This window comes from Spinacia oleracea, chromosome 6 (assembly GCF_020520425.1).
Source record: "Spinacia oleracea cultivar Varoflay chromosome 6, BTI_SOV_V1, whole genome shotgun sequence".
Taxonomy (NCBI): Eukaryota; Viridiplantae; Streptophyta; class Magnoliopsida; order Caryophyllales; family Amaranthaceae; genus Spinacia; species Spinacia oleracea.
The window spans coordinates 25,712,110-25,784,198 of NC_079492.1; the positions used below are offsets into that span (position 1 = coordinate 25,712,110).

Genomic DNA, 72,089 nt, shown 5'->3' on the forward strand with positions numbered 1-72,089 from the left:
ATCTTAAATATATCATCAAATTGAAAAGACACATCATTTAATACTAAACCAAGATTAAATGCAATTACGAAATAAGATAAATGTTCAACCCCAATGTTTTACAACCATGGGCCTCAAACCCATTTTTAAAACAATTAATGGAATTCAAAGCTATGCTTGATTTCCAGTGCCATAATGTGAGTGTTGTTTCTTTCTTGTTGCATAGGTTTAGTTATCATGCTTTGCCAATCTTAATATCCTTCTAATCGAATGTTCTTCGAGAAATGATGATAAGATCTTTTGAGTATGTTTATTCTATGATCTAGTCTTTCTTTCTATAATAGTGGTTCTACGCATTCTGCGATGAAGAACCATCAAGTTAGCAGACGTCTTTCTTGCTTCGAGAGTGGTTCTATACATTTTGTAATGAAGAACCATCAAGCCAGCAGACAGGTGATCTACCCAAGTTCAGTGAATAACTCTTAACTTAAACAACCCTGTTTTATTGCTTCTTAGGCAATAAGTACTTTTACTTCAACTGTATGGGTTTCTAGTGATGCTATGTTCGGATTTATTTATCCAAGTAGTTCACGGATATGTGGAAGACTTTCCAGCTGTATTTTAGAACATAGAAATTAATATAATTTTCCCACGCAACAAATCATGGTCTCCAATCCATGTTGTCATTTTAAAACACGATGCATATAGCTCGTTCTTGCCAATGGTTAACTCCAAAGGGATCTTGCTTGATCGTTTGCCAGTGTTTATGCGTGTAGCATCAATTTTTTAGCATATCTTTATATCCTTGAATCAAGAACTATTCCTATGTACCTTTTCAAGTACCATAAGATTTTCTTGATCTCAATCTAGTTGATAATCACTTAGATCAATAGAGATTGGTATATGTTCGTCATGCCTAAAGCCATACGATACATTTTTGGCGATTCGATACATGATAAATTCTTTTGCAGAATAATTCCCAATTGAATTCTATTCATGTAAATTTAGCTCTTCTAGTTTCATTAGATACTAAATCCAGCTAAATTCTATGACATATAATATAGGTTAAGAATCTCATTTAGACTCTTTGATGTTTAGCTTAGTAAATGCTTATACATAGTTCAAACATTCTTTACTTAGATTTATTCATATGGGTTGAATATCTCTAATGGAGTCTTTCGTGTTTGATTTAGTAAATGCCATTACTTAGTCTAAAACAATATTCTAAGATCTTTGTAAATAGACCTTAATACCTAGTATGTACTAAGTTTCGCCTTGGTCCAGCATTGATGAATAATTTCAAATCTAAGTCATTACCATTGTGTGTAATACACGTAGGACCAATTAAGTTTTTACGTACTCCCACTAAACTTCTTATACATCTATAAGTATCATGCAAATTTTATGAAACTAAAATTCTTATTAGCTTCACTAAAGTACAGTTCCAATTCCCAATTGCTTGCTGTAGGGGGTGTTTTTTTCCCGTTTCCTACAAGGGGGGGGGGGGGGGTTAGGAGGCCGGTCGGCTCGTTTAGAGAAGCGTTTGAACTTTTGCACCTCGAAGGAGTCGCCACCAAACTTTATTTAAGATCTTGTTTGGAAAGACCGCAAATGACTCTATTTCTGGATAAGGCCTTGAATCCTTGAAACGGATGGGTGAGATCCGGGATCGGGAACGAAAATGCTTATTCAGCGAGCTTTTGAAATATTCAAGTACGTTGGCACAACATTAGTTGGAAAATAAACCCTAGATTAGACTATGTGGGTTTGATTTTTAGAGCAAAATAGAATTTCTAATTGTACGGTGGTCACTTTGCTTTAAAGATTGATTTAAGGAACCTAAGGCCGGTTTGTCTAAAAATATCTTCGTTAAGCGTGATGTAACCTTTGTATTTTGTTGTATTTAGCATGTTGGTGATGAAAGAGATAAAACATATAAAGCAACATCACAATACTAAATAAAGTGCGGAATTAGTAAATACAAGACCCCCTAGAAAAGGACTAGGGAGAAGGTCCACATTGCCTATAAATGGACTAGGCAAGTAAAGTGCGGAATTGAAAGTGTGGAATTGAAATTGCAGTATTGAAATTGCGGTATTAAAAGTGCGATATTGAAAGTGCGTTATTGAAAGTGCGGTATTGAAAGGTGCGATATTGAAATTGCGATTTGTAAAGGTGCATAATTGAAATTTGTACTTGGGCACATAAGATTCGAACGCCAAGCGGCTCCTTAAAAATAAGTGCGCCCGACACGAATTCAAAGACAAAAATCTCAACTTGGGAGAGGTTGCTCAACCCAAATATCCTAGATTTTGCATATTAAACTTGAAATTGAAAGCTTGAATATTGAAATGTTTGAACTTGAAATGATTAAAATTTGAACTTCAAATGATTGAAATTTGAACTTCAAATGATCCTAGTTTAGGGAAATAACTATGAATAACCCTAAACATGGCAAGATCTTTGAAAATTGAAGACTTGAATTTGTATATTGAAAATGGAGTTTTGAATCTTAAAGAATAAACCTTTAAATGTTAAAAGGTGTTTATCTTTGATTACCCCATGTTTGATGGTGATTCTGGCCCAAGAGATGATTGTAAACCACTTGGACATCCTTGAATCTTTGAAAATTGTATTTTGTATTTTGAAAAAGTTTGTATTTTTGGAAAACATGTGTGATTGTTGCAAGTGGTATTTTTTATTGATTAAAAAACACCAACTTGCTAATCATTTAGAAATCAAAGCAACATAGTAGATTAGAATGGGATTAGGATTTACCTAGTTAGATTTAGGCTTCAGCTCCCAATTGCTTTGGAATTTAGGAATTTTGAATGTGTTTTTGAGGAGTTTTAAGTTGTATTTTGAGACGTAATGTCAAAATTACGACGTTGTATTGTTGTGCTCCCCCTTTTTTCGATGGAAATGATGGGTATTTATAGGAGGGAATGGTGCAAAACGCCAGCACACGCCAGCGCATGGCGCCAGGCCAGCGCAGTGCGCTGCTGACGTGGCTTGAATGCCGCCAAAGCAAGGAAGGGGAATCGTCCTTGTTTCGTCTTGTAGCGTTGTACCTGTTGTACGAATAGTACTAGGTTTGGCGTTTTGTATTTGCTTGGAGGTTAAGGCATCGTTTAGCGTCTAAAAACAAGCCTTTCTCGGGTTTTTGAATTCCGATTTTACGGGAAGGGGCCCGGCACGCTCCGTTTTGTGGGTCGGTGCCCAAATTTGACTTGCCTTATATGATTTTGAGTGGAAAAGGCCTAGTAAAACCAATGGGATGGTCTACTAGTTGAGATTGTACTTAGATTTGGATCTCGAGGGTGGGATTTTGGATCTTGAATTTTGGAAGCAATTTGACTTTGCATAGACCAGCATAGGATAGCCCACAGTTTAGAATTTTGACACTTTGTATGCTACTTGATTTAGTATGCCTCGTCACACTCGGAGGAAACTCGCTGAATCATCTGTGGTTCGAGCTGCCGAGGAAGATGCTTTGGATGATGAAGCGGCTGCAATAAATGCGCCAGGTGGGGGTATGGTTTTCCCTAGATGCGCCCGCTTTCCCTAGCACTGGTTGGATCCCTTCCGACCTGGTGTTTCGGCCGGATTGGCATTTGTCTCAGCGGCCTCGCGCTGGCATGGTGAGTCTTGTATTGTGTTTTGGGTTTGTACATTGTAATTGTATAGGTCTTGAGCTAACTCGTTCACCTGTAGGCCGATGGAAAGTCGTTCCGTACTTAATGGTCCTTGGTGGAGGTTCAGAGGGAATTTAAATCTCTCCGTGTTGATGAGGAGGCTATGGAGATTTGGTCGCAGATGGGCCTAGCCGATTTCTGGCGCACCATGGGAGGTTATCCGAGGAGAACGGGGATTAAAAATCGTTTGTGAGCTTTGTTAGAGCGGTGGTGGGATATCACCAACACTTTCCACATGGCATGGGGGGAGATTACTATCACCCCTCTTGAATTTGCAATGATTACAGGTCTTCCTTTTTCTGAGAGGAATGTGACCTTTGATTCTGAGCTTACGTGGCGCTCGGCCGCTGCCAGGGACTTGCTCAACCCTGTTGTTGACTTGTTTGATGATGATGCTCACGCTTCCGTGAAGGTGATTGTGGAGGCTATCTGCGGTGGGGGTGTGTCCGCGGAGCAGAGGGCTAGGCTCTTCCTCCTAGCCTTCGTGAGCAGAGTGATGGCCCCGAGTAGGAATAGTCGGGTGCACATCAAATTCTTGTCCGCTTTGCGGGACTTGGGAGCTGTTTCGAGCTATAACTGGGCTGGTTTGGCATACAACCACCTTTTGTACGAGATGAAGCGGGCCTCCCGGACTGCACTGGGAATGACCCGAGCATGGCTTCTCTATGGCTTCTCTTGTACTTTGTACTTGTATGCTTGTATTTTGAACTTGACTGATATTTTGCTTGTTCCTTGAAAGATTTGGATATATGAGCACTTTCCGACTTTGGCGCCAGAGCGTACTAGAGATGCGGCTTACCCGTATGCTGCCTCTTGGATAGGAGCGGTGCGCGTGGGTGCGTCTTTGGCGGCTTCTCGCAAGGCTTGGAGAGTTCTATCCGCTGAAGATGTAATCTTTTGTACTGTTTTGCTTTCTTATATTTGTATTTGTACTGTTGCCTGAATTGTTTGCTTTTGCAGGTGGTATGGCGTCCTTTTGCCAACGCGGGTGTACCTGTCTCGGCTGCTCGTGCCCATTTCTTGTCTGGGCGGCGGGTTTTTCTTCCAAGGGTGTACCGCCATATGTGGTATCTGGGGAGCGAGTGTCCCTTCAACACCATTCAGGGGATAGGCTTGTCCCCAAGGATCCATAGGAGTCCATGCTTTCTCTGGATGAAGATCTTGCCCGGCTCTATGAGGAGGCTAGGGGCAAGGCTGTTTGCCGCTCTTGGAGGGTGTTTGTACACAGGAAGGGTAGCTATGAAGAATTCCTGAGGAGGTTGGCCCCACCAGTACGCTTCGTACTGCCGGGGGGCTTTTGAACCTTGTATTCATGTATTCTTGTATTCTTGCATTCTTGTATTGCTTGCATGAGTGTATGATTATATGTAGGAGGAGGAGGTTGATCCCAAGGATATTCTGTTAGGTTATGATACATATGACAATTCATAAATCATGCGGAAAAACCATTTAGCCAGGAATACATATTATTTACACATAATCATATAGCATAATTTAGATGCATACTCTTTGTTGCGTGCCTTCCCTAGCTGCGCCCGAACCGAACAAGAACAAGTCTTTAGGACTCCAAGTGTCGTCTCTCCGTAGATAGTCCACAACACGTCCGGATCCTAGGCACCTATTTATAGAGTTATGGAAAGGGTTTTGGAATCCTATTAGGATACTAATTTATTTAATTATAACCCTACTAGGACTCTAATTAAATAATCATTATCTAATAGTTTTAGGATTTAATCACACTTCGAATCCCGATTGCTTCAGGATTCCCGCACAAGCATTGCACGAGCACCGTACACCCGCGCAAGCCTTGCGGCCCACGCTAGGCGCACAACGCTCGGCCCACTGCTGTGCTCCGCGCGCGCGCCCAAGGCCTTGGCTGGGCCTGGCCTTGCGCTGGGCCTGGTCGAGGCTTTGGCGTGCGCTGGTGTGCGTTGGCTCGCTGGGCGACGGCCTGGCTTCGTGCTGGGCCTTCGTCTAGCGGGCCGCGTCCGATGCTAATTCGTACGATACGCTTCCGATTAAATTCCCGATTCCGGAATTCATTTCCGATACGAACAATATTTAATATTTCCGATTCCGGAATCAATTTCCGTTTCGAACAAATATTTAATATTTCCGTTTCCGGAATTATTTTCCGATTCAAATAATATTTCCGATTCTGACAATATTTCCGTTTCCGGCAATATTTCCGATTCTGGCAATATTTCCATTTCCGATAATATTTTCCGATACGTACCATGTTTCCGTTTCCGGCAACATCTACGACTTGGATAATATTTATATTTCCGATACGATCCATATTTCCGTTTCCGGCAATATCATCGTTTCCGGAGTATTCATTTCTTGCCTGTGACGATCTCAGCTCCCATTGAAACCAAGATCCGTCGATTCCGAATATCCATAGATGGAGTATTTAATGCCATTAAATACTTGATCCGTTTACGTACTATTTGTGTGACCCTACGGGTTCAGTCAAGAGTAAGTTGTGGATTAATATCATTAATTCCACTTGAACTGAAGCAGCCTCTAGCTAGGCATTCAGCTCACTTGATCTCACTGAATTATTAACTTGTTAATTAATACTGAACCGCATTTATTAGACTTAACATAGAATGCATACTTGGACCAAGCTAAGGGAATTATTTCCTTCACATTCCTCATGCTGATAGGATCCTCCGCTGTGAGAACTCAGACGGGGAAGAGGTGGTGGAGACCATTCCTTGGGCTTCTCCTCCGCACCGGAAATCATATGATGTTGTACCTGAGCATTACGCCCCTGTAAGTACTGTTGCATTTTTGAAACTGTTTGTAAATTTGTATGGGGAAATTGATCTTGAACTTTGTATGCAGGCGCCTCGGGTGAGAGTGCGTCGATGGATGCTCTTGCTTGATTCTTGGAAGAGGCAGTGCGCCAAGCTGACCCGGAAGCTTTCTGGCCGAAACAGAGAGGTACCTCACTTGATCTTGAAACTTGTATACTAGAAATTCCAACTGGGAAATTGATTCTTGAAATTGTATTTTGTATAGGAGCGCCGTCGAGACCGTAGAGACTCAGTTGACAGGGAGCCTCAGGCGGAGACGTCCTTGGGAGAGGAGGGACCGAGCTTGGAGCTGGGACAGGGGTCCGGTGTTGGTGCTCATCAGAGGCATTATGATGCTGAGCGGGGAGCTAACCCTTTTGTACATGTTGATCCCACCAGACATTCATTTGGAGGTGCTAGCGGTTCACGGCCCTTTGTTCCTCCTTCCGGTTACTACTTCGGAGGAAGTGGTCCTCAGCCTTGGGGTGCAAGTTCATGGGCTTGTTATGCGAAGATGGAGAGGATGCGTCAGGCCGTATATGCCGATGCCGCCGCCTTATCAGTATTCCTCTTCTCGGCAGGGAGTTCATCCCTCCACAGGCATACTTCGTATCTCGGAGGAGGATCCTAGTACCCCTGGGACGGAGCTGGATCGGGAGCTGGAGCGCCTTAGGAGGCGTAACAGGGATAAGGCACCTGTGATTGACGTCATCGCTGATGATGACTCAGACTGACCCTGCATGGTAGCGAGTTCCAGCTTGCCTGGGTTGATTTTGTATAGGCTGAATTGTATTGTATTTGTATGGATTGAAACTTGAATTTTTGTATGGTTTATATGGCTTTGAACTTGAATTGGTTTGAATTTTTTTGAAGATTGGCTTTTGTATGTTTGAATGCTTGAAATTGTATGCGTTGTGTGTGCCTTTAAATTTTGTAGCTATATGCATGCATGATAAATTTGCAAAAAGTTTGGAAAAAAAATTTGCCCATTTTTTCCGGTGTATATACCCACTTTAAGCCCCCACTTTGACTGAGGGTTTTTGGTTAGGAAAAGCGCAAGTCAAAGTATATTCAACTTTTGCTAATGCACATGCAGACTCGACATAGGACGCCGATCTAAGACTAGAATGCTTGAATTTTGAAAAAAAATTGATCCGAAATCTTCCCGAAGCGTTGATCCGGACTGCTTGAAATTGCGCGGCTTGCGGCTTTGGAATCTTGAATAATGGATGTTGGACTCTGCTGTCCGAACACTAAAGAGTGTGTACTCGGAGTCATAAGAGAGGACGGTGGCCTCTTCCTTTGGTGCAGGCTCCCGGCGTTTGGCGCGGGCTTGGTGCCTGGCGCCTGTGGGCTGACGTACAAGCCAACTCTTGTATAAATAGGGAGCTTGTTGGATCATTTCTTGCATCAATCCTTCCCTGCTATCATTGCATACTGCTTCCTCTCGAAAAGAAAAGAAAGTATGGTTGTGTCCTTTGAAAGTGCCTTGAACTCGTGGCTTGGTTCGCTAGACAAATTGGAGAAAATAGAGCTTGATGGCATGCATCTTGGGGTGCTCGTCTCTTTCCGGTTTGTAAAATTGGATTTTCACTTTATTCTTGCTGCTCTGGAGGCTTGGGACCCGAATCATCATGCCTAGTGTATATATCAGGCTTGTCCCCTCCCTGAGGAATTTAGTGCTATATTGGGGTGGCCCTTGATGCTGGAGCCATGCATGCCTAGTGTTGAAAAATACTTTTTCTTGAGTTTTGAAAGGTATTTGGGCTTGAAGCCCCCACTTTTGAGTGCTGTTGTATATGGCAGAGGGGTGGATTTGTCCCTCTTTGTCACCTACTTTGTTGGGCTTGATGTTCCCAAAGTTTTTCGCTTGAGAGCCTTGAGTTTTTGTATATTCGCTCGCTTCCTCTTTTCGAAGCAGGGGTTTAGCAATGGTGATGCCTCCCTATTAGAGATTGTAGAGCAGTGTGCTAATGGTCGGGACCCAATGCCGCTTGTGATTGGCGAAACATTGATGGGCCTTGATATGCTGAAGTCGGACCCCTCTTCTTTGCCATCGGGAAGTCCGGTGTTACTCCAAGTAAGGATCTGGAGCTCTCTTGTATGTTGAATTTTGTACTTGTATTTGAATTTTAAATGTTGAATTTTGAAATGTGCTTCTTGTATACTCCCCAAGGTTTGGCTTATGGAGAGGCTCATGTTGGTGGCACCACCGGAGAACATGGCGAGCTATAATAGAAAGGGATTCACGGTGCGACCCATGCTGCATGGCCGGCTTTCATTGGATGAGTGGCGGTGTACACTCTCTGGGGTTGAATCTTGTATAAGGTGGGTAGCTCCTTGGTGGGGGATTGCTGCTATGAAATATGCCCCTGGTTCTATTGCTTTGAGGGTGCCAAGCCTCACAATGCTGGTCTTCTACTCGCCTGCCCGAGTGATGAGACAGTATGGCTTGAAACAGGAGATCCCGGACTGTATTGAAGAGAACCCGAAACCTGTTGCGCTGAATGCAAATCGACTTGAAGTTTGGAGGCGGTATTGGGTCGCCAAACCATTCTTGAGTATCCAGTTCCCACCTGAGTCAGTTACTCTGTCTGCAGATTCTTGAGCGGATTTTATGAAAATCAAAACTTTATAATTTAAATTTATCGACAAATTAATAAATCATATTAATTTCATAAATTTAGGGATAAAAATCGAAAATTTGTTATTCAAATTAATTTCGGATCAAGTTTATTTTCATGGATTTAAATTTAGGTCATAAAATTTTAAAATTTTCCGAATTTAACAAATTTTATGGTGGTTTTTAATCATGGATTCCTAATTAAATTGCTAATTAATTATGAAAATCAAATCAAATTCTAAATTATTCGAATTTCAACAAGTTAATTACAATTACAAATTATGTTGTATAATTAACAAGCTTAGGCATTAAAATTGTGAAAAATATACAGTAGGTCAATCATAGATTCAAGATTTACAAACAAGAATCGCAAATATTTAATTTAACATCTTAAAAATTACAAATTTTGCTTTCGAAAAACTAAAACCTCCGAGAAGTCATAGTTAGGTTTCGAATTTGGGAATTCTGGGTTCGGCATCAAATCTTTGATTTTAGTCAAAATTTTAAAACGTTATTTACATGCGAAATCCTCTATAAAATTAAACGATTTCGACCATTATTGACTAAACTGTCGAAAATTCTGCGAACATATAATTAAATAATCGCACGAATTTGCAATTAATTACAAAAAATCGAAATTAATCACCCCTTTAATACGTTGTAAATTTATAAAATATAACCATGTTAACTATAATTGATTATGGAATTAATTAGAGGCTGGTGATACTACTGTTAGGTTATGAAAAATATAAAACATATATTTCATGCGAAAAAACCATAACGCTAAGAAGCCAAATTAATTGCCACATAACAATTAGCATAATTTAGGATGCATAAATTTGTAGCGTTCCCTCCCTAGCTGTTCCCGAGCCGAACAAGAACAAGTTTAAGACTCCAAGTGTAGTCCCTCCGTAGATAGTCCACAGCACGTTCAGATCTGCCTTAGATTCAATTAACTAGAATTTAGCCTAAGATTTTATGTTATTCGATTATAATTTGTGGCAAATTATTAACTTTAGTTTTTAGCTTAAAACTATATGAATACTTTTTGATGTATTATAAATTGTGATTGCCATCACCTATTTATAGGGTAGGATCATCGAAACTAGAAACCTACTAGGATTTAATTAACCAAATCTTATTAGAATTAGATATTAATTAAATCTATTAAGTTTTTGTTTATTTCAAAAACTAACTCTAGTAGTTTTAGGAAAATAATATTTAATCGAACTAATCCTAAACGCTTAAGGATCCGCATGTAAAAGGCATTCTAAAATTTTGACAAAAATAGTATTTTTCTGCCGAACCCAGAATTCTCAAATTCGAAGCCTAACTATGACTTTTCGAAGGTTTTAGTTTTTCGAATGCAAAATTTCGTAAATTTAAGATGTTAAATTAAATATTTGCGATTCTTGTTGATAAATCTTGAATTTTTGATTGACCTACTGCATATGTTTAACAAGTTTGAATGCCTAGTCTTGTTAATTATGCAATCTAATTTGTAATTATGATTAATTTGTTGAAAATTAGAATAATTTAGAATTAATTTGATTTTCATAATTAATTGTAATTTAATTAGAAACCTATGATTAAAAACCACCATAAAAATTGTAAATTTACGATAAATTTTAAATTTTTATGACCTAGACTTGAATCCATAACAATCGGAAATCAATTGGATAATAAATTTTCGATTTTTCGCCCTAAAATTATGAAATTAATAATATTTATTAATTTGTCATTAATTTTAAATATAAATTTTTAATTTTTATGCGATTCGTTCAAATAACTTGCACGCACGAAGCAATGGACGCTTCGTGTTACCCTTAAGGGGTGTTGTATAATGCGGGCATGCGACGACGAGCAAGGGAGCTCGTCGCCCGTGCGGCACGAATGCAATGAGCAAGGCCGTAGTGCACGAGCACAAGGCAGCAGCCCTGCCTTGTGTCGTGTGCCACGAGCAATGAACGTATGGGCATGGGCGAGGGGCGAGCCAAGGCAGTCGCGTGTGGGCAGCAAGCGAGCTGCGCCACAGCGCGCGCTGCCTCGCACAACAGCGCGCAGCCTCGTGCGCAGCGAGCGCAAGCTCGCGTGCCACGAGCGCTGCGCCCAGCATCACTCGCGCGCACCAGCGAGCGATCTCGCGCGCCAGCGCGCGATCTCGCGCGCCAGCGAGCGATGCAGCGCCCCAGCGAGCGATGGCTCGCGCACACCAGCGAGCGATCTCGCGCACCAGCGAGCGCGGCAACGCGCGCGCGCTGCGAGCGATAGCTCGCGTGCGGTGGGCGCTGTGCGGAGGCTTGCGTATGGGACAGCAGCAGCTATGCAACGAGCGCATGGGCTGCGCGCACATGGCCAGCAATGGCTGTGTGCGTACAGCCCATGGGCGTGCAACGCGTAGGGTGTTTGCGTTACGATTAGATCGTTTTGAATGTTTAATTTGAAAATTTCAGTTCACGTAATTTTAATTAATTTTAAAATTAATAATTTGAATTAATTTCTTGGATTTTAATTTTGAATATTATAATTATAATAAATGTAATTTATTCTAATTATTTTACTAAAATTAAAATCATGAATTAATTTAAATGCGACTGAAATTAAATTAAATTTTTGGATTCAATTATAAATTTATATGAGCTTTAAATTTTAATTATATTTGTATGTTTCCGGTTAGACTAGAAATACAATTTTATGTTTAAAATTAGTAAAGCATATGAATTTATTGGTTTGAGTGGGAGCGCTTTTTAGTCATAAACTCTTGATTAGGTCTACAAATCCTTAAGGTTAAAACAACTCGATTAGAATTAATAAGGACTGAATAATTGGTAGATTACTGGTGCCCTTGATTAATTGCTGCAAATGTTTACGTGATGCATAATGTGTTTAACTAACCAGCTATGTGGGCCATTCATGATAATGAATGGGTGAATGGTATATATTGTATATGTACTGTTTTGCAGGTTATGAAGTGACTAGTATGGCCCAAATAGGATAGAAAATATGGTCTGCGTACCATTAATTTGAATGTAATTGGTCTAAAGTACCAAAGTTGTTTTTCAATTCAAATATGGTCTGCGTACCATCAAATAGTTGTAATTAGTTATAACTTATCCTATTTGAAGAAAATGGTGCCTCCCACGGAGATTTTCAAGACGGACTTTGAAGTCAAAGCTTCAAGATGAAGTCGGGCCATACTAGATCACAAATATCTTATGCATGTTTTAAGTTATTTATTGCTTTAAATATGTCTTAAAATGCATGAGATCAAAAGCTTGATTATGTTGCATGATTAAGGATTTTAGTTCACTTAAAATCTAACCAACATAGTAAGAGCCTTAAGTTCCAAACTTAAAAATTGAGTTAAAAGGTGCCATGCCAAAATATACACTTGCTTGGATATCCTTTACATCAATCTAGTAATAGTTTTCGCTCAGCGAGGTGTTACTTATTGGTCCTAAAGGGGCAAGGTACACAAATAATTGTGAGTACATGTTAGTTTTGGTGAAACTCAACGATATAAGTAAGGAGTCCTTTTATGTCGTGGCAAATTCGATAGGTTTACCTAATAAGTTCTTAGACGTACCTATCAACCAAGAATAGTTTCTAGACTATTAGCAAAAGGCTTTTGCTTACCTAAGATGTTCTAGGATTAAGTCGACAAACTGTGCTTAGTTCTTCAATGATTTTAGGATCTTGGAATCATTTTATTCACACCTGCCGGAACACATAACTTGAATAAAATGCTTAATAAACATTGAATTATGCATGTATGCTAGAATTTAAGTTTATTAAGAGAAACTGTGAATGGTTATTTATTTGTTTATTCTTTTCAATTGTAGTTTTTAATATGGCAAACAACAATTCATTCAACATTCGATCAATTCTCGAAAAGGAGAAGTTGAACGGGAAAAACTTCCTTGACTGGCAAAGGAACTTGCAAATAGTTCTTATGCAGGAAGAAAAGGAGTATGTCCTAGATGAGGCGATGCCCGAAGCTCCAGGCGACGGGATCACTCAGGCAGCCCTCAATCGTTGGATTGATGCCAACAAGGATGTGAAATGTCTAATGCTCGCCACCATGAGTGCGGATCTGCAGAAAACGTTCATCAACTCAGATGCTTTCACAATCATCAGTGAGTTGAAGAACATGTTCCAAGATCTGGCTCGAGTCGAAAGATTCGAGACTCATAGGCAAATTCTTGAGACCAAGCTTAAGAAAGGCGAGCCCGTAAGTCCACATGTTCTCAAAATGATTGGACTCATTGAGAATATGAGTCGGCTGGATCAGCAATTTTCTCAGGAAATGGCTATAGACACCATCCTCCATTCTCTTCATAGCGGGTATGATCAGTTCAAACTGAACTACAGTATGAATAGTCTGGACAAAACGCTCACTGAGCTTCACGGTATGCTGAAGACCGCTGAAAAGACGCTCAAAAGTGATAAGCAGGATGTGCTTATGGTGCGTGGGGGCAAGTTCAAGAAATCTGGAAAGAAGAGGAATGCTAAGAAAGGTGGCAACAAGGCCAGCCCAACTAAGCAAACTGGCGCCAAATCTGCAAAGAGGAAGGTCAGTCAACCCACTTCTGAATCCGAATGCTTCTACTGCAAGAAGAAGGGGCATTGGAAGAGAGATTGCTTGAAGCTAAAGGAAGATCAGAAGAACGGAACAGTCGTTCCATCTTCAGGTATTTTCGTTATAGACTGTATACTTGCTAATTCAACTTCTTGGGTATTAGATACAGGTTGTGGCTCACACTTATGTTCCAATCCACAGGGACTAAGAAGAAGTAGAAAGTTAAGCAAGGGTGAAGTCGACCTACGAGTGGGAAATGGAGCACGGATTGCTGCATTAGCTGTAGGAACTTACTATTTGTCGTTGCCCTCCGGGCTAGTTTTGGAACTGGAAGAATGTTTCCATGTTCCAAGTCTTACTAAAAACATCATTTCAGTTTCTTGCTTAGATGCTAAGGGATTTTCCTTTATAATAAAAGACAATAGTTGTTCGTTTTATTTTAAAGAGATGTTTTATGGATCTGCTAGATTAGTCAATGGACTTTATTTATTAGATCACGACAAACAAGTATATAACATAAATACCAAAAAGGCCAAAAAGGATGATTCAGATCTCACCTATCTGTGGCATTGTCGATTAGGCCATATAAACTTGAAACGCTTAGAAAGACTTCAAAGGGAAGGAATTCTAGAACCATTTGACTTAGAGGATTATGGTAAATGCGAATCATGTTTACTTGGCAAAATGACAAAGCAACCTTTCTCTAAAGTTGGAGAAAGAGCAAATGAACTATTGGGTTTAATCCATACAGATGTATGTGGACCAATGAGTACAAATGCTAGAGGTGGTTTCAGCTACTTTATCACTTTCACTGATGACTTCAGTAGGTATGGTTATGTCTACCTAATGAAGCATAAGTCTGAATCCTTTGACAAATTCAAGGAATTTCAGAGTGAAGTAGAGAATCAATTAGGCAAGAAGATCAAGGCACTGCGGTCTGATAGAGGCGGTGAATATCTGAGCTATGAATTTGATGACCATCTGAAAGAATGTGGAATTCTATCAGAATTGACTCCTCCTGGAACACCACAATGGAACGGTGTGTCAGAACGGAGGAACAGAACCTTGCTAGACATGGTCAGGTCAATGATGGGTCAGGCCGAACTTCCATTAGAATTTTGGGGACATGCACTAAATACAGCTGCACTCACTATAAATAGAGCTCCGTCTAAAGCTGTCGAAAAGACTCCATACGAATTATGGTTTGGAAAGCCTCCAAATGTGTCTTTTCTTAAGATTTGGGGATGTGAAGTTTACGTCAAACGATTAATTTCAGACAAACTTCATCCAAAATCTGACAAATGTATCCTTGTGGGCTATCCAAAGGAAACAAAGGGGTATTACTTCTACAATACATCTGAGAACAAAGTGTTTGTTGCTCGAGATGGTGTCTTTTTGGAGAAAGATCACATTTCCAAAATGACAAGTGGGAGAAAAGTAGACCTCGAAGAAATTCGAGTCGAACAACAAACTCTAGAGAATGCTCAAGATGACATTCAGGATGAAACTCAGAGATCTTTAGAAGAATCTGGTGAGAATCATGGTCAATCTAGAAATGTTACCCCGCGTAGATCGCAAAGATATAGATCTCAACCGGAAAGGTACTTAGGTATTTTGACGAACGAGAGCTATGACGTTCTATTACTTGAAAGTGATGAACCTGCGACCTACAAGCAAGCTATGACGAGCCCTAGCTCCAAGCAATGGCAAGAAGCCATGCAATCTGAATTAGACTCCATGTCTGAAAACCAAGTATGGGATTTGGTCGATTTGCCAGATGGCTACCAAGCCATTGGAAGCAAATGGGTTTTCAAACTGAAAAAGGACAAGGATGGGAAACTTGAAGTTTTCAAAGCTAGATTGGTTGCGAAAGGTTACAGGCAAGTCCACGGTGTGGATTACGATGAAACCTTTTCACCAGTTGCAATGCTAAAGTCTATTCGAATAATGTTAGCAATCGCTGCATATTACGATTACGAAATATGGCAGATGGATGTCAAAACTGCTTTCTTAAACGGCGTTTTAACAGAAACTGTGTTTATGACACAGCCTGAAGGTTTTGAGGATCCAAAGAATGCTAAAAAGGTATGCAAGCTAAAGAAGTCAATCTACGGATTGAAGCAGGCATCCAGGAGCTGGAATATACGTTTTGATGAAGCAGTCAGTGACTTTGGTTTCATCAAGAACGCGGACGAATCTTGTGTATACAAGAAGGTCAGTGGGAGCAAAATTGCTTTCCTAGTATTATATGTCGACGACATATTGCTTATCGGAAATGACATTCCTATGTTGAACTCTGTCAAGATTTGGCTTGGGAAATGTTTTTCGATGAAGGATCTAGGAGAAGCACAGTACATATTGGGCATCAAGATTTACAGAGATAGATCTAAAAGGATGATTGGACTTAGTCAAAGCACTTATATCAATAAGGTGCTTGATAGGTTCAAGATGGCGGACTCCAAGCGAGGCTACCTACCCATGTCTCATGGAATGACTCTAAGCAAGACTCAGTGCCCAAAAACACTTGATGAGCGTAGACGAATGAGTGGGATTCCATATGCATCATTGATTGGTTCAATAATGTATGCTATGATATGTACACGCCCGGATGTTGCGTACGCACTCAGTGCTACGAGCAGATACCAGTCAGACCCAGGAGAGGCGCATTGGACTGCTGCCAAGAACATTCTGAAGTACCTGAAAAGGCACAAAGATGACTTCCTGGTCTATGGTAGAGATGATGAATTAATTGTTAAAGGCTATACGGACGCAAGTTTCCAAACCGACAAAGATGATTTCAGATCACAGTCTGGGTTTGTCTTCTGCCTCAACGGAGGAGCAGTAAGCTGGAAAAGTGCTAAGCAAAGCACCATTGCGGATTCTACAACTAAAGCGGAGTACATTGCTGCACATGAAGCAGCAAAGGAAGCTATATGGCTAAGGAAGTTCATAGGAGAACTTGGTGTAGTCCCCTCCATTAAAGGACCAATAGCCCTGTATTGTGATAATAACGGAGCTATTGCACAGGCAAAAGAGCCTAGACACCACCAGAGAGTCAAGCATGTACTTCGTAGATTTCACCTTCTACGAGAGTTCGTTGAAAGAAAAGAAGTCGAGATAAGCAAAATTGGAACTGATGACAACATATCAGATCCATTAACTAAACCTCTGCCGCAAGCGAAGCACAACTCGCACACTGCAGCTATGGGAATCAAGCATATTGGAGAATGGCTTTGATGTCTCTGTTTAATGTTTTAAAGTTTTAGAGTTTAAATCTTTGTAAAACATTATTGGTTAATCATTCACAATAAATGAAAGGAATTCATTTTTCCATTTAATTCGTGGTTTATTAAATGATGAGTCCCTTCAACTTGACGATATATTCAAGATAGACTGTCAGGACCAGTCCTGTGACTAAGAAATGTCTATCAAGTGAACTTGAATGTCAAAGGTTGAAAATGGTCCCTAATCGGAGTTTTCTATAAAATTGGACGCATAGAAAACGTTAGACGATTAGAATGCAAGATGACTAGTAGTTCTGTTTCTTGAACTATGTGGACATGGCAATGTCATAATCATTTGCATAGATACTTACTTTGGGAAGACTAGTATCGGACAAGACCTATGAAACTTTACTGTAAGAGATGAAAGTCTGTCATAAGTAAATTTCATTAAATTATTAGACACTAAATCCTCAATACCTGAGTGATTTGAGATTACTTGTTTGAGAACTGGTTGCTTTGACGTTGACCAACCGTCGCACCGTAAAAGGAGGCTATAAAGGCAACGCTCAGGTAATCACCTATCAAACGAAGTCTAATCTCAAGATCGCAAGATTGGGATTGTCCTCCCATAAATCGGGATGAGATGCTTAAAAGTTGTACAAGGCCACTCGGAGAGCTAGAAACTGTGAAATGCATGGCCGTGCTCGGATGAATCATAGGCTATGATTATCTGTTTATTTGATCAGTTGAACTCTGAAACCGAGGAACACCTCTGGACATAATAAGGATGACAACTCTTACCTTATGTTCAAGAGCAAGCATCGAGCGACAAAGGAATTAGGAAATGCACACTTGTCCCTAAGGACAAGTGGGAGACTGAAGGAAATAATGCCCTTGGTCCAAGTATGCATTCTATGTTAAGTCTAATAAATGCGGTTCAGTATTAATTAACAAGTTAATAATTCAGTGAGATCAAGTGAGCTGAATGCCTAGCTAGAGGCCGCTTCAGTTCAAGTGGAATTAATGATATTAATCCACAGCTTACTCTTGACTGAACCCGTAGGGTCACACAAATAGTACGTAAACGGATCAAGTATTTAATGGCATTAAATACTCCATCTATGAATATTCGGAACCGACGGATCTTGGTTTCAGTGGGAGCTAAGATCGTCACAGGCAAGAAATGAATACTCCGGAAACGATGATATTGCCGGAAACGGAAATATGGATCGTATCGGAAATATGAATATTATCCAAGTCGTAGATGTTGCCGGAAACGGAAACATGGTACGTATCGGAAAATATTGTTGGAAATGGAAATATTACCAGAATCGGAAATATTGCCGGAAACGGAAATATTGTCAGAATCGGAAATATTACCGGAATCGGAAAATAATTCCGGAAACGGAAATATTAAATATTTGTTCGAAACGGAAATTAATTCCGGAATCGGAAATATTGAATATTGTTCGTATCGGAAATAGATTCCGGAAATGGAATTTTAATCGGAAGCGTATCGTACGAATTAGCATCGGACGAGGCCTGCCGGACGAAGGCCCAGCACGAAGCCAGGCCATCGCCCAGCAAGCACGCACGCCACAGCCCAGCGCGCACAAGGCCACGCATGCGTGGGCCGCGCTGCGTGGGCTGCTGCTCGCATGCGTGGGCAGCCCTTGTGGCTGCCGTGTGTGTGTGAGTTTGAGCTCATGCGAGATTCCTGAATCTGCAAGAGTCAGTGTATGATTAAATGTCTATTCCTATTGGATAAATTGATTAAGTAGAATTCATGTAGAATTCTAATTCCAATTAATTCGCATCCTACTAGGATTACGATTCCTTTTCCATAACTCTATAAATAAAGGCCTAGGGGTCATAATTTATATACAAGTTTCAAAGTATTCAAAAGTGAGTTTTTTGAGAGAAAATTCAAACACCCATCTTGCCCCAAAAGTGCCGAATTTTCTGAGTACCTTAAGGGCGATTCTAGTTGGTCAATCTTAAGGCGGATCCGGACGTGCTGTGGACTTTCTACGGAGGGACGACACTTGGAGTCCTAAAAGACTTGTTCTTGTTCGGTTCGGGCGCAGCTAGGGAAGGCACGCAACAAAGAGTATGCATCTAAACTATGCTAAATGATTATGTGTAAATAATATGTTTCCTGGGTTAATGGTTGTTTCCGCATGATCTATGTAATGTCATATGTATCATAACCTAACAAGACTAGCTTGTCTTAAGTTGATCTAGAAATCAACCAACTTTCAAAAGTCCACTAAAATAGAGCTTTTGAATGTTAACTTGTTGATATGGTCTAAGCAACAATGCCAAAGATTAGTGGAACTCAAATCAAGGGGTTGATTTGAACCTAGTAAAGTTCTTTAAAGAGTTGTTTGTTTTAATCAAGCATATTGACTCATTCCGTAAATGACCATTTCATTCAAATAAACAAACAAACAAGCTTTGTTTTTGTTCTTCTGAATGTGAGTCTTTCTGTGTTTGAAGCAGAAATTTAGGTATGCTGATTATGGAACAAAATAGCCATTTAGTTCCAGCCTTTGAAAGGACTTAAAACAAACTAGATGACCCTACAACTAATGTAGCATTGCCATGCTTCATTTCCCACTTGTAGGTCATTAGTGTATCCTAGCTTCCATTGTTTGAGTTATTACCGAAGTAAGAACCTCAAGCGGTATATGATACCAAGGAAGTTTGATTGCTAGGTCACTTCTCTTCAAACATAAATTTATAGGTAGAAACGGAATCGTAAATTCCTTTCATTTGTTCCTCGTTTTCCTATTTCTTGTACCCTTTCTTATAGTCTTAAGAATTGAATTCTTTAGTGTTGAATTTTATACTTTGTTAGACATGTCCAATGTCACCAACAAGGTTCTTTACCATTTTAATTTATGTTGAATATTTTGTTTCAACTAGATGATCTTACCAGAAGCTTCTAAAGTTCTCTAAGCATCGATCTATTCGAATGTCTAGGGACTAGACTCATTCGAGAATTAAATGGACAAAGATATTAGGTTGTTAACCATTGGTAAAGCTGAGCGTATTAAACTCAATGCTTTATGATCTCAAAACTACATTGTATTTTGAATTCACAAGCACCAATTGGTTTGCCATTCGATTTTGATATTCGAAAACAACCATAAAAGTCGCTAAAAGAAACGTACATTTTAAATTGCTCACTTTCTCTCATTTCCGTGAATCGTTCTTGGATTCACTACCAATCGAGGAAATTTACTGTTACCTTTCTAAAAGGATTTATTGCAGTGCAAGATATTTAATTATAAACAATAATTAAAACATACATTGAAGCATGCAAAGTCTAAACATTTATCATGAATAATAACTTGAAAATCAAAGCAATCATGCAATTTCAACAAGTTATTAGCATTTTATTCGAATTTATTGTTCCGGCAGGTGTGAATAAAATGATTCCAAGATCCTAAAATCATTGAAGAACTAAGCACAGTTTGTCGACTTAATCCTAAAACATCTTAGGTAAGCAAAAGCCTTTTGCTAATAGTCTAGAAACTACTCTTGGTTGATAGGTACGTCTAAGAACTTATTAGGTAAACCTATCGATTTTGCCACGACATAAAAGGACTCCTTACTTATATCGTTGAGTTTCACCAAAACTAACATGTACTCACAATTATTTGTGTACCTTGCCCCTTTAGGACCAATAAGTAACACCTCGCTGAGCGAAAACTATTACTAAATTGATGTAAAGGATATCCAAGCAAGTGTATATATTTTGGCATGGCACCTTTTAACTCAATTTTTAAGTTTGGAACTTAAGGCTCTTACTATGTTGGTTAGATTTTAAGTGAACTAAAATCCTTAATCATGCCACATAATCAAGCTTTTGATCTCATGCATTTTAAGACATATTTAAAAGCAATAAATAACTTAAACATGCATAAGATAAGTGTGATCTAGTATGGCCCGACTTCATCTTGAAGCTTTAACTTCAAAGTCCGTCTTGAAAATCTCCATGGGAGGCACCATTTTCTTCAAATAGGATAAGCTATAATTAAAACTAATTACAACTATTTGATGGTACGCAGACCATATTTGAATTGAAAAATAACTTTGGTACTTTAGACCAATTACATTCAAATTAATGGTACGCAGACCATATTTTCTATCCTATTTGGGCCATACTAGTCACTTCATAACCTGCAAAACAGTACATATACAATATATACCATTCACCCATTCATTATCATGAATGGCCCACATAGCTGGTTAGTAAAACACATTATGCATCACGTAAACATTTGCAGCAATTAATCAAGGGCACCAATAATCTACCAATTATTCAGTCCTTATTAATTCTAATCAAGTTGTTTTAACCTTAAGGATTTGTAGACCTAATCAAGAGTTTTATGACTAAAAGCGCTCCCACTTAAACCAATAAATTCATATGCTTTACTAATTTTAAACATAAAAATGTATTTCTAGTCTAACCGGAAACATACAAATTTAATTAAAATTTAAAGCTCATATAAATTTATAATTGAATCCCAAAAGTTTAATTTAATTTCAGTCGTATTTAAATTAATTCATGATTTTAATTTTAGTAAAATAATTAGAATAAATAAAATTTATTATAATTACAATATTCAAAATTAAAATCCAAGAAAATAATTTAAATTATTGATTTTAAAATTAATTAAAATTACGTAAACTGAAAATTTCAAATTAAACATTCAAAACGATCTAATCGCAACGCAAACACCCTACGCATCGCACGCCCATGGGCCACACGCATACAGCCATCGCTGGCCATGTGCGCGCAGCCCATGCGCTGCGTCGCATAGCTGCTGCTTCTATCCTTCGCAAGCAATCGCGCGAGTTGGTGCTCGCTGCGCGCGCGCCAGCGCTCGATGCACGCGAGCCATCGCTCGCTGTGCGCGCTCGCCAGCGCTCGATGTGCGTGCTCGCCAGCGCTCGCTGTGCGCGCTCGCCAGCGCTCGCTTGATGCGAGCCAGCGCTCGTTGTGCGCGCTCGCCAGCGCTCGCTGTGCGCGCTCGCCAGCGCTCGCTTGATGCGAGCCAGCGCTCGCTGCGCGCGCTCGCCAGCGCTCGCTGCGCGAGGCATCGTCGCTGGGCGCAGCACTCGTGGCACGCGAGCTTGCGCTCGCTGCACGCGAGGCTGCGCGCGCTTGCGCGAGGCAGTGCGCGTTGTGGCGCAGCTCGCTTGCTGCCCACACGCGACTGCCGTGCCTTGCCTTCGCCCATGCCCATTCGTCCATTGCTCATAGCCCACGACACAAGGCAGGGCTGCTGCCTTGTGCTCGTGCACCATGCCCTTGCTCATTGCATTCGTGCCGCATGGGCGACGAGCTCCCTTGCTCGTCGTCACATGCCCGCACTATGCAACACCCCTTAAGGGTAACACGTAGCGTCCATTGCTTTGTGCGTGCAAGTTATATGAACGATCGCATAAAATTTTAAAAAATTTATATTTAAAATTAATGACAAATTAATAAATTAATATTAATTTCATAATTTTAGGGCGAAAAATCGAAAATTTATTATTCAATTGATTTCCGATTAACATGGATTCAAGTTTAGGTCATAAAAATTTAAAATTTATCATAAATTTATAATTTTTATGGTGGTTTTTAATCATAGGTATCTAATTAAATTATAATTAATTATGAAAATCAAATTAATTCTAAATTATTCTAATTTTCAACAAATTAATCATAATTACAAATTAGATTGCATAATTAACAAGGCTAGGTATTCAAACTTGTTAAACATATACAGTAGGTCAATCAAAAATTCAAGATTTATCAACAAGAATCGCAAATATTTAATTTAACATCTTAAATTTACAAAATTTTGCATTCGAAAAACTAAAACCTTCGAAAAGTCATAGTTAGGCTTCGAATTTGAGAATTCTGGGTTCGGCAGAAAAATATTATTTTCGTCAAAATTTTAGAATGCCTTTTACATGCGGAATTGACACAAAAATCACTCGATTTGGATGAGTAACGAAGAAACTGCCGAAAAACTGCGTACATATAATTAAATAAACGCAATTTGCAATTAATTAACAATTACGAAAATTAATCACCCCTTTTAATTCTTGCAAATTTGTAATATTTAACCATGTTCATGCAATTTAGATTATGAAAATAATAAGAGGCTCTGATACCACTGTTAGGTTATGATACATATGACAATTCATAAATCATGCGGAAAAACCATTTAGCCAGGAATACATATTATTTACACATAATCATATAGCATAGTTTAGATGCATACTCTTTGTTGCGTGCCTTCCTTAGCTGCACCCGAACCGAACAAGAACAAGTCTTTAGGACTCCAAGTGTCGCCCCTCCGTAGATAGTCCACAGCACGTCCGGATCCGCCTTAAGATTGACCAACTAGAATCGCCCTTAAGGTACTAAAATTTCGGCACTTTTGAGCAAGAAATGTGACTGAATTTTTCTCTCAAAAACTCACTTTGAATACTTGAAAACTCGTTATAAATTGTGAACCCAGGCCACATATTTATAGGGGTATGGAAAGAGAATTGGAATCCTATTAGGATACGAATTAATTAAATTAGAATCCTAATGAAACTCTTATTTAATTAATTTATCAAATAGAATTAGGAATTTAATCATTAAACGAATCCTGTACGTTTTAGGTTTCTTATGTGAACACAAACACCCACGCACGCACAGCAGCCCACGAGGGGCGCCATGCGCGCGCGCGTACAGCCCGAGCATCGCAGCCCACGATTGCCGCAGCCTTGGGCGCGCGCTGGGCCTGCCTTGCGGTGGGCCTGGCGCAGCCTTGGGCTGGCGTGTTGTGGCGCGCGTTTCCCTTGCTGGACGTGGGCCTGGCTTCGTGTTGGGCCTTCGTCTAGCAAGCTCGTCCGATGCTAATTCGTACGACGCGCTTCCGATTAATTTTCCGATTCCGGAATTCATTTCCGATACGAACAATATTTAACATTTCCGATTCCGGAATTAATTTCCGTTTCGAACAAATATTTAATATTTCCGTTTCCGGAATTATTTTCCGATTCCGATAATATTTCCGATTCAGACAATATTTCCGTTTCCGGCAATATTTCCGATTCCGGCAATATTTCTATTTCCAATAATATTTCCCGATATGTACCATGTTTCCGTTTCCGGCAACATCTACGACTTGGATAATATTTATATTTCCGATACGATCCATATTTCCGTTTCCGGCAATATCATCGTTTCCGGAGTATTCATTTCTTGCCTGTGACGATCTCAGCTCCCACTGAAACCAAGATCCGTCGATTCCGAATATCCATAGTTGGAGTATTTAATGCCATTAAATACTTGATCCGTTTACGTACTATTTGTGTGACCCTACGGGTTCAGTCAAGAGTAAGCTGTGGATTAATATCATTAATTCCACTTGAACTGAAGCGGCCTCTAGCTAGGCATTCAGCTCACTTGATCTCACTGAATTATTAACTTGTTAATTAATACTGAACCGCATTTATTAGACTTAACATTGAATGCATACTTGGACCAAGGGCATTATTTCCTTCAAGATTAACCAACTAGGATATTCTCTAAGGTATTATGTTTATTCGAAAACTTAGTTATATATTTAGGCAACCTATTAAATTCGTACTTGAACTTAACTATATGAATACTTATTGAATTGTTGTATATAAATTGTGATTATGAACCACGTATTTATAGGGAGGAAATAACGGATTTGGATTTCTACTAGGATTCAAATAACTAAATCTATTGTGATTCTAGTTAAATTAATCCATTAGAATTTAACGTTTAATCAAACTCAAAAACATTTAATTCGTGTAGAATTAGGAAAACGATTTAATCAAGCAATCCTAAACGACCAAGGCATCGGTCGTACGTAGCATTGCACACACGTAGCCCACAAAGGGCGTTGGTGCGCGGCTCGGCCCAAGGCAGGGCCCTGGCAGCACACGGCCAATCGTGGGCGCTGCTGCTGGGCCTTGCCTTGCTCGCTTGCTACGCGGATGGGCCTGTCTTGCTCGTTGCTCGCGCGCTGGGCCTTCCTTGCTGCTCGCTGTGCGCGCGGGCTTCGCTAGGCGCGGGCCTGGCTTCGTGTTGGGCCTTGCGTCTAGCAAGCTCGTCCGACGATCGTTTCGTATGTCGCGCTTACGATTCGTTTTCCGATTCCGGAATTCATTTCCGATTCCAGAATTCATTTTCGATTTGAATAATATTAAATATTTCCGATTCCGGAATTAATTTTCGATTCGAAAAAATATTTAATATTTCCGATTCCGACAATATTTCCAATTCCGCTAATATTTCCGGTACCAACAATATTTCCGATTCTGCCAATATTTCTATTTCCAATAATATTTTCCAATACGTACCATGTTTCCGTTTCCGGCTGTTAGGTTATGACAAATATAAAACATATATTTCATGCGGAAAAACAATAAAGCCAGGAATCCAAATTAATTGCCACATAACAATTAGCATAATTTAGGATGCATACATTTGTAGCGTTCCCTCCCTAGCTTCTCCGAACCGAACAAGAACAAGTTTAGGACTCTAAGTGTAGTCCCTCCGTAGATAGTCCACAACACGTTCTGATCCGCCTTAGATTCAATTAACTAGAATTTAGCCTAAGGTTTTATGTTATTCGATTATAATTTGATGCAAATTATTAACTTTAGTTTTTAGCTTAAAACTATATGAATACTTTTTTATGTATTATAAATTGTGATTGCCATCAACTATTTATAGGGTAGGATCATCGGAACTAGAAACCTACTAGGATTTAATTAACCTAATCTTATTAGAATTAGATATTAATTAAATCTATTAAGTTAATGTTTATTTCAAAAACTAACTCGATCTAGTAGTTTTAGGAAAATAATCTTTAATCGAACTAATCCTAAACTCTTAAGGATTCGATGCATTCACGAACTCAACGCACACCAACGCACAACCCACGAAGGCCGCAGGGTGCGCTCGCGCGGAGAGCTCGGCCTAGCAGCGCTGCAGCCCACGCTTGGGCGTGCCAGCCTACTGGCCTCGCTGGGCCTGGCCTTGCGTGTTGCTTGGCTTGGCCTTGCGATGTTTAACGGGCTGCTTGCTTTTCCTTGCTGCGCGCGGGCTTTGCTAGGAGCAGGCCTGGCTTCATGCTGGGCATTGTGTCTAGCAAGCTCGTCCGACGCGCATCCGCTTAATTTTTCGATTCCGGAATTCATTTCCGATTCGAACAATATTTAATATTTCCGATTTAGGAATTAATTTCCGTTTCGAACAAATATTTAATATTTCCGATTCCGGAATTTTTTTCCGATTCCAGTTATATTTCCGATTCCGACCATATTTCCGTTTCCGGCTATATTTCCTATTCCGACAATATTTCCATTTCCGATAATAATTTCGATACGTACCATGTTTCCGTTTCCGGCAACATCTACGACTTGGATAATATTTATATTTCCGATACGATCCATATTTCCGTTTCCGGAGAACTTGTAATTTGCCTTTTGACGATTTCAGCTCCCAGTGGAACCGAGATCCGTGGATTCCGAATATCCATAAATGGAGTATTTAATTCACTTAAATACTTGATCCGTTCACGTACTATTTGTGTGAACCTACGGGTTCCGTCAAGAGTAAGTTGTGGATTAATATTATTAATTCCATTTGAACTGAAGCGGCCTCTAGCTAGGCATACAGTTCACTTGATCTCACTGAATTATTAACTTGTATAATTAATTAATACTGAACCGCATTTATTAGACTTAGCATTGAATGCATACTCGGACCAAGGGCAATATTTCAATTCCTTCAGTCTCCCACTTGTTCTTAGGTACAAGTGTGCATTTCCTAATTCCTTTGTCGCTTGATGCATCCCTATGAACATAAGGTAAGAGTTGTCATCCTTATTATGTCTAGAGGTATTTCTCGGTTTCAGAGTTCAACTGATCAAATAAACAGATAATCATAACATATGATTCATCTGAGCTCGGCCATGCATTTTACAGTTTCTAGCTCTCCAAGTGGCCTTGTACAAGTTTCAGCATCTCATCCCGATTTATGGGAGGAAAATACCAATCTTGCGATCTTGAAATTAGACTTCGTTTGATAGGTGATTACCCGAGCGTTGCCGTTATAGCCTCCTTTTACGGTGAGACAGTTGACAACGTCAAAGTAACCAGTTCTCAAATAAGTAATCTCAAATCACTCAAGTATTGAGGATTAGTGTCTAATAATTTTAATGAATTTTACTTATGACAGATTTTCATCTCTTACAGTAAATTTTCATAGGTCTGTCCGATAGTAGTCTTCCCAAAGTAAGTATCTATGCAAATGATTGCGACATTGCCATGTTCACATAGTTCAAGAAACAGAACTACTAGTCATCTTGCATTCTAGTCGTCTAGTGCTTTCTATGCGTCCACCTTTATAGAAAACTCCGACCAGGGACCATTTTCAATTTTTTACATTCAATTTCACTTGATAGCTAGACATTTCTTAGTCACATAACTGGTCCTGACAGTCTATCTTAAATATATCATCAAATTGAAAAGACACATCATTTAATACTAAACCAAGATTAAATGCAATTACGAAATAAGATAAATGTTCAACCCCAATGTTTTACAACCATGGGCCTCAAACCCATTTTTAAAACAATTAATGGAATTCAAAGCTATGCTTGATTTCCAGTGCCATAATGTGAGTGTTGTTTCTTTCTTGTTGCATAGGTTTAGTTATCATGCTTTGCCAATCTTAATATCCTTCTAATCGAATGTTCTTCGAGAAATGATGATAAGATCTTTTGAGTATGTTTATTCTATGATCTAGTCTTTCTTTCTATAATAGTGGTTCTACGCATTCTGCGATGAAGAACCATCAAGTTAGCAGACGTCTTTCTTGCTTCGAGAGTGGTTCTATACATTTTGTAATGAAGAACCATCAAGCCAGCAGACAGGTGATCTACCCAAGTTCAGTGAATAACTCTTAACTTAAACAACCCTGTTTTATTGCTTCTTAGGCAATAAGTACTTTTACTTCAACTGTATGGGTTTCTAGTGATGCTATGTTCGGATTTATTTATCCAAGTAGTTCACGGATATGTGGAAGACTTTCCAGCTGTATTTTAGAACATAGAAATTAATATAATTTTCCCACGCAACAAATCATGGTCTCCAATCCATGTTGTCATTTTAAAACACGATGCATATAGCTCGTTCTTGCCAATGGTTAACTCCAAAGGGATCTTGCTTGATCGTTTGCCAGTGTTTATGCGTGTAGCATCAATTTTTTAGCATATCTTTATATCCTTGAATCAAGAACTATTCCTATGTACCTTTTCAAGTACCATAAGATTTTCTTGATCTCAATCTAGTTGATAATCACTTAGATCAATAGAGATTGGTATATGTTCGTCATGCCTAAAGCCATACGATACATTTTTGGCGATTCGATACATGATAAATTCTTTTGCAGAATAATTCCCAATTGAATTCTATTCATGTAAATTTAGCTCTTCTAGTTTCATTAGATACTAAATCCAGCTAAATTCTATGACATATAATATAGGTTAAGAATCTCATTTAGACTCTTTGATGTTTAGCTTAGTAAATGCTTATACATAGTTCAAACATTCTTTACTTAGATTTATTCATATGGGTTGAATATCTCTAATGGAGTCTTTCGTGTTTGATTTAGTAAATGCCATTACTTAGTCTAAAACAATATTCTAAGATCTTTGTAAATAGACCTTAATACCTAGTATGTACTAAGTTTCGCCTTGGTCCAGCATTGATGAATAATTTCAAATCTAAGTCATTACCATTGTGTGTAATACACGTAGGACCAATTAAGTTTTTACGTACTCCCACTAAACTTCTTATACATCTATAAGTATCATGCAAATTTTATGAAACTAAAATTCTTATTAGCTTCACTAAAGTACAGTTCCAATTCCCAATTGCTTGCTGTAGGGGGTGTTTTTTCCCGTTTCCTACAAGGGGGGGGGGGTTAGGAGGCCGGTCGGCTCGTTTAGAGAAGCGTTTGAACTTTTGCACCTCGAAGGAGTCGCCACCAAACTTTATTTAAGATCTTGTTTGGAAAGACCGCAAATGACTCTATTTCTGGATAAGGCCTTGAATCCTTGAAACGGATGGGTGAGATCCGGGATCGGGAACGAAAATGCTTATTCAGCGAGCTTTTGAAATATTCAAGTACGTTGGCACAACATTAGTTGGAAAATAAACCCTAGATTAGACTATGTGGGTTTGATTTTTAGAGCAAAATAGAATTTCTAATTGTACGGTGGTCACTTTGCTTTAAAGATTGATTTAAGGAACCTAAGGCCGGTTTGTCTAAAAATATCTTCGTTAAGCGTGATGTAACCTTTGTATTTTGTTGTATTTAGCATGTTGGTGATGAAAGAGATAAAACATATAAAGCAACATCACAATACTAAATAAAGTGCGGAATTAGTAAATACAAGACCCCCTAGAAAAGGACTAGGGAGAAGGTCCACATTGCCTATAAATGGACTAGGCAAGTAAAGTGCGGAATTGAAAGTGTGGAATTGAAATTGCAGTATTGAAATTGCGGTATTAAAAGTGCGATATTGAAAGTGCGTTATTGAAAGTGCGGTATTGAAAGGTGCGATATTGAAATTGCGATTTGTAAAGGTGCATAATTGAAATTTGTACTTGGGCACATAAGATTCGAACGCCAAGCGGCTCCTTAAAAATAAGTGCGCCCGACACGAATTCAAAGACAAAAATCTCAACTTGGGAGAGGTTGCTCAACCCAAATATCCTAGATTTTGCATATTAAACTTGAAATTGAAAGCTTGAATATTGAAATGTTTGAACTTGAAATGATTAAAATTTGAACTTCAAATGATTGAAATTTGAACTTCAAATGATCCTAGTTTAGGGAAATAACTATGAATAACCCTAAACATGGCAAGATCTTTGAAAATTGAAGACTTGAATTTGTATATTGAAAATGGAGTTTTGAATCTTAAAGAATAAACCTTTAAATGTTAAAAGGTGTTTATCTTTGATTACCCCATGTTTGATGGTGATTCTGGCCCAAGAGATGATTGTAAACCACTTGGACATCCTTGAATCTTTGAAAATTGTATTTTGTATTTTGAAAAAGTTTGTATTTTTGGAAAACATGTGTGATTGTTGCAAGTGGTATTTTTTATTGATTAAAAAACACCAACTTGCTAATCATTTAGAAATCAAAGCAACATAGTAGATTAGAATGGGATTAGGATTTACCTAGTTAGATTTAGGCTTCAGCTCCCAATTGCTTTGGAATTTAGGAATTTTGAATGTGTTTTTGAGGAGTTTTAAGTTGTATTTTGAGACGTAATGTCAAAATTACGACGTTGTATTGTTGTGCTCCCCCTTTTTTCGATGGAAATGATGGGTATTTATAGGAGGGAATGGTGCAAAACGCCAGCACACGCCAGCGCATGGCGCCAGGCCAGCGCAGTGCGCTGCTGACGTGGCTTGAATGCCGCCAAAGCAAGGAAGGGGAATCGTCCTTGTTTCGTCTTGTAGCGTTGTACCTGTTGTACGAATAGTACTAGGTTTGGCGTTTTGTATTTGCTTGGAGGTTAAGGCATCGTTTAGCGTCTAAAAACAAGCCTTTCTCGGGTTTTTGAATTCCGATTTTACGGGAAGGGGCCCGGCACGCTCCGTTTTGTGGGTCGGTGCCCAAATTTGACTTGCCTTATATGATTTTGAGTGGAAAAGGCCTAGTAAAACCAATGGGATGGTCTACTAGTTGAGATTGTACTTAGATTTGGATCTCGAGGGTGGGATTTTGGATCTTGAATTTTGGAAGCAATTTGACTTTGCATAGACCAGCATAGGATAGCCCACAGTTTAGAATTTTGACACTTTGTATGCTACTTGATTTAGTATGCCTCGTCACACTCGGAGGAAACTCGCTGAATCATCTGTGGTTCGAGCTGCCGAGGAAGATGCTTTGGATGATGAAGCGGCTGCAATAAATGCGCCAGGTGGGGGTATGGTTTTCCCTAGATGCGCCCGCTTTCCCTAGCACTGGTTGGATCCCTTCCGACCTGGTGTTTCGGCCGGATTGGCATTTGTCTCAGCGGCCTCGCGCTGGCATGGTGAGTCTTGTATTGTGTTTTGGGTTTGTACATTGTAATTGTATAGGTCTTGAGCTAACTCGTTCACCTGTAGGCCGATGGAAAGTCGTTCCGTACTTAATGGTCCTTGGTGGAGGTTCAGAGGGAATTTAAATCTCTCCGTGTTGATGAGGAGGCTATGGAGATTTGGTCGCAGATGGGCCTAGCCGATTTCTGGCGCACCATGGGAGGTTATCCGAGGAGAACGGGGATTAAAAATCGTTTGTGAGCTTTGTTAGAGCGGTGGTGGGATATCACCAACACTTTCCACATGGCATGGGGGGAGATTACTATCACCCCTCTTGAATTTGCAATGATTACAGGTCTTCCTTTTTCTGAGAGGAATGTGACCTTTGATTCTGAGCTTACGTGGCGCTCGGCCGCTGCCAGGGACTTGCTCGGCCCTGTTGTTGACTTGTTTGATGATGATGCTCACGCTTCCGTGAAGGTGATTGTGGAGGCTATCTGCGGTGGGGGTGTGTCCGCGGAGCAGAGGGCTAGGCTCTTCCTCCTAGCCTTCGTGAGCAGAGTGATGGCCCCGAGTAGGAATAGTCGGGTGCACATCAAATTCTTGTCCGCTTTGCGGGACTTGGGAGCTGTTTCGAGCTATAACTGGGCTGGTTTGGCATACAACCACCTTTTGTACGAGATGAAGCGGGCCTCCCGGACTGCACTGGGAATGACCCGAGCATGGCTTCTCTATGGCTTCTCTTGTACTTTGTACTTGTATGCTTGTATTTTGAACTTGACTGATATTTTGCTTGTTCCTTGAAAGATTTGGATATATGAGCACTTTCCGACTTTGGCGCCAGAGCGTACTAGAGATGCGGTATACCCGTATGCTGCCTCTTGGATAGGAGCGGTGCGCGTGGGTGCGTCTTTGGCGGCTTCTCGCAAGGCTTGGAGAGTTCTATCCGCTGAAGATGTAATCTTTTGTACTGTTTTGCTTTCTTATATTTGTATTTGTACTGTTGCCTGAATTGTTTGCTTTTGCAGGTGGTATGGCGTCCTTTTGCCAACGCGGGTGTACCTGTCTCGGCTGCTCGTGCCCATTTCTTGTCTGGGCGGCGGGTTTTTCTTCCAAGGGTGTACCGCCATATGTGGTATCTGGGGAGCGAGTGTCCCTTCAACACCATTCAGGGGATAGGCTTGTCCCCAAGGATCCATAGGAGTCCATGCTTTCTCTGGATGAAGATCTTGCCCGGCTCTATGAGGAGGCTAGGGGCAAGGCTGTTTGCCGCTCTTGGAGGGTGTTTGTACACAGGAAGGGTAGCTATGAAGAATTCCTGAGGAGGTTGGCCCCACCAGTACGCTTCGTACTGCCGGGGGGCTTTTGAACCTTGTATTCATGTATTCTTGTATTCTTGCATTCTTGTATTGCTTGCATGAGTGTATGATTATATGTAGGAGGAGGAGGTTGATCCCAAGGACATTCTGTTAGGTTATGATACATATGACAATTCATAAATCATGCGGAAAAACCATTTAGCCAGGAATACATATTATTTACACATAATCATATAGCATAATTTAGATGCATACTCTTTGTTGCGTGCCTTCCCTAGCTGCGCCCGAACCGAACAAGAACAAGTCTTTAGGACTCCAAGTGTCGTCTCTCCGTAGATAGTCCACAACACGTCCGGATCCTAGGCACCTATTTATAGAGTTATGGAAAGGGTTTTGGAATCCTATTAGGATACTAATTTATTTAATTATAACCCTACTAGGACTCTAATTAAATAATCATTATCTAATAGTTTTAGGATTTAATCACACTTCGAATCCCGATTGCTTCAGGATTCCCGCACAAGCATTGCACGAGCACCGTACACCCGCGCAAGCCTTGCGGCCCACGCTAGGCGCACAACGCTCGGCCCACTGCTGTGCTCCGCGCGCGCGCCCAAGGCCTTGGCTGGGCCTGGCCTTGCGCTGGGCCTGGTCGAGGCTTTGGCGTGCGCTGGTGTGCGTTGGCTCGCTGGGCGACGGCCTGGCTTCGTGCTGGGCCTTCGTCTAGCGGGCCGCGTCCGATGCTAATTCGTACGATACGCTTCCGATTAAATTCCCGATTCCGGAATTCATTTCCGATACGAACAATATTTAATATTTCCGATTCCGGAATCAATTTCCGTTTCGAACAAATATTTAATATTTCCGTTTCCGGAATTATTTTCCGATTCAAATAATATTTCCGATTCTGACAATATTTCCGTTTCCGGCAATATTTCCGATTCTGGCAATATTTCCATTTCCGATAATATTTTCCGATACGTACCATGTTTCCGTTTCCGGCAACATCTACGACTTGGATAATATTTATATTTCCGATACGATCCATATTTCCGTTTCCGGCAATATCATCGTTTCCGGAGTATTCATTTCTTGCCTGTGACGATCTCAGCTCCCATTGAAACCAAGATCCGTCGATTCCGAATATCCATAGATGGAGTATTTAATGCCATTAAATACTTGATCCGTTTACGTACTATTTGTGTGACCCTACGGGTTCAGTCAAGAGTAAGTTGTGGATTAATATCATTAATTCCACTTGAACTGAAGCAGCCTCTAGCTAGGCATTCAGCTCACTTGATCTCACTGAATTATTAACTTGTTAATTAATACTGAACCGCATTTATTAGACTTAACATAGAATGCATACTTGGACCAAGCTAAGGGAATTATTTCCTTCACATTCCTCATGCTGATAGGATCCTCCGCTGTGAGAACTCAGACGGGGAAGAGGTGGTGGAGACCATTCCTTGGGCTTCTCCTCCGCACCGGAAATCATATGATGTTGTACCTGAGCATTACGCCCCTGTAAGTACTGTTGCATTTTTGAAACTGTTTGTAAATTTGTATGGGGAAATTGATCTTGAACTTTGTATGCAGGCGCCTCGGGTGAGAGTGCGTCGATGGATGCTCTTGCTTGATTCTTGGAAGAGGCAGTGCGCCAAGCTGACCCGGAAGCTTTCTGGCCGAAACAGAGAGGTACCTCACTTGATCTTGAAACTTGTATACTAGAAATTCCAACTGGGAAATTGATTCTTGAAATTGTATTTTGTATAGGAGCGCCGTCGAGACCGTAGAGACTCAGTTGACAGGGAGCCTCAGGCGGAGACGTCCTTGGGAGAGGAGGGACCGAGCTTGGAGCTGGGACAGGGGTCCGGTGTTGGTGCTCATCAGAGGCATTATGATGCTGAGCGGGGAGCTAACCCTTTTGTACATGTTGATCCCACCAGACATTCATTTGGAGGTGCTAGCGGTTCACGGCCCTTTGTTCCTCCTTCCGGTTACTACTTCGGAGGAAGTGGTCCTCAGCCTTGGGGTGCAAGTTCATGGGCTTGTTATGCGAAGATGGAGAGGATGCGTCAGGCCGTATATGCCGATGCCGCCGCCTTATCAGTATTCCTCTTCTCGGCAGGGAGTTCATCCCTCCACAGGCATACTTCGTATCTCGGAGGAGGATCCTAGTACCCCTGGGACGGAGCTGGATCGGGAGCTGGAGCGCCTTAGGAGGCGTAACAGGGATAAGGCACCTGTGATTGACGTCATCGCTGATGATGACTCAGACTGACCCTGCATGGTAGCGAGTTCCAGCTTGCCTGGGTTGATTTTGTATAGGCTGAATTGTATTGTATTTGTATGGATTGAAACTTGAATTTTTGTATGGTTTATATGGCTTTGAACTTGAATTGGTTTGAATTTTTTTGAAGATTGGCTTTTGTATGTTTGAATGCTTGAAATTGTATGCGTTGTGTGTGCCTTTAAATTTTGTAGCTATATGCATGCATGATAAATTTGCAAAAAGTTTGGAAAAAAAATTTGCCCATTTTTTCCGGTGTATATACCCACTTTAAGCCCCCACTTTGACTGAGGGTTTTTGGTTAGGAAAAGCGCAAGTCAAAGTATATTCAACTTTTGCTAATGCACATGCAGACTCGACATAGGACGCCGATCTAAGACTAGAATGCTTGAATTTTGAAAAAAAATTGATCCGAAATCTTCCCGAAGCGTTGATCCGGACTGCTTGAAATTGCGCGGCTTGCGGCTTTGGAATCTTGAATAATGGATGTTGGACTCTGCTGTCCGAACACTAAAGAGTGTGTACTCGGAGTCATAAGAGAGGACGGTGGCCTCTTCCTTTGGTGCAGGCTCCCGGCGTTTGGCGCGGGCTTGGTGCCTGGCGCCTGTGGGCTGACGTACAAGCCAACTCTTGTATAAATAGGGAGCTTGTTGGATCATTTCTTGCATCAATCCTTCCCTGCTATCATTGCATACTGCTTCCTCTCGAAAAGAAAAGAAAGTATGGTTGTGTCCTTTGAAAGTGCCTTGAACTCGTGGCTTGGTTCGCTAGACAAATTGGAGAAAATAGAGCTTGATGGCATGCATCTTGGGGTGCTCGTCTCTTTCCGGTTTGTAAAATTGGATTTTCACTTTATTCTTGCTGCTCTGGAGGCTTGGGACCCGAATCATCATGCCTAGTGTATATATCAGGCTTGTCCCCTCCCTGAGGAATTTAGTGCTATATTGGGGTGGCCCTTGATGCTGGAGCCATGCATGCCTAGTGTTGAAAAATACTTTTTCTTGAGTTTTGAAAGGTATTTGGGCTTGAAGCCCCCACTTTTGAGTGCTGTTGTATATGGCAGAGGGGTGGATTTGTCCCTCTTTGTCACCTACTTTGTTGGGCTTGATGTTCCCAAAGTTTTTCGCTTGAGAGCCTTGAGTTTTTGTATATTCGCTCGCTTCCTCTTTTCGAAGCAGGGGTTTAGCAATGGTGATGCCTCCCTATTAGAGATTGTAGAGCAGTGTGCTAATGGTCGGGACCCAATGCCGCTTGTGATTGGCGAAACATTGATGGGCCTTGATATGCTGAAGTCGGACCCCTCTTCTTTGCCATCGGGAAGTCCGGTGTTACTCCAAGTAAGGATCTGGAGCTCTCTTGTATGTTGAATTTTGTACTTGTATTTGAATTTTAAATGTTGAATTTTGAAATGTGCTTCTTGTATACTCCCCAAGGTTTGGCTTATGGAGAGGCTCATGTTGGTGGCACCACCGGAGAACATGGCGAGCTATAATAGAAAGGGATTCACGGTGCGACCCATGCTGCATGGCCGGCTTTCATTGGATGAGTGGCGGTGTACACTCTCTGGGGTTGAATCTTGTATAAGGTGGGTAGCTCCTTGGTGGGGGATTGCTGCTATGAAATATGCCCCTGGTTCTATTGCTTTGAGGGTGCCAAGCCTCACAATGCTGGTCTTCTACTCGCCTGCCCGAGTGATGAGACAGTATGGCTTGAAACAGGAGATCCCGGACTGTATTGAAGAGAACCCGAAACCTGTTGCGCTGAATGCAAATCGACTTGAAGTTTGGAGGCGGTATTGGGTCGCCAAACCATTCTTGAGTATCCAGTTCCCACCTGAGTCAGTTACTCTGTCTGCAGATTCTTGAGCGGATTTTATGAAAATCAAAACTTTATAATTTAAATTTATCGACAAATTAATAAATCATATTAATTTCATAAATTTAGGGATAAAAATCGAAAATTTGTTATTCAAATTAATTTCGGATCAAGTTTATTTTCATGGATTTAAATTTAGGTCATAAAATTTTAAAATTTTCCGAATTTAACAAATTTTATGGTGGTTTTTAATCATGGATTCCTAATTAAATTGCTAATTAATTATGAAAATCAAATCAAATTCTAAATTATTCGAATTTCAACAAGTTAATTACAATTACAAATTATGTTGTATAATTAACAAGCTTAGGCATTAAAATTGTGAAAAATATACAGTAGGTCAATCATAGATTCAAGATTTACAAACAAGAATCGCAAATATTTAATTTAACATCTTAAAAATTACAAATTTTGCTTTCGAAAAACTAAAACCTCCGAGAAGTCATAGTTAGGTTTCGAATTTGGGAATTCTGGGTTCGGCATCAAATCTTTGATTTTAGTCAAAATTTTAAAACGTTATTTACATGCGAAATCCTCTATAAAATTAAACGATTTCGACCATTATTGACTAAACTGTCGAAAATTCTGCGAACATATAATTAAATAATCGCACGAATTTGCAATTAATTACAAAAAATCGAAATTAATCACCCCTTTAATACGTTGTAAATTTATAAAATATAACCATGTTAACTATAATTGATTATGGAATTAATTAGAGGCTGGTGATACTACTGTTAGGTTATGAAAAATATAAAACATATATTTCATGCGAAAAAACCATAACGCTAAGAAGCCAAATTAATTGCCACATAACAATTAGCATAATTTAGGATGCATAAATTTGTAGCGTTCCCTCCCTAGCTGTTCCCGAACCGAACAAGAACAAGTTTAAGACTCCAAGTGTAGTCCCTCCGTAGATAGTCCACAGCACGTTCAGATCTGCCTTAGATTCAATTAACTAGAATTTAGCCTAAGATTTTATGTTATTCGATTATAATTTGTGGCAAATTATTAACTTTAGTTTTTAGCTTAAAACTATATGAATACTTTTTTATGTATTATAAATTGTGATTGCCATCACCTATTTATAGGGTAGGATCATCGAAACTAGAAACCTACTAGGATTTAATTAACCTAATCTTATTAGAATTAGATATTAATTAAATCTATTAAGTTTTTGTTTATTTCAAAAACTAACTCTAGTAGTTTTAGGAAAATAATATTTAATCGAACTAATCCTAAACGCTTAAGGATTCGATGCATGCACGAACTCAAGGCACACACACGCACATCACACGAATGGCGATGGGCGCGCGCGCGCGGTGAGCTCGGCCTAGCAGCACTGCAGCCCACGCTTGGCGTGCTAGCCTGCTGGCCTCGCTGTCCTTACGTGTTGCTTTATTGGGCCTTGCGGTGCTTGGCGGGTTGCTTGATTTGCCTTGCTGCGCGCGGGCTTTGCTAGGCGCAGGTCTGGCTTCGTGCCGGGCCTTGCGTCTAGCAAGCTCGTCCGATGTTTATTTCGTAGGACGCGCTTTCGATCAATTTTCCGATTCCGGAATTCATTTCCGATTCGAACAATATTTAATATTTCTGATTCCGGAATTAATTTCCGTTTCGAACAAATATTTAATATATCCGATTCCGGAATTATTTTCCGATTCCGATAATATTTCCGATTTCGATAATATTTCCGATTCCGACAATAATTCCGTTTCCGGCAACATTTCCGATTACGGCAATATTTCCATTTCCGATAATATTTTCCGATACGTACCATGTTTCCGTTTCCGGCAACATCTACGACTTGGATAATATTTATATTTCCTTTATGATCCATATTTCCGTTTCCGGCAATATCATCATATCTAGAGTATTCATATTTTGCCTTTTGACGATTTCAGCTCCCACTAGATCCGAGATCCGTCGATTCCGAATATTCATAAATAGAGTATTTAATTTACTTAAATACTTGATCCGTCCACGTACTATTTATGTGACTCTACGGGTTCAGTCAAGATTAAGTTGTGGATTAATATTATTAATTCCACTTGAACTGAAGCGGCCTCTATCTAGGCATTCAGCTCACTTGATCTCACTGAATTATTAACTTGCATAATGAATTAATACTGAACCGCATTTTTAGACTTAGCATTGAATGCATACTTGGACCAAGGGCATTATTTCCTTCAGTCTCCCACTTGTCCTTAGGGACAAGTGTGCATTGCCTAATTCCTTTCTCGCTTGATGCTTGCTCATGAACATAAGGCAAGAGTAGTCATCCTTATTATGTCCAGAGGTATTTCTCGGTTTCATATTTCAACTGATCAAATAAACAGATAATCATAGCCTATGATTCATCTGAGCACGGTCATGCATTTTTCAGTTTCTAGCTCTCCGAGTGGCCTTGTACAACTTTCAGGATCTCATCCCGATTTATGGGAGGACAATCCCAATCTTGTGATCTTGAGGTTAGGCTTCGTTTGATAGGTGATTACCTGAGCGTTGCCGTTATGGTCTTTGTTGTGGGATCTTTTACGGTGATGACGTGTCACGCGTTCCTCGGAGGTATCAAGTATGAGCTGGCACGAACTTCTGGCAACCTGCAAAACAAGAATATTCCCGTAGGAATATTCCCTCCGATGCTTAAGTAAGTATAAGCTAGAGAGAGAAGTAATTTGTAGAGAGAAGGCAGAGCAAAGATAGTTTTAGGTTGGTGGGAATGAATTCATTGCCCCTTTTACCTTGGGCATTGGACTATATATAGGGCTAGGGTTTTTGGGAAGTGTCCAAAAACCCTAGTTATATGACTGGCTGGTCTTTAGAGATGAAGACATGTGTCCTTATCTGGTGCGTTTTGAAATAAAGGGCTTTAAGGTGCCTTTTTAGGACTGGGCCTGTCAAACAAGTTGGGCCTTCGTGCCATTTATGGAGGACATGTGTCAAGCTATCATTGGGACACGATGTCCAATTATTTTTTGCCACATCATTTGCCCCTCAAAGGGGTCTTATCTTTTTTACAAGGTAAGTCGCCTTTGAAAATTTAATGAGCGACTCAACTAGTACTTTATGGCGGGATGCAACATTTTGTTAGTTGCGACTCAACTTGGGCACATTTAGAGAGAAACTTGGGATCTAACATGTGGCTAGTCATGAGTCATGATGGGAGTTTGCAAGTCATGATAGGAGCTTGCAAGTCCTGATTGGGAGGAGGAAGACATGGAGGAAGAAGAAGTGAATTCCTCCGTCGAGCTGGACGTCCAGGATGGTAGTTTGACCGCTCCTGGTCCTTAACCTTTTCTTTGACTGTTCGTTTTCGCGGCGCCGGTGCTTTGTATTAACATTGGTGCTTTTTGGCACTCTTTATTTTGGTTTTCGCGCTGTGTGCGTATTTAGGAAATTCTGTGCCTTCTGTGCACTTTTTATGTATTCATCCATTTTCAGTCATATGCTGGTTTTTGGAAATGAATTTTGTTGCCCATATGTGGACGGTAACCCCAGTGTTTTAGGTGATCAATCTAATTTGGGGCGCTAATCTAGACCACTCCTTAGGCCGTCAACCGATTAGTCTTTTCTGACGCCATCTATGAGAAGGCGTCGATATTGATTGACTATCTTTATTGAGTCATGATGGGATCAAGTCCCGATGGGGAGCAAGTCCATGAGGGAGTAAGTCCCGATGGGGAGCTTGCAAGTCTTGAGGGGAGCTTGCAAGTCCTCACAAGGAGTTTGGACAAGGCGTCTTGATGAGGCGCCTTGGTGAGGAGCAAGTCCCAATGGGGAGCAAGTCCATGAGGGAGTAAGACCCGATGTGGAGCTTGCAAGTCTTGAGGGGAGCTTGCAAGTCCTGACAAGGAGTTTGGACAAGGCGTCTTGATGAGGCGCCTTGGTGACGAGCAAGTCCATGAGGGAGTAAGTCCCGTTGGGGAGCTTGCAAGTCTTGAGGGGAGCTTGCAAGTCCTAACAAGGAGTTTGGACAAGGCGGCTTGATGAGGCGCCTTGGTGACGAGCAAGTCCCGATGGGGAGCAAGTCCATGAGGGAGTCAGTCCCGTTGGGGAGCTTGCAAGTCTTGACAAGGAGTCTTCACAAGGCGTCTTGATGAGGACTCCTTGTCGAGGAGCTACTCTTGATGGTTCTTTTTGGAGGGTTTGCCCCTATATTTGTAGGCATTTAGTAAGTCGTTCGGTTTTATAGGTTCTGACAAGGGGTCCTGACGAGGAGTCCCGTCGAGGAGTCTTGATGGGGAGCTTGCAAGTCCTGATGGGGAGCTTGCGAGTCCTGATGAGAATTCTTGGTGAGGCGCCTTGACGAGGAGTCTTGATGTGACGCCTTGATGAGGATTCTTGATGAGGCGCCTTGACGAGGAGTCTTGATGAGGCGCCTTGACGAGGAGTCATGATGAGGCTCCTTGACGAGGAGTCTTGATGAGGCGCCTTAATGAGAGGCCTTGATGAGGCGGCTGGACGGGAGGACTTGATGAGAGGCCTTGATGAGGCGCTTTGACGAGGAGTCTAGATGAGGCGCCTTGATGAGAGGCCTTGATGAGGCGCCTTGACGAGACGTCTTGATGAGGCGCCTTGACGAGAAGTCTTGATGAGGCGCCTTGATGAGAGGCCTTGATGATGCGCCTTGACGAGAAGTCTTGATGAGGCGCCTTGATGAGAGGCCTTGATGACGAGAGGACTTGATGAGGCGCCTTGACGAGAAGTCTTGATGAGGCGCCTTGATGAGAGCAAGTCCTGATGGGGAGCTTGCAAGTCTTAAGGGGAGCTTGCAAGTCCTGACCAGGAGCTAGGCGTCCTGACTGTGAGCTAGGCATCCTGACTGGGAGCAAGGCGTCCTGACTGGGAGCAAGGCGTCCTGCCTGTGAGCTAGGCGTCCTGCCTGTGAGCTAGGCGTCCTGCCTGTGAGCTAGGCGTCCTGCCTGGGAGCTAGGCGTCCTGCCTGTGAGCTAGGCGTCCTGCCTGTGAGCTAGGCGTCCTGCTTGTGAGCTAGGCATCCTGCCTGTGAGCTAGGCGTCCTGCCTGTGAGCTAGGCATCCTGTGGGCTTGCTGACGCGTCGAAGGGAACTCCGGCGTCTTTCCTTTGATTGCAGTTCTACCATGATACTGTACCTCCCCACAGACGGCGCCAAATGTTGTGGGATCTTTTACGGTGATGACGTGTCACGCGTTCCTCGGAGGTATCAAGTATGAGCTGGCACAAACTTCTGGCAACCTGCAAAACAAGAATATTCCCGTAGGAATATTCCCTCCGATGCTTAAGTAAGTATAAGCTAGAGAGAGAAGTAATTTGTAGAGAGAAGGCAGAGCAAAGATAGTTTTAGGTTGGTGGGAATGAATTCATTTCCCCTTTTACCTTGGGAATTGGACTATATATAGGGCTAGGGTTTCTGGGAAGTGTCCGAAAACCCTAGTTATATGACTAGCTGATCTTTAGAGATGAAGACATGTGTCCTTATCTGGTGCGTTTTGAAATAAAGGGCTTTAAGGTGCCGTTTTAGGACTGGGCCTGTCAAACAAGTTGGGCCTTCGTGCCATTTATGGAGGACATGAGTCAAGCTATCATTGGGACACGATGTCCAATTATTTTTTGCCACATCAGTCTCCTTTAACGGTGCGACGGTTGACAACGTCAAAATAACCAGTTCTCAAACAAGTAATCTCAAATCAATCAGGTATTGAGGATTAGTGTCTAATAATGAAATGAAATTTACTTATGACAGATTTTCACCTCTTACAGTAAATTTCATAGGTCTGTCCGATACTAGTCTTCTCAAAGTAAGTATCTATGCAAATGATTGCGACATTGCCATGTCCTCATAGTTCAAGAAGCAGAACTACTAGTCATCTTGCATTCTACCCGTCTAGCGTTTTCTATGCGTCCACCTTTATAGAAAACTCTGACCAGGGACCTTTTTCAACTTTTGACATTCAAGTTCACTTGATAGGCATTTCTTAGCCACATGACTGGTCCTGACAGTCTATCTTGAATATATCGTCAAATTGAAAGGACTCATCATTTCATAAACCACAAATTAAATGGAAAATGAAAATACATTTCATATATGATAAATGTTTAACCCCAATGTTTTACAACCATGGGCCTCAAAACCATCTTTAAAACAATTACTGGAATTCAAAACTATCTGTGACTCCCAGTGCCACAATGTGAGTGTTGTACTTCACTTGTTGCATAGGTTTAGTTATCATGCTTTGCCGATCTTAATATTCTTTTTCATCGAATGTCTTTTCGAGATAGGATGATAAGATCTTTTGAGTTTGTTTATTATGTGATCTAGTCTTTCTTACTTCAATAGTGGTTTTACGGATTTCGCAATGAAGAACCATCAAGTCAGCACACATGTGATCTACACAAGTTCAGTGAAGAACTCGTTAACATAAACAACCTTGTTTTATTGCTAGTGATGCTTTGTTTGGATTTACTTATCCAAGCAGTTCACAGATATGCAGAAGACTTTCCAACTATATCTTAGAACATAGCAATTAATATTTAATTTCCCACGCAACAACTCATGGTCTTTAATCCATGTTATCATTTCAAAACATGATGCTCTATAGCTCGTCCTTGCAATTGGTTAACTCCAAAGGGATCTTGCTTGATCTTTTGCTAGTGTTTATGCGTGTAGCAATAGTTATTTAGCATATCTTCATTTCCTTGAATCAAGAACTAATCTTATGTACCTTTTCAAGTACCATAAGTTTTCCTTGATCTCAATCTAGTTGATCTTCACTTAGATCAATAGACACTACTACAAAAATTGATCTTCACTCGATCTCAATCTAGTTGATATTCACTTAGATCAATAGACACTTCTACAAAAATTGCTTTTAATAGCGCTTAATAATGCATTTACCAGCGCTTGTTAGAGCGCTGTTGTTGGCTTCGCTATTAAAAGTAAAATGTGCTTTTAATAGCGCTTTTCAAAAGCGCTATAAAAAGTACTATCAGGAGTTTTCTTATAGCACATTATAAACTCTATAAAAGATGTGCTGTTAAAGATTTTGCCGCTAAATTTTAAACTATTTTCTAATAGCGGTTATCCATGAAGCGCTATTAAAGTGATTTTTAAATTTTCTTTGTATATAATTTCGCTCGCTACAATATATTCCATTTTATACCTAAAAATAACTACACATTTAAAAATAACATCATATATTAAAAAGTATAATAAATAGTTTTATATTATTAAACCTCGATGAAAAGAATTTTGTAATTGCCTCCATAATACAACTGATTACATAGATATATTCTATCAATCGGTCTTGCGTGCAACAGGTGTACGTTAATATTAACGTGCACTAATATTTCACACGTGCGAAGCTAGCCGCGGATATGTCAGACCAAATGCTTACCACTTACCAACCTCCTCCCTTTCTCTCTCCTCCCATCACCCCCAGACACAAAAATGGCGGAGCATCTCACTCCTCCTCTTCACTCTGCTTCGATTCTCTCTCCTCCACTACTTCCTCCCTCTCTCTGGCAACTCTATTCGCCGTCACAACCTCTGTTATCCGCCAACTTCACCTCGTCTTCTCCGATTAGCTGTCGCGGAATCTCTCGCCATACCTATTCTCTGGCTCCATCTCCTGCATCTGTTATTCTTCAGGTTATTATCTTTACTTTATTAATTTGCAATTGATTCTCTGATGATCAAAGTTAGAACCCTAATTTTCTCAAATGACCTTTTTTCTGGTGGTTAATTTGATGTTTTTGTTCTCGAGTTCGTCGATGTTATGAGCAACAAACTTGTGTATAAAAATTGGTTCTGGTACTCTCTATTTTCACTGCAATTGTTCATATTTCATCTCTTTAAACTTTGGGTGCATATAATTGTGCAAATTTTGGTTTGTATTATTGCGATTTGGTTGCAAAATCATATGATTTAGTTAATAACCCTATTCAATTATAAGTTTCCCAATGTCAAAAGTTATAATTGGTGTGCATATTAACTTATTGGTTTCAACTTTCAAGTATTATTATCTAACTTTTTGTAGTATAATGTTGCTGAATCTGATGGAAATTGGCTTGGTAAGTTTTTGTTATTCTCTGTGGTATATTGTATGTTGATATAAAATCAATGTATCTATTCTAGGTACTACTTTGCTTAAAAGTTACCCTTTTTGTGGTTAAAGTTATTCATATACAAGTAATAGTTTGAGATGTGAATGAGTGGAGTTGTTACCCTCGTTGTGAGCTCTTGTTTCCTTATCATTTGCTGGTTTTTTGCTTCTGGTATGGGACTCAGTTGCTTCTGGTATAGTTTGTTGCTTACCCTGTTATAGTTTGTTGCTTACCCTGGTATAGTTTGTTGCTTACCCTTATCAGTTGCTTCTGGTAAGCAACTCATGTCAATTTCGTCCAATGGTGTATTCAGCTACATATGTCATTGCAAATTTTGGAATTTCAGTAGCGAACCTACTATACTAAGTTAAGGGAATCACTATTTCTCCTGTAGCGAGCCAGTTGTGAGTGTTATGGCTCCAGAAGGGGAAGACCAGCCTGCACTGTGTATTCAGTCCAATTTGTTGGGCAAATCTCCTTTGGCAGCTAGAGTCATAAACTGACTCTCATTATCTTCAAGGCTTTGAGCATTTGGGATCAATTTTTTGTATTCCCCTGAATAATAGGTTTCCCTTGCAAATAGATAATGCACAAAAAAGTAAGCTGCGTAGAGTATCCAAATGCAGTAGGCTAGCTCAAATTCATTGTTTTCAAGCTCTTTTGCAACACAACCAGACATCCATGATACAATACTAAGATTAGTCAATTGCCTGACATCCCCATTTCTCATTCAAACAATCATTCCAATCCAGTACTCCCAACAACAGGAGCACTGACACTTCAAGCATAGCAGCAACAACACTTGACAACCTAATCTTTTTATGCCTATATATGTTCTACATTGTGTGGTTTTTTATTTATTATTAAGCCTATTAGCTCAACTGGCCGAGCACCGTGCAACTTGCGCGGAGATGTAGGTTCAAATCCTACATAGGCTATTGATTTTATTATGAAACTTCAGAAGTTAAAGTTAGGCTTTTTGAGTTAAAAAAATGTAAAATTTAGCATTTTTGAATTAAAAGTTAGCTTTAAGCCGTAGAAGTTAGGTTGACTTATATGATACTTTTCTTAACTTTTACTACACTAGAGCTAACTTTTATATTGATATTCTTAACTTTTACGGAGTAATTGATATTCCTAATTTTTCAATTAAGTGAAACCTCAGAAGTTAAAAGTTAGCCTTTTTGAGTAAAAAAGTTAAAGTTAGCATTTTTGAATCAAAAGTTAGCCTTCAAGCAGTAAAAGTTAGATGAACTTATATGAGAATTTTCTTAACTTTTACTATACCAGAGCTAACTTTTATATGGATATTCTTAACTTTTACGGAGTAATTGATATTCCTAATTTTTCAATTAAGTGAAACCTCGGATGTTAAAGTCTTTTTGAGTAAAAAAAGTTCAAGTTAGCATTTTTGAATTAAAAGTTAGCTTTAAGCCGTAAAAGTTAGGTGAACTTATATGATACTTTTCTTAACTTTTACTACGCCAGAGCTAACTTTTATATTGATATTCTTAACTTTTACGGAGTAATTGATATTCCTAATTTTTCAATTAAGTGAAACCTCAGAAGTTAAAAGTTAGCATTTTTGAGTAAAAAAAAAGTTAAAGTTAGCATTTTTGAATCAAAAGTTAGCCTTCAAACAGTAAAAGTTAGATGAACTTATATGAGACTTTTCTTAACTTTTCACTTAAGTGAAAACTCAGAAGTTAAAGTTAAAGTTATAAAATTTCCATAACTTTAACCTATAAAATTACAACTTTAACACAGAAAATTACAATGTGTGAAAATAAAAATAATGCATGACTCACATTAGCTGAACAAAGGTAAAAATATAAAAGTCAGACTTTTAGCAGTTAAAGTTAAGTTATTAAAAGTAAAAGTTATCAATTTTGAGATGACGGAAGACTTCCTTAACTTTTAGAACACCTATAAAACTACAAATTTAACACATAAAATTACAATGCGTGAAATAAAGAGAATGCACGACTCACATTAATGACGGAAGACTGTCTTAACTTTTAGAACAATTTCCATAACTTTAACCTTATAAAACTACAAATTTAACACATAAAAGTACAATGTATGAAATAAAAAGAATGCACGACTCACATTAGCTGAAGAAAGGTAGAAATATAAAAGTCAGACTTTTAGCAGTTAAAGTTAAGTTATTAAAAGTAAAAGTTAGGCTTGAGTCGACGGAAGACTGTCTTAACTTTTAGAACAATTTCCATAACTTTAACCAACATAACCACAACTTTAACACATAAAATTACAAGGTGTGGAATAAAACAGATTGCATGACTCACATTAGCCGAAGAAAGGTAGAAATATAAAAGTCAGTCTTTTAGTAGTTAAAGTTAAGTTAATAAAAGTAAAAGTTAGGTTTGAGACGACGAAAAACTGCTTTAACTTTTAGAACAATTTCCATAACTTTAACCTACATAACCACAACTTTAACACATAAAATTACAATGTGTGAAATAAAAATAATGCATGACTCACATTAGCTGAAGTAAGGTAAAAATATAAAAGTCAGACTTTTAGCAGTTAAAGTTAAGTTATTAAAAGTAAAAGTTAGGCTTGAGTCGACGGAAGACTGTCTTAACTTTTAGAACAATTTCCATAACTTTAACCAACATAACCACAACTTTAACACATAAAATTACAAGGTGTGGAATAAAACAGATTGCATGACTCACATTAGTCGAAGAAAGGTAGAAATATAAAAGTCAGACTTTTAGTAGTTAAAGTTAAATTAATAAAAGTAAAAGTTAGGTTTGAGACGACGAAAAACTATCTTAACTTTTAGAACAGTTTTCATAACTTTAACCTACATAACCACAACTTTAACACATAAAATAATGCACGACTCACATTAGCTGAAGAAAGGGAAAATTATAAAAGTCAGACTTTTAGCAGTTAAAGTTAAGTTATTAAAAGTAAAAGTTAGGCTTTAACTTTTCTTTAGCTTTTAGTCTTTTACTACATCAACTTTTATGTTGATATTCCTAACTCTTCACGTAAGTGTAACCCCAGAAGTTAAAGTTATTCTTATTGAGTGAAAAAATTAAAGTTAGGCTTTTTGCATTAAAAGTTAAGCTTCATGTAGTAATAGTTACGTAAATTGATATAATTTTTTTTTCTTAACTTTTACTACACTAGGGCTAACTTTTATGTTGATATTCCTAACTTTTCACTTATGTGTAACCTCATAACCTAGTTCGCAACTTGCAAGCATGTATAGGCTATGCGGGATTAATTTGAACCCACACCATGTACATAATTTTGCACATCGCTCTGCCATTTGAGCTAATAGCCTTTTGTAGTAGGACTGGAAAAAGCAATAGAATCAAACGAGGAATCTGGTGGATCTTCTTCCTCAATAGGAGTGGGACTGAAGGCAATGTTTGATCATCCCAGAACACACTATATCTGGTGCAGCAGCAGGGCTGCAGTATTCACAGTTTGGCATTTTATTGACATCATAAAAAATGATAGGAGTACTTAAAACTATCAGGAGTAACTAACCCTGCCCTAAAAGCAATAGCACCATTATTAGTTTGGCACATTGTTGGTTGGACAGACCCTAAGAATGGGAGGGGAGACGCATAGGGAATCCACACCAATCCATAAGCCAATCAATATCACCATCATCAGTCAAACAAAATCACCATCATCACTCAAACAAAAGTTATGATCAAGCATAACTTACCCTCCTACACTTACGCCTAAAAAGAAAAGGAAGCTATATTTTGGTATTCTAATCAGGAGGACCCTTTTTGTGCTATAGTGTATCAAGCATTAGCAATTGAATGGTATAAATTCAATGAAACTTATTTGTTGTATACAAGACATTTTTGTTGGTTTACAGAGGGCTGTAAGGTGGAATGAAATTGATAACATTTTCAGGGTTGCTTGCTTGTTGCTTCTGTAAAATTACTGTGGTGATTAAACCTCTTCTACCATACCATCCTGCCCAGCACACACAAAATCGCAACAACACAAACATAGAAAAACAAAATCTCAACATAATTCGCAGAATAAATACTAAAAATCGCAACAATTGATAAAACCTAATAGAAAACCTAAATCAAAACAAAACATTGAAAATTATTGACGATGAAGAACAAAGAATAAACGCACTAGAAAACCTAAATCAAAGCTAAAATATGAACACCTAAATATCAACAAACCAAAAGACGAAAACAAACCTTGAATAACAATGGAGGAGAACGCAGCAAAGTCGCAGCAGAGATATTCGTAGATCGATTGAGGCAGAAGAGACTAGCAGCAAAAGGTGGAAGAAATGGCAAGAGAAATCGCAGCCAGAAAAATCGCCGCCAGAGAAGAAAGGGAAGAGAGAGAAGAACGCTTGAGAGGAGAGAGATAGAGCAAATGAGAGTTACTTCACAGTATACCCTTGATTTCACACGTGTTAGCTAAGTGGGTTTGTCTAAAATGGGCTTGGTGTACAATAAATTACTGTACACCCTTTGTAAATAAGATTTTGTGTTCTAAATAATATTACACACATTAAAAGCTACGCAAAACCTTCCAAGAAAGTACACATACATAAGACGTGGGTAGACTAATACTCGTAATATTTATGATAATCATACTCCTATCAAGAGACCCTCATAAGTAATCGAACCAGACGAAATTTCTTGGAAACAGCTTGGACATCCAATACTGACATCCCTCACTTTTCGAACAGGCTCCTCATCAAGAGCCATGGTAGCTTGTAAGGTTAGTAACCATCCTGTTGCTGAGGCAGTGCCTTAGTGAAAACCCCTATGATACTACATTAAAATAAGCAATTGCGTGAATTTTAAAGTGAGGCAAATTGTTAGGACTCTAAAATTCAGAGAGCGGAAGAAAAACATAAACAGAAAGGAACCTACACCATGAACTAGTGTAAACTCGGAGCCATTATCACTACCTTGTTGTAGAAGAGACTAACCATGAACTTACATGGAATAAGAATGATAAAAAATTCTACGACGAACCAACTTCTTGAACACCTGATGCCAACAAAAAACTAACAGCTTACATAATTAGCCAATGTAAATCTCTGTAAGTGCTTAAAAATAATTCACATAATGTAAAATTCACTGAACTCTATAAATGGCTTCCCTCTACAATGGGCTGCAATGTTCACCAACCAACATATTAACAATGGAACTAATAATGCAACTTACATAGAGCTGGTGTAAGAAAAAAGTGACTCAAAAGAATTACAGAGTAACCTCTCTGGGATCAACGTTAGGTTTTACTTTAATTATCCTGCACCTCTTTGGGATGAACTATGGCTATCTATCAGATTTTCCGTTGTGCATCAATCACTTAGGCAGACCTACTAGGCTACTAGTGGTTTAATCTAGATGCATGCTAGATTAGACAATATTAAAATGAGTACTGAGTAGACAATCACATCACACTACATAATGTATAGTTCTGTAATTTTTGGTTCACTTAATGTACTTTTCTTTCTGCAGTATCAATGACAAACACATTGTCCTACACATAGTCATTGTCTAAAAATACTAAGTATAACAATATAATTATATTACCATGTAAATATAAAGCTTCAGTAAAACTAAGATAGCTGACAACATTAATTTAGAAAGACGTAGGGAGACCGACCTTGGTCTTCGTCTCACGGCGTACATCTAACTGTTGTACACGAAGACTGAGCTTACCTGCTATCTAATCGCCGATGAACCAAGGGACATAATGGCACCCTAGCCCTGAGTCACATCAATATTTGCAAATGGAAAGGCTAGGAAATCAGTTCATACTCATAACTGCAAGACCACCTAACCATGAGTACCATTTTCAACAAGAATTGCATATTGGTAATTAAACATATTTAATTAACATTAACTCCAGAGATTAAGATTAGAAGACTTACAACTTCAGGAATTTGAAGTCGCTTGTGTGAGATTATCTCCTTAATGAATCTCATCACATGATATCCACAGTCAATGTCAATGTAATTTCCTGGCAAGGTAATGGTTCAAATGCCAGATTACCTCATAAATTCATGTCCTTAGACTGATTTGAATAATTGCAAACTGAAAAGTGTTAGCGCATTCAATCAGAAAAAGAACAAGAACAAAATAAAGAACATTAGAATAATATTCTCATTTTAGATACATCGACATAGAGTAGAGACAAAAGAAGATTTATTATCTTTACCTCCCTATTTAAGGGATTTGAGTTAATGTTTTTACAGTCTAGTTATCTAGTTTCTCTTTAGATTGATGCATAGAAAAAATATTCAATATGCCAGTATAGGAAGTAGGATACACTTCTGATGGAATAATTCTCAGCCAAAAGAAATTTACCAAAGAACTCATTGAGTGCTGTGGTTTGGATGTATCCAAGAGAACAGTTACACCTTTACCAGTAAATGTCAAGCTCAGTAACACAGAAGGTGAACTTTATTCTGACACAGAAAAGTACAGATCACTAGTTGGAAAGTTGAATTTCTTAACACACACAAGACCTGATCTCTCATATGCAGTACAAACACTGAGTCAGTTTCTGCAATGCCCTAGAATGCCACATGTAGCAGCTTTGCACCACACTTTGAAGTATATGGCACACACAGAAGGTCAAGGGATTTTGTTAAAAAGTTCAAACAATATCAGCTTACAGGCTTTCTCAGATTCAGATTGGGCTTCTTGTCCAGATTCTAGAAGATCCATCACTGGATACATTCTTTTACTTGGTGGTTCACCAGTGTCTTGGAAGTCTAAAAAGCAAGGAACAGTTTCTAAATCTTCAGCAGAAGCAGAATATAGGGCAATGGCAGCTGCTGCTTCTGAGGTGACTTGGATAGTTAATTTATTGGAAGATTTGGGTGTTTATGATCTCAAGCCAATCACTTTGCACTGTGATAACCAATCAGCCTTACACATTGCTAAAAATCCAGTGTTCCATGAGAGAACAAAACACATTGAGATAGACTGCCACTTTAAAAGAGATAAAGTCCTAGAGGGATTGTTGCACCTCACTTATCTACCTACACAGCAACAATTGGCTGATATTTTTACTAAACCTCTCTCATCTGTACAGTTCCAGACTCTCTTGTCCAAGATTGGAGCTTGTGAGCCTCCATCTTGAGGGGGGATGTTAACATTATATGATATACTTGCTACTTGTTCTATTTATGAAGCTGAAACAAGGCATACAACATCAGCATTTCAACATCTCAGCTTGAAGCATTGCAAGCTTGTTTAATCTGCACTGTCAGCATACAGTCAGCACCCTAGGTGCACTTTCTGTTATTCTGCTGACATCATGATCAGTTAGTTATAACAACTTATAGATGCTTCTAGAATTCTAGCTTGTATATAAACACTCCTCACTGTAATTCTGTTATTCATTCAATCGAATATACTAAAGCTCCCAAACACTCTCTGCATTCTTTTGCTCTCAAAACTGCTGATCAATTGTTCTTGTTTCAAGTTTTGTCACTACTTTAAGTATTTTACAGCAGTTATACATACACCAAAAGATCCCCCACTTCGCTTAACTGTATAAAACGAAGTAGCAGGGAACAAAGCCCACCCAAAATAAAACTCTGTTCCAAAGTCTACCATAAACACACATATTATTAGCTACCCTATTAACAGTCATTACAAAAGAAAAGATCTCCCCACAGATCAGATTACTCATTCAAGAACTTGTTTAGAGAGCAAACCATCAGAACTAGAACTAATCACTTCACCAACCTGAATGCATGACATGTTATACACCTCTATATCCATAAAACAATCATTATTTTTGAATATATTGTCAAGGAACAGGAGCTAATTACACCAAAATATATTCTAACCTAAAATTAGGAGATTATTAAATAAATTCAAGACTAATATTTAGATAATCAATCATCCAAATTAAAGGATTTAAGTAGAATAAAATAAAATAATGGAGTTTAGGATAATGGAGAATGTACCCAAGACCTTGATCGGAGATCAGTAACTCCGGAGTAAGCTTTGACCGAGTTCGAGGCCCCGTCTTTGGCTTCGAAGCAGAACCAATGGGCTTCAATTGGAAGGTACTTCCGCCTCTATCACCTTCATTGTCGGACAAATTGTTGGAGGATTTGGGGTATGCATATTCAGAAGTTAAGGTAGAATTACGATTGGAGTTAGGGTTTGATGGACAATTGTAAGACCAGTGTCCAGGGAAGCCACACTTGAAGCATCCCGTCGGAACTGATGCGCCCCTGTCCGCGTCGCTCATTTTTGCTGGTTGATTAAAAAATGCAGGGGAAGAGAATGTGAATTTTGGATTCTTTGTACCGAGTAAAATGAGAGAGAAAAACTAACCGCCAAATCTTATTGATCTCAAAAGATAAGTGAAGAAAAGAAGTTAGTATAAAATTACTTTTTTAAAACCGTCCTTTTTTCATAGTCTTAGCGTGATACGAAAATACCCCCAAAAAAAAAAACTAAATACAAGTGAACGTGGGAAGGTAATGGGGAGATTTTTTTTTTTTTTTTTTTTTTAGAAAATACATTTTTATTTATAAAAAGTCAATATGATCTACGGTTGTAAAGAGTCAACAAAATTTAAAAGCTGAGATTCATCTTATTGTAGTGGCTACCATTTTAATGTAGCTATTGCAAAATCTTCCTATATATATATATTATACTCCGTAACTGGTGTAATTACGAAGTATAATTCTTATCTTTGTCTAACATGTGTGGTCTATAAGTTTGTCAAGATGAAAATATTTTCTTCTTGGATGACATTGTACGTATCTCTAATTTTGGTTTCTATTAGATGTAGTCCCATGAAAAATTTACAGTTGCCTACTCATATTGGATGGAGCTCGAGAGATAGCTGACAGCCGCTTATGCATGCGTAGAAGCTTCTCTTGCGGAGAGGGAAATTAAAGGCCAGTGAGAGAGATCAAGATAAAAGCTTCTCTAGCGGAGAGGGAAATTGAAGAACAGAAGCTAGAAGAAGAGAAAGAAGTAAACAGGATAAAAGAATCGAAAAACAAGGCGGAATCGACAACAGAGGAGCTGCAGCAAGAGAGACACCCAAAGAATAAGAGCTTTAAGGAGAAGAGATCAATAAGAGACCATGAGTATACCTCAACATCAGTAAGGCAACTAAAGTTCTAGACATCTCTGAAATCTACGGCTACAAGACGTATGAGCACTTCAACTTCTTTATCTGTGAAAAGGAGGAAAAATGCAATGCTCAAAGTTGCAAAATATTTTCGTATATGTTCGTCATGCCTAAAGCCATACGATAAATTTTTTGGCGATCCTCGTCATATTATATCATACATGATAAATTCTTTTGTAGAATTATTCTCAATTGAATTCTATTCATGTAACTTTAGCTATCTAATTTCAGTAGATACTGAATCCAGCTAAATTCTTTGGCGTATAATATAGGTTAAGAATCTCATTTAGACTCTTTAATGTTTAACTAAGTAAATGCTTATACATAGTTCAAACATTCATTACTTAGATTTATTCATATAGGTCAAATATCTCCAATGGAGTCTTTTGTGTTTGATTTAGTAAATGTCATTACTTAATCCAAAACAATGTTATAAGATCTTTGTAAATAAATCGTAATACCCAGTATGTATTAAGTTTCGCCTTGGTCCTTCATTGATGAATAATTTCAAATCTAGGTCATTAGCATTTGAATGTTATTTCACAATAAAGAGATATGTGTGTGATACACATAGAACCAATTAAGTTTTACTTACTCCCACTAAACTTCTTATATATATATAAGATTCATGTACATTTTATGAAACTAAATACTTATTAGCTTCACTAAAATACAATTCCAATTCCCAATTGCTTGCTTAAATCTGTACTTAGATTTCATAAGCTTGCTTCATTTAAGCATTATTTGGATCCACAAATCCTATGACAAACCATGTAAATAGTTTCTTCCAACATTTGATTAAGGAATCCGTTTTGTCATCCAATTGCAATATGTACCAATATGCAATCATTGCTTGATTTATAGACCTGAGCATTACGACTATGCATGAAGTTTCAACACAATCCACACCATGAATTTGCTTGTAACCTTTAGCAACTAATCTAGCTTTGTGTGAGAACACAATTTGTGTTTGATGGTTTTTATCCTTAAAACCAATTTGCAACCAATAGGTGTCAATTTTGTCATCAAAACATTGATTATGTTTTATGGCCTTTAATCATCTAAAACATTTGAGTCTATATATGGCCTCTAACCATTTTAGGGAATATAGGTTTCATCATAGCTTTCTTACAAGTCACAAACTCATTAATCTACATGATAATAGTTTGCCTGCAAGTTGTAGGTTTATTCACTATCTAATAGAAGAATCTCATAGTTTCAGTGACCTGAACTCTATGTTTCTTCACTATCCTATAGAAGAATCTCATAGTTTCAGTGACTTGAACTCTATTTCTACTTGGGTATAGAACATCAAACAATAGAATATCAACAGATACTTGAAAGTCCTTTGAATATTCTGTTCTCCTTGAAGCACTTGTAAATTCTTCTAAGAGATGTCTATTCTTTAAAGCCACTTCTAAAGTCCTTAGAGAATAAGTGTTCGGATTTTTTGAAGAACTTATAAAAGCCTCCGGAATGTCCGTTTATGTTTGTTGTTAGCCTCGACGACTTTCGGGGTCTATTTTCTCCCACTTGTCATTTTGGAAACGAATCTCCGAAAGGACATTATTTCGAGCAAACAAACATTATGTTCTCAAGAATTTGTGGTAGAAACAATACCCTTGTGTCTCATTTGAATAAATCACAATGAAACATATATCTATAATTGGGCCTTAGTTTGTCCAATAACAAACACTAAGCTCCCACTGAGTTTAGCAACTCTTTAGATATATATTATTGAAAAGATATTCTGAAATTAGTTTTCAATAGCTTTGACGAATTTGGTTTAGTTTGGTGGTAGTTGAGCATTTTGTTTTAGGAATTATAGGAAAAGTCTTTATGATTATCATTGATCGAATCAAGTACTAATTGACTTCAATCATTCCAACGTAGATATGCCATATCTTATGGAGCTAGATCGTGAAATTACAACACACAATCATTGATGATCATTTTTGGTCTTAAAGTAATCATCATTATGATTTAACCTAGATCTTTATGATTTCTTGCCAAGTGAATTTTATACTTCTGAATATTTTGACTAGTCATCACTAGTGGAAAAAATACCTGTTGAGGGGGGCATTTTGGGCTTATTGAGGCGAACATGGCCCGCTTCAACAGACCTGGCTTCAACAGCTCACTTAGCTGTTGAGGCGGGCTTTATTCGCCTCAACAGGTCATCTGTTGTGGGGGACTTTCAAAAGCCCGCCTCAACAGCCCAAAACCAAAGGGAAAAATAAGGACCTGTTGTGGGGGGCATTACCAAAAGCCCGCCTCAACAGACACCTCTGTTGAGGCTCACTTCTTAAATGCCCCCCACAACAGACCTGTATTTTTGCGCCAATACCTGTACATTGGCGCCATAAATTCATATGTTGTTGAGGCGTACATTAAAAGCCCCCTTCAACAACATTAATTTATTTTTTCCGAATCCCTTTAAAATATAAAATAGGTGGAAATTACCAAATATATATATATACACCATTGAGTATTGAGACTTGTACACCAATCAACACCAGAATAGAAAAGGTATGAATCTGCTTATTTTTTATTAATAAATCATTCAATTAGCTTCATTTATATTAACCCAATAGAGAAAAGGGTATAGTACGTACGTTTACAATTTTTAAACACCTAGCTAGCTAGTCTAACAAATTAAAACTAATATTAACAAATAAAGACAAAAGGCTAGAAAGCTAGTCTAACAAATTTCTCTAATCCGGCCACTTAGCTCCATTTAGATCATGCATTACAAACCTTAATTAAGGCCGTGTTGACTTTCTTCCAATCGACTCGATCCCTGCAAGATGGAAGGAAAATATATGAGTACCAAAGTTTACACTCACGATATTATCTTTACATTCCATTGAAGAATAAAAAGATATAGTTGCAGACTATAGAGATAATTAAATTGTTGAAAACCATGCAGCTAAACATGTACTTCTAATTGCTCTGTGAGCATTAAAGTGTCCACGAAAGCTGATGCCTGTCAAACCATGATTAGCTAATGGAACAGCTCTAATTTAGACAGATCTAATGCATATTAATCATGATGTAATAAGAATCAAATGAGTCCTTAGGTTCTTTAGTTCAAAGTTGAGAGCGGAAATGTCATTTTAGCTCTAAACATGACCTATTACGACCTAATGAGCATAAATAGATTCGAATGAGTTTTAGAAAGTTAAAACTATGCTTAATTAGTCGTGTAATAAGAATCAAATGAGTCCTTAAGTTCTTTAGTTCAAAGTTGGGAGCGGAAATGTCATTTTAGCTCTTAATATGACCTATAACGACCCAATGAGCCTTAAATGTGCATATATAGATTGGAATAATTTTAGAAAGTTAAAAATATGCATATTAATCATGTAATAAGAATCAAATGAGTCCTTAGGTTCTTTGGTTAAAAGGTTGGAGCGGAAATGTTATTTTAGCTCTAAATATGACCTATAACGACTCAATGAGCCTTAGAATGTTCATACGTAGATTGGAATGAGTTTTATAGAGTTAAAAATATGCATATTGAGTAAATAAACCAATATTCACTCAATTCCAGGTGATATAATAAAGTCATAAAATATTTATTTAGCTTTGAACTCTATTGTCTAGGTGCTCTAACAGTTGTTCATTTCTTTTTGTTACTTTTAACAAGTAAGACTAGCTTGTCTTGAATGATCTAGGAATCAATTAACTTTCAAAAGTCCATCAAAATAGAACTTTTGTATGTTAACGTGTTGATATGGTCTAAGCAACAAAGCCAAAGTTTAGTAGAACTCAAATCAAGGGGTTGATTTGAACCTAGTAAAGTTCTTTTTGTTAAAGAGTTGTTTGTTTTAATCAAGCAAATTGACTCAACCCGTAAATGACCATTTCATTCAAATAAACAAACAAACATTGTTTTTGTTTTTCTTGAATGTGAGTCTTTCTGTGTTTGAAAATAGAAATTTAGGTAGGCTGATTATGGAACAAAATAGCCATTAAGTACCAGCCTTTGAAAGCACTTAAAACAAACTAGATGACCCTACAACTAATGTAGCATTGCCATGCTTAATTTCCCACTTGTAGGTCAATAGTGTAGCCTAGCTTGCATTGTTTGAGTTATTACCGAAGTAAGAACCTGATGCGGTGTATGATACCAAGGAAGTTTGATTGCTACTTTAAACATAAACTTATAGGTAGAAATGGAATCGTAAATTCCTTTCATTTGTTCCTTGTTTTCCTATTTCTTGTACCCGTTCTTATAGCTTTAAGAATTGACTTCTCAAGTTTTGACTTTTATACTTTGTTAGACATGTCCAATGTCACTCCGACAAAGTTCTTACCATTTAATTTATGTTGAATATTTTGCATCAATTATATGATCTTACCAGAAGCTTCTAAAGTTCTCTAAGCATCGATCTATTCGAATGTACGTCTAGGGACTAGACTCATTCGAGAATTGAATGGACAAATATATTAGGTTGTTAACCATTGGTAAAGCTGAGTGTTAAACTCAATGCTTTATGATCTCAAAACTACATTGTATGTTGAATTCATAAGCACCAATCGGTTTGCCATTCGACTTTGATACTCGAAAACAACCATAAAAGTCGCTAAAAGAAATGTACATTTTATAATTGCTGACTTTCTCTCATTTCTGTACATCGTTCCTGGATTCACAACCAATCTAGGAAATTTACTGTTACCCTTTTAAAAGGATTTACCTCAGTGCAAGATATTTAATTATAAACAATAATTAAAACATACATTGAAACATGCAAAGTCTAAACATTTATCATGAATAATATCTTGAAAATTAAAGCAATCATGCAATTTAAACAAGTCATTGAACATTTTATTCGAATTTATTATTCCAGTGGGTGTGAATAAAATGAATCCAAGATCCTTAAATCATTGATGAATTAAGCACATTATGTATTTTGACTCAATTCTAAAATATTTTAGGTAAGCAATGAAGGAAATAATGCCCTTGGTCCAAGTATGCATTTAATGTTAAGTCTAATAAATGCGGTTCAGTATTAATTAACAAGTTAATAATTCAGTGAGATCAAGTGAGCTGAATGTCTAGCTAGAGGCCGCTTCATTTCAAGTGGAATTAATGATATTAATCCACATCTTACTCTTGACTGAACCCGTAGGGTCACACAAATAGTACGTAAACGGATCAAGTATTTAATGGCATTAAATACTCCATCTATGGATATTCGGAATCGACGGATCTTGGTTTCAGTGGGAGCTGAGATCGTCAAAGGCAAATAAATGAATACTCCGGAAACGACGATATTGTTGGAAACGGAAATATGGATCATATCGGAAATATAAATATTATCCAAGTCGTAGATGTTGCCGGAAACGGAAACATGGTACTTATCGGAAAATATTATCAGAAATGGAAATATTGCCGGAATCGGAAATATTGCCGGAAACGGAAATATTGTCAAAATCGGAAATATTATCTGAATCGGAAAATAAATCCGGAAACGGAAATATTAAATATTTGTTCGAAACGGAAATTAATTCCGGAATCGAAAATGTTAAATATTGTTTGTATCGGAAATGAATTGCGGAATCATGACTTTAATCGGAAGCGCATCGTACGAATTAGCATCGGACGAGACTTGCTAGACGAAGGCCCAGCACGAAGCCAGGCCCGCGTCCAGCAAGCCAAGCGCCCAACACACACGCTGCCAAAGCCTCGCCAGGCCCAGCGAAAGGCCAGGCCCAGCAAGGCATGGCGCACGCGCTCGTGGGCTGCGAGCTACGCATGCTTGTGTGGGCCGCAAGGCATGCGCGGGTCGTGCGGTAGGCTTGTGGTCGTATGATGTTTGTGTTCGATACGAATCCTAAAACTATTAGAATTTGTTCTATGATTAAATCCTAATCCTAATAGATAGAATTATTTTAAATAGAGTTTTAATGGAATTTTAAGTTAAACTAATTGGTATCCTAATAGGATTCTAAATCCTTTTCCATGACTCTATAAATATGTGCCTAGGATCACAATTTATGGACAAGAATTCAAGTATTCAAAAGGTAGGATTTTTAAGAAAAAATTCAGCCAAAACATTTGCCCTATTAGCCGAAAATAAGTAGTACCTTAAGGGCGATTCTAGTTGGTCAATCTTAAGGCGGATCCTGTTAGGTTATGATACATATGACATTACATAGATCATGCGGAAACAACCATTAACCCAGGAAACATATTATTTACACATATTCATTTAGCATAGTTTAGATGCATACTCTTTGTTGCGTGCCTTCCCTAGCTGCGCCCGAACCGAACAAGAACAAGTCTTTTAGGACTCCAAGTGTCGTCCCTCCGTAGAAAGTCCACAGCACGTCCGGATCCGCCTTAAGATTGACCAACTAGAATCGCCCTTAAGGTACTCAGAAAATTCGGCACTTTTGGGGCAAGATGGGTGTTTGAATTTTCTCTCAAAAAACTCACTTTTGAATACTTTGAAACTTGTATATAAATTATGACCCCTAGGCCTTTATTTATAGAGTTATGGAAAAGGAATCGTAATCCTAGTAGGATGCGAATTAATTGGAATTAGAATTCTACATGAATTCTACTTAATCAATTTATCCAATAGGAATAGACATTTAATCATACACTGACTCTTGCAGATTCAGGAATCTCGCATGAGCTCAAACTCACACACACACGGCAGCCACAAGGGCTGCCCACGCATGCGAGCAGCAGCCCACGCAGCGCGGCCCACGCATGCGTGGCCTTGTGCGCGCTGGGCTGTGGCGTGCGTGCTTGCTGGGCGATGGCCTGGCTTCGTGCTGGGCCTTCGTCCGGCAGGCCTCGTCCGATGCTAATTCGTACGATACGCTTCCGATTAAAATTCCATTTCCGGAATCTATTTCCGATACGAACAATATTCAATATTTCCGATTCCGGAATTAATTTCCGTTTCGAACAAATATTTAATATTTCCGTTTCCGGAATTATTTTCCGATTCCGGTAATATTTCCGATTCTGACAATATTTCCGTTTCCGGCAATATTTCCGATTCTGGTAATATTTCCATTTCCAACAATATTTTCCGATACGTACCATGTTTCCGTTTCCGGCAACATCTACGACTTGGATAATATTCATATTTCCGATACGATCCATATTTCCGTTTCCGGCAATATCATCGTTTCCGGAGTATTCATTTCTTGCCTGTGACGATCTTAGCTCCCACTGAAACCAAGATCCGTCGGTTCCGAATATTCATAGATGGAGTATTTAATGCCATTAAATACTTGATCCGTTTACGTACTATTTGTGTGACCCTACGGGTTCAGTCAAGAGTAAGCTGTGGATTAATATCATTAATTCCACTTGAACTGAAGCGGCCTCTAGCTAGGCATTCAGCTCACTTGATCTCACTGAATTATTAACTTGTTAATTAATACTGAACCGCATTTATTAGACTTAACATAGAATGCATACTTGGACCAAGGGCATTATTTCCTTCAGTCTCCCACTTGTCCTTAGGGACAAGTGTGCATTTCCTAATTCCTTTGTCGCTCGATGCTTGCTCTTGAACATAAGGTAAGAGTTGTCATCCTTATTATGTCCAGAGGTGTTCCTCGGTTTCAGAGTTCAACTGATCAAATAAACAGATAATCATAGCCTATGATTCATCCGAGCACGGCCATGCATTTCACAGTTTCTAGCTCTCCGAGTGGCCTTGTACAACTTTTAAGCATCTCATCCCGATTTATGGGAGGACAATCCCAATCTTGCGATCTTGAGATTAGACTTCGTTTGATAGGTGATTACCTGAGCGTTGCCTTTATAGCCTCCTTTTACGGTGCGACGGTTGGTCAACGTCAAAGCAACCAGTTCTCAAACAAGTAATCTCAAATCACTCAGGTATTGAGGATTTAGTGTCTAATAATTTAATGAAATTTACTTATGACAGACTTTCATCTCTTACAGTAAAGTTTCATAGGTCTTGTCCGATACTAGTCTTCCCAAAGTAAGTATCTATGCAAATGATTATGACATTGCCATGTCCACATAGTTCAAGAAACAGAACTACTAGTCATCTTGCATTCTAATCGTCTAACGTTTTCTATGCGTCCAATTTTATAGAAAACTCCGATTAGGGACCATTTTCAACCTTTGACATTCAAGTTCACTTGATAGACATTTCTTAGTCACAGGACTGGTCCTGACAGTCTATCTTGAATATATCGTCAAGTTGAAGGGACTCATCATTTAATAAACCACGAATTAAATGGAAAAATGAATTCCTTTCATTTATTGTGAATGATTAACCAATAATGTTTTACAAAGATTTAAACTCTAAAACTTTAAAACATTAAACAGAGACATCAAAGCCATTCTCCAATATGCTTGATTCCCATAGCTGCAGTGTGCGAGTTGTGCTTCGCTTGCGGCAGAGGTTTAGTTAATGGATCTGATATGTTGTCATCAGTTCCAATTTTGCTTATCTCGACTTCTTTTCTTTCAACGAACTCTCGTAGAAGGTGAAATCTACGAAGTACATGCTTGACTCTCTGGTGGTGTCTAGGCTCTTTTGCCTGTGCAATAGCTCCGTTATTATCATAATACAGGGCTATTGGTCCTTTAATGGAGGGGACTACACCAAGTTCTCCTATGAACTTCCTTAGCCATATAGCTTCCTTTGCTGCTTCATGTGCAGCAATGTACTCCGCTTCAGTTGTAGAATCCGCAATGGTGCTTTGCTTAGCACTTTTCCAGCTTACTGCTCCTCCGTTGAGGCAGAAGACAAACCCAGACTGTGATCTGAAATCATCTTTGTCGGTTTGGAAACTTGCGTCCGTATAGCCTTTAACAATTAATTCATCATCTCCACCATAGACCAGGAAGTCATCTTTGTGCCTTTTCAGGTACTTCAGAATGTTCTTGGCAGCAGTCCAATGCGCCTCTCCTGGGTCTGACTGGTATCTGCTCGTAGCACTGAGTGCGTACGCAACATCCGGGCGTGTACATATCATAGCATACATTATTGAACCAATCAATGATGCATATGGAATCCCACTCATTCGTCTACGCTCATCAAGTGTTTTTGGGCACTGAGTCTTGCTTAGAGTCATTCCATGAGACATGGGTAGGTAGCCTCGCTTGGAGTCCGCTATCTTGAACCTATCAAGCACCTTATTGATATAAGTGCTTTGACTAAGTCCAATCATCCTTTTAGATCTATCTCTGTAAATCTTGATGCCCAATATGTACTGTGCTTCTCCTAGATCCTTCATCGAAAAACATTTCCCAAGCCAAATCTTGACAGAGTTCAACATAGGAATGTCATTTCCGATAAGCAATATGTCGTCGACATATAATACTAGGAAAGCAATTTTGCTCCCACTGACCTTCTTGTATACACAAGATTCGTCCGCGTTCTTGATGAAACCAAAGTCACTGACTGCTTCATCAAAACGTATATTCCAGCTCCTGGATGCCTGCTTCAATCCGTAGATTGACTTCTTTAGCTTGCATACCTTTTTAGCATTCTTTGGATCCTCAAAACCTTCAGGCTGTGTCATAAACACAGTTTCTGTTAAAACGCCGTTTAAGAAAGCAGTTTTGACATCCATCTGCCATATTTCGTAATCGTAATATGCAGCGATTGCTAACATTATTCGAATAGACTTTAGCATTGCAACTGGTGAAAAGGTTTCATCGTAATCCACACCGTGGACTTGCCTGTAACCTTTCGCAACCAATCTAGCTTTGAAAACTTCAAGTTTCACATCCTTGTCCTTTTTCAGTTTGAAAACCCATTTGCTTCCAATGGCTTGGTAGCCATCTGGCAAATCGACCAAATCCCATACTTGGTTTTCAGACATGGAGTCTAATTCAGATTGCATGGCTTCTTGCCATTGCTTGGAGCTAGGGCTCGTCATAGCTTGCTTGTAGGTCGCAGGTTCATCACTTTCAAGTAATAGAACGTCATAGCTCTCGTTCGTCAAAATACCTAAGTACCTTTCCGGTTGAGATCTATATCTTTGCGATCTACGCGGGGTAACATTTCTAGATTGACCATGATTCTCACCAGATTCTTCTAAAGATCTCTGAGTTTCATCCTGAATGTCATCTTGAGCATTCTCTAGAGTTTGTTGTTCGACTCGAATTTCTTCGAGGTCTACTTTTCTCCCACTTGTCATTTTGGAAATGTGATCTTTCTCCAAAAAGACACCATCTCGAGCAACAAACACTTTGTTCTCAGATGTATTGTAGAAGTAATACCCCTTTGTTTCCTTTGGATAGCCCACAAGGATACATTTGTCAGATTTTGGATGAAGTTTGTCTGAAATTAATCGTTTGACGTAAACTTCACATCCCCAAATCTTAAGAAAAGACACATTTGGAGGCTTTCCAAACCATAATTCGTATGGAGTCTTTTCGACAGCTTTAGACGGAGCTCTATTTATAGTGAGTGCAGCTGTATTTAGTGCATGTCCCCAAAATTCTAATGGAAGTTCGGCCTGACCCATCATTGACCTGACCATGTCTAGCAAGGTTCTGTTCCTCCGTTCTGACACACCGTTCCATTGTGGTGTTCCAGGAGGAGTCAATTCTGATAGAATTCCACATTCTTTCAGATGGTCATCAAATTCATAGCTCAGATATTCACCGCCTCTATCAGACCGCAGTGCCTTGATCTTCTTGCCTAATTGATTCTCTACTTCACTCTGAAATTCCTTGAATTTGTCAAAGGATTCAGACTTATGCTTCATTAGGTAGACATAACCATACCTACTGAAGTCATCAGTGAAAGTGATAAAGTAGCTGAAACCACCTCTAGCATTTGTACTCATTGGTCCACATACATCTGTATGGATTAAACCCAATAGTTCATTTGCTCTTTCTCCAACTTTAGAGAAAGGTTGCTTTGTCATTTTGCCAAGTAAACATGATTCGCATTTACCATAATCCTCTAAGTCAAATGGTTCTAGAATTCCTTCCCTTTGAAGTCTTTCTAAGCGTTTCAAGTTTATATGGCCTAATCGACAATGCCACAGATAGGTGAGATCTGAATCATCCTTTTTGGCCTTTTTGGTATTTATGTTATATACTTGTTTGTCGTGATCTAATAAATAAAGTCCATTGACTAATCTAGCAGATCCATAAAACATCTCTTTAAAATAAAACGAACAACTATTGTCTTTTATTATAAAGGAAAATCCCTTAGCATCTAAGCAAGAAACTGAAATGATGTTTTTAGTAAGACTTGGAACATGGAAACATTCTTCCAGTTCCAAAACTAGCCCGGAGGGCAACGACAAATAGTAAGTTCCTACAGCTAATGCAGCAATCCGTGCTCCATTTCCCACTCGTAGGTCGACTTCACCCTTGCTTAACTTTCTACTTCTTCTTAGTCCCTGTGGATTGGAACATAAGTGTGAGCCACAACCTGTATCTAATACCCAAGAAGTTGAATTAGCAAGTATACAGTCTATAACGAAAATACCTGAAGATGGAACGACTGTTCCGTTCTTCTGATCTTCCTTTAGCTTCAAGCAATCTCTCTTCCAATGCCCCTTCTTCTTGCAGTAGAAGCATTCGGATTCAGAAGTGGGTTGACTGACCTTCCTCTTTGCAGATTTGGCGCCAGTTTGCTTAGTTAGGCTGGCCTTGTTGCCACCTTTCTTAGCATTCCTCTTCTTTCCAGATTTCTTGAACTTGCCCCCACGCACCATAAGCACATCCTGCTTATCACTTTTGAGCGTCTTTTCAGCGGTCTTCAGCATACCGTGAAGCTCAGTGAGCGTTTTGTCCAGACTATTCATACTGTAGTTCAGTTTGAACTGATCATACCCGCTATGAAGAGAATGGAGGATGGTGTCTATAGCCATTTCCTGAGAAAATTGCTGATCCAGCCGACTCATATTCTCAATGAGTCCAATCATTTTGAGAACATGTGGACTTACGGGCTCGCCTTTCTTAAGCTTGGTCTCAAGAATTTGCCTATGAGTCTCGAATCTTTCGACTCGAGCCAGATCTTGGAACATGTTCTTCAACTCACTGATGATTGTGAAAGCATCTGAGTTGATGAACGTTTTCTGCAGATCCGCACTCATGGTGGCGAGCATTAGACATTTCACATCCTTGTTGGCATCAATCCAACGATTGAGGGCTGCCTGAGTGATCCCGTCGCCTGGAGCTTCGGGCATCGCCTCATCTAGGACATACTCCTTTTCTTCCTGCATAAGAACTATTTGCAAGTTCCTTTGCCAGTCAAGGAAGTTTTTCCCGTTCAACTTCTCCTTTTCGAGAATTGATCGAATGTTGAATGAATTGTTGTTTGCCATATTAAAAACTACAATTGAAAAGAATAAACAAATAAATAACCATTCACAGTTTCTCTTAATAAACTTAAATTCTAGCATACATGCATAATTCAATGTTTATTAAGCATTTTATTCAAGTTATGTGTTCCGGCAGGTGTGAATAAAATGATTCCAAGATCCTAAAATCATTGAAGAACTAAGCACAGTTTGTCGACTTAATCCTAGAACATCTTAGGTAAGCAAAAGCCTTTTGCTAATAGTCTAGAAACTATTCTTGGTTGATAGGTACGTCTAAGAACTTATTAGGTAAACCTATCGAATTTGCCACGACATAAAAGGACTCCTTACTTATATCGTTGAGTTTCACCAAAACTAACATGTACTCACAATTATTTGTGTACCTTGCCCCTTTAGGACCAATAAGTAACACCTCGCTGAGCGAAAACTATTACTAGATTGATGTAAAGGATATCCAAGCAAGTGTATATTTTGGCATGGCACCTTTTAACTCAATTTTTAAGTTTGGAACTTAAGGCTCTTACTATGTTGGTTAGATTTTAAGTGAACTAAAATCCTTAATCATGCAACATAATCAAGCTTTTGATCTCATGCATTTTAAGACATATTTAAAGCAATAAATAACTTAAAACATGCATAAGATATTTGTGATCTAGTATGGCCCGACTTCATCTTGAAGCTTTGACTTCAAAGTCCGTCTTGAAAATCTCCGTGGGAGGCACCATTTTCTTCAAATAGGATAAGTTATAACTAATTACAACTATTTGATGGTACGCAGACCATATTTGAATTGAAAAACAACTTTGGTACTTTAGACCAATTACATTCAAATTAATGGTACGCAGACCATATTTTCTATCCTATTTGGGCCATACTAGTCACTTCATAACCTGCAAAACAGTACATATACAATATATACCATTCACCCATTCATTATCATGAATGGCCCACATAGCTGGTTAGTTAAACACATTATGCATCACGTAAACATTTGCAGCAATTAATCAAGGGCACCAATAATCTACCAATTATTCAGTCCTTATTAATTCTAATCGAGTTGTTTTAACCTTAAGGATTTGTAGACCTAATCAAGAGTTTATGACTAAAAAGCGCTCCCACTCAAACCAATAAATTCATATGCTTTACTAATTTTAAACATAAAATTGTATTTCTAGTCTAACCGGAAACATACAAATTTAATTAAAATTTAAAGCTCATATAAATTTATAATTGAATCCAAAAATTTAATTTAATTTCAGTCGCATTTAAATTAATTCATGATTTTAATTTTAGTAAAATAATTAGAATAAATTACATTTATTATAATTATAATATTCAAAATTAAAATCCAAGAAATTAATTCAAATTATTAATTTTAAAATTAATTAAAATTACGTGAACTGAAATTTTCAAATTAAACATTCAAAACGATCTAATCGTAACGCAAACACCCTACGCGTTGCACGCCCATGGGCTGTACGCACACAGCCATTGCTGGCCATGTGCGCGCAGCCCATGCGCTCGTTGCATAGCTGCTGCTGTCCCATACGCAAGCCTCCGCACAGCGCCCACCGCACGCGAGCTATCGCTCGCAGCGCGCGCGCGTTGCCGCGCTCGCTGGTGCGCGAGATCGCTCGCTGGTGTGCGCGAGCCATCGCTCGCTGGCGCGCGAGATCGCGCGCTGGCGCGCGAGATCGCTCGCTGGTGCGCGCGAGTGATGCTGGGCGCAGCGCTCGTGGCACGCGAGCTTGCGCTCGCTGCGCACGAGGCTGCGCGCTGTTGTGCGAGGCAGCGCGCGCTGTGGCGCAGCTCGCTTGCTGCCCACACGCGACTGCCTTGGCTCGCCCCTCGCCCATGCCCATACGTTCATTGCTCGTGGCACACGACACAAGGCAGGGCTGCTGCCTTGTGCTCGTGCACTACGGCCTTGCTCATTGCATTCGTGCCGCACGGGCGACGAGCTCCCTTGCTCGTCGTCGCATGCCCGCATTATACAACACCCCTTAAGGGTAACACGAAGCGTCCATTGCTTCGTGCGTGCAAGTTATTTGAACGAATCGCATAAAAATTTAAAATTTATATTTAAAATTAATGACAAATTAATAAATATTATTAATTTCATAATTTTAGGGCGAAAAAATCGAAAATTTATTATCCAATTGATTTCCGATTGTTATGGATTCAAGTCTAGGTCATAAAAATTTAAAATTTATCGTAAATTTACAATTTTTATGGTGGTTTTTAATCATAGGTTTCTAATTAAATTACAATTAATTATGAAAATCAAATTAATTCTAAATTATTCTAATTTTCAACAAATTAATCATAATTACAAATTAGATTGCATAATTAACAAGACTAGGCATTCAAACTTGTTAAACATATGCAGTAGGTCAATCAAAAATTCAAGATTTATCAACAAGAATCGCAAATATTTAATTTAACATCTTAAATTTACGAAATTTTGCATTCGAAAAACTAAAACCTTCGAAAAGTCATAGTTAGGCTTCGAATTTGAGAATTCTGGGTTCGGCAGAAAAATATTATTTTTGTCAAAATTTTAGAATGCCTTTTACATGCGGAATTGACACAAAAATCACTCAATTCGGATGAGTAACGAAGAAACTGCCGAAAAACTGCGTACATATAATTAAATAAACGCAATTTGCAATTAATTAACAATTACGAAAATTAATCACCCCTTTTAATTCTTGCAAATTTGTAATATTTAACCATGTTCATGCAATTTAGATTATGAAAATAATAAGGGGCTCGTGATACCACTGTTAGGTTATGATACATATGACATTACATAGATCATGCGGAAACAACCATTAACCCAGGAAACATATTATTTACACATAATCATTTAGCATAGTTTAGATGCATACTCTTTGTTGCGTGCCTTCCCTAGCTGCGCCCGAACCGAACAAGAACAAGTCTTTTAGGACTCCAAGTGTCGTCCCTCCGTAGAAAGTCCACAGCACGTCCGGATCCGCCTTAAGATTGACCAACTAGAATCGCCCTTAAGGTACTCAGAAAATTCGGCACTTTTGGGGCAAGATGGGTGTTTGAATTTTCTCTCAAAAAACTCACTTTTGAATACTTTGAAACTTGTATATAAATTATGACCCCTAGGCCTTTATTTATAGAGTTATGGAAAAGGAATCGTAATCCTAGTAGGATGCGAATTAATTGGAATTAGAATTCTACATGAATTCTACTTAATCAATTTATCCAATAGGAATAGACATTTAATCATACACTGACTCTTGCAGATTCAGGAATCTCGCATGAGCTCAAACTCACACACACACGGCAGCCACAAGGGCTGCCCACGCATGCGAGCAGCAGCCCACGCAGCGCGGCCCACGCATGCGTGGCCTTGTGCGCGCTGGGCTGTGGCGTGCGTGCTTGCTGGGCGATGGCCTGGCTTCGTGCTGGGCCTTCGTCCGGCAGGCCTCGTCCGATGCTAATTCGTACGATACGCTTCCGATTAAAATTCCATTTCCGGAATCTATTTCCGATACGAACAATATTCAATATTTCCGATTCCGGAATTAATTTCCGTTTCGAACAAATATTTAATATTTCCGTTTCCGGAATTATTTTCCGATTCCGGTAATATTTCCGATTCTGACAATATTTCCGTTTCCGGCAATATTTCCGATTCTGGTAATATTTCCATTTCCAACAATATTTTCCGATACGTACCATGTTTCCGTTTCCGGCAACATCTACGACTTGGATAATATTCATATTTCCGATACGATCCATATTTCCGTTTCCGGCAATATCATCGTTTCCGGAGTATTCATTTCTTGCCTGTGACGATCTTAGCTCCCACTGAAACCAAGATCTGTCGGTTCCGAATATTCATAGATGGAGTATTTAATGCCATTAAATACTTGATCCGTTTACGTACTATTTGTGTGACCCTACGGGTTCAGTCAAGAGTAAGCTGTGGATTAATATCATTAATTCCACTTGAACTGAAGCGGCCTCTAGCTAGGCATTCAGCTCACTTGATCTCACTGAATTATTAACTTGTTAATTAATACTGAACCGCATTTATTAGACTTAACATAGAATGCATACTTGGACCAAGGGCATTATTTCCTTCAGATCCGGACGTGTTGTGGACTTTCTACGGAGGGACGACACTTTGAGTCCTAAAGACTTGTTCTTGTTCGGTTCGGACGCAGCTAGGGAGGGCACGCTACAATGTTTATGCATCCTAGACTAATTATATGATTATGTGCAATTAATATGATTCCTGGCATTAAGGGTTTTTCCGCATGATTTATGTTGTTCATATGTATCATAACCTAACAGTGGTATCACGAGCCTCTTATTATTTGCATAATCTATAAATTGCTTAACATGGTTAAATTTTACAAATTTGCAAAGAATTAAAAGGGGTGACTATTTTTCGTAATTGTTAATTAATTGCAAATTGCGTTTATTTAATTATATGTACGCAGTTTTTCGGCAGTTTCTTCGTTACTCAACCAAATCGAGTGATTTATGTGTCAATTCCGCATGTAAAAGGCATTCTAAAATTTTGACAATTTTTTTTTCCGACCGAAGCCAGAATTCTCAAATTCGAAGCCTAACTATGACTTTTTGGAGGTTTTAGTTTTTCGAATGCAAAGGTTTGTAATTTTAAGATGTTAATTTGAATATTTGCGAACCTTGTTGTTAAATCTTGAATCTTTAATTGACCTACTGTACATGTTTAACAATTTTGAATGCCTAATCTTGTTAATTATACAACCTAATTTGTAATTGTAATTAATTTGTTGAAATTCGAATAATTTAGAATTTGTTTTGATTTTCATAATTAATTGACAATTTAATTAGGTATCCATGATTAAAAACCACCATAAAAATTGTTAATTTGTGATAAATTTTAAAATTTTATGACCTAGATTTGAATCCATGTTAATCGAAAATTAATTGATTAATAAATTTTCGATTTTTCGACCTCAAATTATGAAATTAATATGGTATAATAATTTGTAGTTAATTTTAAATTAAAAATTTTATATTTTTATGAAAATCGCTCATACATGTTGCACGCACAAAGCAATGGTCGCTACGTGTTACCCTTAACGGGTGTTGTATAGTGCGGGCACGCGACGACGAGCAAGGGAGCTCGTCGCCCGTGCGGTACGAATGCAGCGAGCAACATAGCATGGCGCGCGCGAGGCATTGGTGCTGGCCGTGTGTGCTGTGCGATGGGCGGTGGGCAAAGGGCAAAGCATGGGCGAGCAGTCGCGTGTGGGCAGCGAGCGTGCTGCGCCACAGCGCGCACTACCTCGTGCGAGTGAGCAATGGGTCGCGCCTTGAGTGATGCCTCGCCAGGGGCTGCTGCGATGCGATGCGGGCGAGCAGGCTGCGCGCAAGCGTGGCTTGGCTTGTTGCGTTTGCGCGTGGCTGCTGCCACTCGTGCATGCCGAGCGGTCAATCGAGGGGCGATGCTGCCTCGTACACTCGATGGGGCTTGGGCGCAAGCCCAAGTGCCTCGTCTTGTTACGATTGACGCGTTTGGATTTTAATTTGAAATTTTCAGTTCGAAAAAAAAAACATTTATTAACTTTAAAATTAATAATTTAAATTGTTTTGTCGGATTTTTATTTTGAATATTATAATTATTATAAATTTTAATTTATACTAATTATTTTAGTAAAATTAAAACCTTGAATTAATTTAAATTCATTTAATTCAACTGAAAAATAAATTAAATATGGATTCGATTATAATTTTATATGAGCTTTAAATTTTAATTAAACTTGTATGTTTCCGGTTAGACTAGAAATACATTTTTATGTTTAAAATTAGTAAAGCATATAAAGTTATTGGTTTAAGTGGGAGCATTTTTAGTCATAAACTCTTGATTAGGTCTACAATCCTTTAAGGTTAAAACAACTTCATTAGAATTAATAAGGACTGAATAATTGGTAGATTATTGGTGCCCTTGATCAATTGCTGCAAATATTTATGTGATGCATTACAATGTT

General features: G+C 39.0%; 1 long non-coding RNA gene across 5 annotated transcripts; it reads right to left on the reverse strand.

The window, feature by feature from the left end:
• Positions 1-43,710: 43,710 nt before the first annotated feature.
• On the reverse strand, positions 43,711-52,979 carry LOC110789172 (uncharacterized). 5 transcript variants are annotated; one of them, XR_008924160.1, is made up of 5 exons: positions 52,580-52,979; positions 50,528-50,690; positions 48,828-50,363; positions 44,738-45,188; positions 43,711-44,147 (listed from the first exon to the last, which is right to left on the reverse strand). It is a non-coding gene; the product is annotated as an uncharacterized lncRNA (long non-coding RNA). The 5 variants fall into 5 exon arrangements; XR_008924159.1 differs by having other exon boundaries at positions 48,828-50,420; XR_008924161.1 differs by having other exon boundaries at positions 48,828-50,616.
• Positions 52,980-72,089: the final 19,110 nt, after the last annotated feature.